Source organism: Equus quagga, chromosome 6 (assembly GCF_021613505.1).
Source record: "Equus quagga isolate Etosha38 chromosome 6, UCLA_HA_Equagga_1.0, whole genome shotgun sequence".
Lineage (NCBI taxonomy): Eukaryota > Metazoa > Chordata > Mammalia > Perissodactyla > Equidae > Equus > Equus quagga.
This window is the reverse complement of record NC_060272.1, coordinates 136,211,830-136,283,918: the sequence shown is the minus strand read 5'-3', so window position 1 is coordinate 136,283,918 and position 72,089 is coordinate 136,211,830. Positions and strand designations below refer to the sequence as shown.

Genomic DNA, 72,089 nt, shown 5'->3' with positions numbered 1-72,089 from the left:
AGAAAATGAACTATCTTATCTATGAGATTTTGAATACAGCCTCATGGTAACCACCAGACAAAAAAGCAGAGCAGAGACACAAATAGTAAATAAGGAGAAAACAAAGAAACACAACATAAAAAACTACATAACTAAATTGGTAGACCAAAATACACAAGTTGAGAAACAAAGGAAATGAAAGAGAACTGGAAAATGAGTGACAAAATAGCAGCATTAAGCCCTCATATATCGATAAGCACCCTAAACATAAATGGATTGATTTCTCCAATAAAAAGACACAGAGTGGTGAGATGGATTAAAGAACAAGACCCAACAATATGCTGCCTTCTGGAAACACATCTCAGCTCCAATGACAAACACAGGCTCAGAGTGAAGGGATGGGAAATCATACTCCAAGCTAATGGCAAACAAAAGAAAGCAAGTGTGGCAACACTTATATCAGACAAAGTAGACTTCAAGATAGAACAGGTAAAGAGAGACAAGGGCGGGCAGGATATAATGATCCAAGGAACACTCTATCAAGAAGACATAACACTTATAAATATCTATGCACTCAACACAGGAGCACCAAAGTATATAAAGCAACTATTAACAAATCTAAAAGAAGATATTAATAACAACACAATAATAGTAGGGGGCCTCAACACTCCACTCACATCAATGGATAGATCATCCAAACAGAAAATCAACAAGGAAACTGTGGAATTAAATGAAAAGTTAAACCGCTTGGACTTAATAGACATACATAGAACACTCCATCCAAAAACAGCAGAATACACATTATTCTCAAGTGCACCCAGAACATTCTCAAGGATAGACCATATGTTGGGAAACAAGGCAAGCCTCAATAAATTTAAGAAGATTGAAATAATAAGATCTTTTCTGATCACAATGCTATGAAGCTAGAAATCAATTACAAGAAAAAAGGTGAGAAAGGGACAAAGATGTGGAGACTAAACAACATGCTATTGAACAACTAATGGATCATTGAAGAAATTAAAGGAGAAATCAAAAAATATCTGGAGACAAATGAAAATGAAAAGATACCATACCAACTCATATGGGATGCACCAAAAGCCATACTAAGAGGAAAATTCATTGCAATACAGGCACACCTTAACAAACAAGAAAAATCCCAAATAAGCAATCTGAAACTACACCTAACTGAATTAGAAAAAGAACAAAGTACAAAATCAGCAGAAGCAGAGAATTAATAAAAATCAGAGCCAAAATAAATGCTATTGAAACAAAAAAGGCAGTAGAAAGGATCAATGAAACAAAGAGCTGGTTCTTTGAGAACATAAACAAAATGGACAAACTCCTAGCCAGACTTACAAAGAAAAAAAGAGAGAAAGCTCAGATAAATAAAATTAGAAGTGAAAGAGGAGAAAAACAATGAATGCCACAGAAATACAATGGATTATAAGAGAATACTACAAAAAGCTATATGCCAACAAAATGGACAATCTAGAGGAAATGGATAAATTCTTAGACTCTTACAACCTCCCAAAGCTGAATCAAGAAGAAATAGAGAATCTGAATAGACCAATTACAAGGAAAGAGATTGAAGCAGTATTCAAAAGCATCCCAAAGAATAAAAGCCCAGGACCAGGTGGCTTCCCTAGGGAATTCTACCAAACTTTCAGAGAGGATTTAATACATATCCTTCTCAAGCTATTCCAAAAATTAGGGAAGATGGAACAGTTCTTAACACATTCTACGAGGCCAACATCACTCTGATACCAAAGCCTGGCAAGGACAATACAAAAAAGGAGAACTAAAGGCCAATACCACTGATGAACATAGATGCAAAAATCCTCAACAAAATATTGGCAACTTGAATACAGCAATACATCAAAAAGATCATACATCATGATCAAGTGGGATTTATACCAGGGATACAGGGATGGTTCAACATACACAAATGAATCAATGTGATACACCACATTAACAAAATCAGGAATAAATACCACATGATTATCTCAATAGATGCAGAAAAAGCAATTGACAAGATCCAACAGCCATTTATGATTAAAACTCTTAACTAAATGGGGATAGAAGGAAATTATCTCGACATAATAAAGTCATATATGACAAACCCACAACCAGCATCATACTCAATGGGGAGAAAGTGCACACCATCCCTCTGAGAACAGGAATGAGACAAGGATGCCCGCTATCACCACTCTTGTTCAACATAGTACTGGAGGTTTTGGCCAGAGCAATTAGGCAAGAGAAAGGAATAAAAGGGATACAACTAGGGAGTGAAGAAGTGAAACTCTCGCTGTTTGCAGATGATATGATCTTATGTATAGAAAACTCTAAAGAATCCATCAGTAAACTGTTAGAAATGATTAAAACTACAGTAAAATTGCAGAGTACAAAATCAACTTACAAAAGTCAGATGCATTTCTATACTCTAATAATGAACTTACAGAAAGAGAACTCAAGAATACAAATCCATTTACAATCACAACAAAAAGAATAAAGTATCTAGGAATAAATTTAACCAAGGAGGTGAAGGCCTTATACAATGAAAACTATAAGACATTATTGAAAGAAATAGATGATGACATAAAGAGATGGAAAGAGATTCCATGCACAGGGATTGGAAGAATAAACACAGTTAAAATGCCCATACTACCCAAAGCAATATACAGATTCAATGCAATCCCAATTAGAATCCTAATGACATTCCTCATGGAAATATAACAAAAAAGCTAAAATTCATATGGGGAAATCAAAGACCATTAATTTCTAAAGCAATGCTGAGAAAAAAGAACAAAGATGGAGGCATCACAATCCCTGACTTCAAAATGTACTACAAAGCCATAGTAATCAAAACAGCAAGGTACTGGTACAAAAACAGGTGCACAGATCAATGGAACAGAAGTAAAAGCCCAGAAATAAAACCACACATCTACAGACAGCTAATCTACAACAAAGGTGCCAAGAACATACAATGGAGAAAAGATAGTCTCTTCAATAAACGATGTTGGGAAAACTGGACAACCACATGCAAAAGAATGAAAGTAGACCATTATTTCATGCCATACACAAAAATAAACTCAAAATGGATCAAAGACTTGAAGATAAGTCCTGAAACCATAAAACTCCTGGAAGATAATATAGGGAGTACATTCTGACATCAAACTTAAAAGGATCTTTTCAATACCATGTCTTCTCAGACAAGGGAAACAAAAGAAAAAATAAGCAAGTGGGACTTCATCAGACTAAAGAGTTTCTACAAGGCCAAAGAAACTAGATCAAAACAAAAAGACAACCCACTAATTGGGAGAAAATATTTGCAAATCATATATCCAACAAGGGGTTAATCTCCATAATATATAAGGAACTCACACAACTGAACAACAACAAAAAAAACCACAAACAGCCCGATCAAAAAATGGGCAGAGAATATGAACAGACATTTTTCCAGGGAAGATATGCAGATGGCCAAGAGGCACATGAAAAGATGTTCAACATCACTAATCATCAGGGAAATGCACATCAAAACTACACTAAGATACCACCTTACGCCTGTTAAAATGGCTATAATCACTAAGACTAAAAATAACAAATGTTGGAGAGGGTGTGGAAAAAGGGGAACTCTCATGCACTGCTGGTGGAAATGCAAACTCGTGCAGCCACTGTGGAAAACAGTATGGAGGTTCCTCAAAAAACTAAAAGTAGAAATACCATATGGCCCGGCTATCCCACTACTGAGTATTTACCCAAACAACTTGAAATCAACAATCCAAAGTAACATATGCACCTCTATGTCCATTGCAGCCCTATTCACTATAACCCAGGACACAGAAACAATCCAAGTGCCCATCAACTGATGTTGTCTACAAGAAACCTACTTAAATATAAAGATACATATAGATTAAAAGTAAATGGATGGAGAAAAATATACCACACTAACACTAAGCAAAATATACAGATGGTCAACAGGCACATAAAAAGATGTTCAACATCACTTATTATTAGGGAAATGTAAATCAAAACTACAATGAGGTATCACCTCACACCCATCAGAATGGCTATAGTTAACAGGACAAGAAATAATTGTTGGAGAAGATGTGGGAAACCCTCATACACTGCTGGTGGGAATGCAAACTGATGCAGCCACTATGGAAAACAGTAAGGAGATTTCTCAAAAAATTAAAAATATAAATACCATATGATCCAGCTATCACACTACTGGGTATTTATCCAAAGAACATGATTTGAAAGAGATTTATGAATCCCATTGTTCATTGCAGCATTATTCACAATAGCCAAGATGTGGAAGCAACTCCAGTGTGCATCAATGGATGAATGGATAAAGAAAATGTGGTGTGTATATATATATATACAATGGAATACTAATCAGCTGAAAAGAAGACAAAATTGTGTCATTTGTGACAACATGGATGGACCTTGAGGGTATTATGCTAAGTGAAATAAGTCAGACAGAGAAAGACAAATACCATATGATTTCACTCATATGTGGAAGATAAACACAAAGATAAGGAGAACAGATTAGAGGTTACCAGAGGAGAAGGGGGTGGGGGGAGGGTGAAAGGGATAAAGGGACACATATGTATGGTGATGGATAAAAACTAGACTATTGGTGAACACAATGCAGTCTATATATAAACTGAAATATAATGTACACCTGAAATTTACACAATGTTATAAGCCAATATGACCTCAGTAAAATAATTTTAGAAGAGATAGCAGGAAGACCTATATGAATTTCAGACAGAGTAAGGAAAGTTAACAGGATAAAGAAGATTATTACACAATGATAAAGGAGTCAATTATGCAAAAAGACATAATAATCTTTAATGTGTGTGTGCCTAATGACAGAGAGTCAAAGTATGTGAGGCAGAAACTGATAGAACTGCAAGGACAAATAGATTAATCCATTATGATAGTTAGAGACTTCCACACCCCTTTTACAGAAATGGATCGATCTACCAGGCATAAAATCAGTAAGGGCATTGCTGAGCTCAACAACATCATCAATCAACTGGATATAGTTGACATCCACAGACTTCTTCATCCAACAAGAGCAGAATACATATTCTTCTTGAGTTCACATGGAACATTCACTAAGATAGTTCACATTCTGGGCCATAGAAAATACTTTGACAAATTTTTAAAAAATGGAAATCATACAGTATCTGCTCTAAGAACAGGACGGGTTAATCTAGAAATCGATAACAGAAACATAACTGGAAAACCTCAAAATACATGGAGATTAAACAGCTCACTTCTAAATAACACATGGATAGAAGAAGAAATCTCAAGAAAAATTCTAAAATATGGTTAACTAAATGAAAATGGAAACACAACTTATCAAAATGTGTGAGATGCAGTGAAAGCAGGGCTTAGAAGGAATTTATAGCACTAAATGAACATATCAGGAGAAAGATCTAAAATCAATAATTTAACAATGTGAGAACTAGAAAAAGAAGAGTAAATGAAATCCAAAGTAAGCAGAAGGAAAATAATAAGAGTTAGAGTAGCAATCAATTAAATTGAAAACAAAGTAAATAGATAAAATCAATAAAACCAAAAGCTGCTGTTTTGAAAAGATCAATAAAATTGATGAGACTCTAGCCAGACTAACAGAAAGGAGAAATAACACAAATTACTAATATCAGATATGAAAGAGGGTACATCACTACAGATCTGGACATTAAAAGGATAATAAGAGAATACTATGAACAATTCTATGCCCACAAATTTGATAACCTAGATGAAATGTACCAATTTCTTCAAAGACACAATCTGCCAAAACTCACTCAAGAAGAAATAGACAATCTGATTAGGCCTATATCTACTAAAGAAATCGAATCAATAATTAATAACATTAACAAAGCACCACACCAGATGGGTTCACTGGTATATTCTACCAAACATTTAAGGAAGAAATCACACCAATTCTCTTAATCCTTTTCAGGAGATAGAAGCAGAGGGGATACTTCCTAACTGATTTTATGAAGCCAGCATTACCCTACTACTGAAACCAGACAAAGACATTACAAGAAAGGCAAGCTAAAGACTAATATCTCTCATGAACACAGATGAAAATTTCTCAAAAAAAATTAGCAAATCTAATCCAACAAAGTATAAAAAGAAATATAGAGTGTGACCAAGTGGAATTTGTCCCATACATGCAAGGCTGTTTTGACATACAAAAATAAATTCATGAAATCCATCATATCAACAGGCTAAAAGAGAAAAATCATATGATCATATCATTTTAGACATACCTCTGGTTTTTGACCTTAACTTAAAACTATTCTTTGGACCCAGGATCTTGGACCTGAATTTAGACCTGACCTGGATATAGGAACTATAATTTGAAATAGGACCCACTCTCGGATCCTGACCCTGAACGTCAAAAGTTGACATAGCCCAGCCCTAAATATAGCCCCAACCCTGCATCTAGCTGCAGCTCTAGCCCTAGTCCTGGCACTCGCAATAGCCCTAAGATTACTCTTAACCCTAGCTTTAGACCTGACCTAACCTTAATAACAACCATAACCTTAACTTCAACCACAAACCTAACTCTAACCCTAAACCTAGCCCTAAGCCTAATTGCAAATATAACGCACAATAAGATGGTTATTTGAGTTCAATGTGTGAGAAGGGACAAATTTTCCTTAGAAAAGAATTCCAAATAATAGGTGGATATTCCTCTCTCCAGGAGATGGAACTTAATTTCCCTCTCCTTATGTCTAGATTGGACTTAATGACTCACTTCCAAAGAAGAAAGTATGGAAAGGGAAAAATAGTGATTTTACAGTAGAGAAACCTGGCATACCACCTTAACCAAACGATCAAGGTCAACATCACCAGTGATGTCATGTTATCACGTATCCCTCACATGTGATGAAAAGGGGAATACACCTCTGTGGAATTCTTCCCCCAAGCCCATAATTCCAGTCTAATCATAATAAAACATCACACAAACCCAAATTGAGGGACATTCTACAAAATGCTTCATTAATACTCTTCAAAAAGGAGTCTCAAAGTCATGAGAAACCGGGAAAAACTGGAAAACTGTTACAGATCAGAGGAGACTAAGGAAATGTGATGACTAAATGCAATGTGGTGTCCTGGATAGGATCCTGGGACAGGAAAAAGGACATTAGTGGAAAAAGTGGTAAAATCTAAAAATCTATAGTTTACCTAACAATATTGCACCAATGTTAATTTCAGTTTTTGACAAACGTACCATAGTTATGTAAGATGTTAACATTACAGGGAACTGGGTGAAAGGAATACTCTTTACTATCTTTGCAACTTCCTTGTGAATCTAAAATTATTCCAGAAATTTTAAGGGGAATTATCAAGCTTTTATTTTACCTATTAATAACTGTTTTAGAGAGTAATTGAAGAGATCCAATTGATGAATGACAGCTCTTCTTGCTAGATGAATTCTAACTAGAAACAATGATGGAATTACAAATTCACTGCTTTATAACTACTAATGAAATAACTGATGAAAGCAATATCATTACAAGAAAGTTTGATGGAGGCCTGGATATTTTATTTCTTGGTCAAAAATGGAAAAATGCACTTTTACAATGAAGAAATCATGTGATAACTCCACCTGAGCCTGATAATCAATTTTAGCATCAATATTGGTGATATGAACAGTCACTCTTTGAATTTTGTGATGCAAGATAAAGTTCACAGCATCCCCTATAGAGCATTCTTTTTTAAAAATAAGTGTCACTTGAAACTAATCAAGCACACATTATTGGGGGAGGGCAGTATTTTAGATTAAATGAGACTGAAGAGATGTAACAAATAAAGATAATGTATATGCCTAGGTTAGATTCTTGTTTGAACAACAGCAAATAACTATAAATATCATTCTGGAGACATTTAAGGGGAAATTCAAATACAGACCAGATATTACATGATATTGGGAAATTATTGTTAATTATCTTGGGTGAAGTAATGGTATTGAAGTTTGTAGGGAAATTTTCTTATTTCTGTTTAGGGATGAAGTGTGATATTAGCCCCTCTCCAAAAGAAAAGCTATGTATAGAATTTGGAGGATAATAAATAAATGGCAAATTTTTAACAACTGTTGATCTAGGTCAGAGTTTCTTAACCTTGGCACTATTGACATTTTGGGCAAGACAATTCTTTGCTGTAGGGGGCAATCCTATCTATGCATTGTAGAATATTTAGCAGCATCCCTGATCTCTACCCACTAGATGCCAGTAACACCCCACCCTACCCGCTCAGTTGTAACAACCAAAAATGTCTCCAGATTACCAAATGCTCCCTGAGAGAAAAATTGTGCTATTGAGAACCACTGATTTAGATGGGGAGTACTTAGGAATGTACTCTTCTATTTTACCCTGTGTTTGAAAACCTCCATACTTAAATGTTTATAAAAACTCATTTTCTTCCTCATTCCTTTCTTTCCTTTTCATTTCTATTCTTTTCCATATTTCCCTCAAGATCTTGTAGTAGACTAAATAATGCCTCCAAAGATCTCCGCATCCTAATCCCCAGAATCTGTGAATGTGACCTTATATGACAAAAGAGATGGGAAGATTATCCTTAATTTTCCAAGTGGGCCCTAAATGTAATCACAAGTATCCTTATAAAAGGAAGGAAGAATGAGATTTGGCTACACAAGTGATGTGATGACAGAAGCAAGAAGTTGGAGTGAAGCAGGAGGCTGGAGCGATACAAGGAAAGGACTACTAGCTAAGTAATGCAGGTGACCTCCAAAAACTGAAAAAGGCAAGAAAATGGATTCTTCCCTGAAGATTCTAATACCCTGACTTTAGACCCCTAGAACTGGAAGACAATAAATTTCTGTTGTTTTAAATCACTAAGTTTGTGGTAATTTGTTATAGTGGCAATGGGAAACTGATATGGTTCCCTCACAGGAACTGCAAGGCCATGACCACAGCCTAGGAGGCACTGGGACCAAAGAGTCAGTGGTGGAGCCAGTAGCCAATGAGACTGAGGGTCAAGGGTTGAGGATCCACCAGGCCTGAGGAGGACATGATGGATCCAGAGACTGCAAGAGCCACCAAGCTGTGGGAGCAGGTAGTAGTATGATTGGGGGGCAAGGGAACTATATTCCCAGGGCTGTGGCACAGAAAGTACAAAATAAGTCTGGATGTTTTATGTGTGCCAAAAAGTATAAATGCTCAAAGTATGATAAAGACAAGTAAAAAGGACAGAGAAACCAGTTTGAAATGGTTCAAACTGGCAAAAGAAAATTAGGAAAATTTTAGCGTCAAAATAATGATAGTAATAGATTACAGACATTGAATATAATAGGAATCCATGGATCTATATTGATAAAAATAAATAGAAAGATAGATAGATAGGCAGAAAGGGAAAGTTCATTGTTATAGTAGAATGACAACCAACAAAGATAGAAAGAATGATGGTAATAGAAAATCACCATTTGGAAACCATCTTAGGAGCAATTGATTCAAGTAATCTATTTGTGTCTTTGGATCTCAAGTGATCCTCTTGTAGACAGCATATAGTTGGATCATGTGTTTTTATCCATTCTGCCAATCTCTGTCTTTTGATAGAAAAGTTTAATCATTTACGCTTAAACTAATTACTGACAAGGAGAGACATTTCTGTCACTTTGCTGCTTGTTTTCTATATGATTTATAGCTCTTTATTCCCTCATTTCATATTAATGTCTTTCATCAAGTTTGGGAAGTTTTCAGCCATTATTTATTCAAATATTCTCTCTACTCCTTTCTCTCTCTTCTCCTTCTGGGACTCCCACAATGAGTATGTTACTTCACTTTATAATATCCCACAGGCCCCTTAGGCTCTGTTAACATTTTTTCGATCTTTTTTCTTTAAAGATTTTATTTTTCCTTTTTCTCCCCAAAGCCCCCAGTACATAGTTGTATATGTTTAGTTGTGGGTCCTTCTTGTTGTGGCATGTGAGAGACCACCTCAGCGTGACGTGATGAACAGTGCCATGGCTGTACCCAGGATCCAAACTGGCGAAACCCTGGGCCACCAAAACGGAGTGCACAAACTTAACCACTTGGGCATGGGGCCAGCCCCTCAATCTTTTTTCTTTGTGTTCCTCAGACATGATCATTTCCATTGTCCTATCTTCAAGTTTGCTGATTCTTTTTTCTGCCTACTCAAATCTGCCTTTGAATCCCTCTAGTGAATTTTCCATGTCAGTTATTGTACTTTTTGGCTCTAGAATTTCTTTTAGGTTCCCTATCTCTTCATTGATATTTCCTTCTTTCTTTCTTTCTTTTTTTAAAGATTGTCACCTGAGCTAACAACTGTTGCCAATCTTTTTTTTCCCTGCTTTTCCCCCCCAAAATCCCCCCAGTACATAGTTGTATATTTTACTTGTGGGTCCTTCTAGTTGTGGAACTTTATTGATATTTCCATTTGTTCATATGTCATTTTCTTGACTTTCTCCATATCTTCCTTTAGTTCTCTGAGCATCTTTCAGATGGTTTTTGAAGTCTTTGTTTAGTAGATTTGCCATTAGGTCTTTTTCAAGGATCTGTTTCTTTGTATGCCTTTCATTTTTTTTTGTTCAAAATTCCACATTTGAATCAAATAATATGTAACTCTGGAGATAAGACTCTCCCCCTTCCCAAAGGTTTGCTGTTTTTTGTTATTGTTTATTATTATTATTGTTATATGTTGTCTCTGTGTCAAGGATCAGCTTGAGGTGTAAACTTAAGGCCTTTTGAGGTCTTTTTTGAGCCTGTACCTTTCCCTGGGCATGCATTATGTCTTCTAAATTTTCCTGTTAATGCAGTTGCTTTTGAAAATCTTAGTCTTTAGTGCTTATCTCCCAAAAGGGGAAAAAGAAAAATGGAGAGGGGGTATGAAAAGGGTGCCAGCCCTTTAAATCCTTTGGAAGTTATTTCAGCCAGAGGGGGTGGGACTTGCAAACGAGGAGAGGTGCAGCAATGCCTGCCTACTCTTTGCACCTCTGTGATCAGAAGCAGCAATCAACAATCAGAGCACTGATTCCCAACATTTGGAGGACAGGGTCTTTTTTGCCCACCCTGGCTCTCACAAGCTGTGTGCAAGTTGCTGTAGAAAAATATGCACAGCTGCCAGGTGGGGATAGAGGAGGAGTACCTGCTGCTGTGCTAAGAGCTGAAATTGACCAAAGGTAACAATTACCATCCAAGCCTTCCCCTGGAGGTTATTTTCTTACTTTTATGGATGGTTATTGGTATTATAAAGAAATACAATTGATTTTTTTATGTTGATGTATCCTGTAACCTTGCTGAACTCATTTTTTATCTCAGTAGTGTATGTGTATGTTCCTTAGGATTTCCTAGATACAGAATATAATCTTTTACCTCTTTATAATCAAGATATCTTTTATTATTTTCCTGTCTGATTGCACTGATTAGAACCTCCAGTACAATGTTGAATACAAGTAGTGAGAGTAGACATCATTGTTTTATTCTTAATTTTCAGGGGAAAAGATTCAATTTTTCACCACATCAGATGTAAGTTTCTTTGTAAATGTTCTTTATCAAGTTGAGGAAGTTCCCATCTATTCCTAAATTGTTTAAATATTTTTTATCACGAATGGCTGTTAGGTCATTATATAATGATAAAGGGGTCAATTCATCAAGAAGATATAACAATTGTAAATATATATGCTCCCAACATCAGCACACCTAAACATATTAAGCAAATACTAACTGATCTGAAGGGAGAAAGAGACAATATAATAAAAGTAGGGGACTTTAATACCCCACTTTCAACAATGGATAGATCATCCAGTAAGTGGAAAGAGTGGACCTGAACTATACTTTAGACCAAACGGACCTGACACACATATACAGAACATTCCATATAACAGAACCAGAACACACACCCTACTCAAGCACGCAAAGCACATTCTCCAGTACAGATGAAACGTTAGGTCCCAAAACAAGTCTTAGCAATGAAGAAGTCTGAAATCATATCATGTATCATTTCTGACCACAATGGTATGAAACTAGAAGTTAATAACAGGAGAAAATCTGAAAAATTCACAAATATGTGGAAATTAAACAACACAATCTTGGACAATCAATGGGCCAAAGAAGAAATCAAAAGGGAAACAGAAAATATCTTCAAACAAACAAAAACAAAACCACAACATACCAAAATAGGATGAAGCAAAGGCAGTTCTAAGAGGAAAGTTTATAGCAAGAAACACCAACATTAAGAAAAAAAGGGGGGCCAGCCCCGTGGCTGAGTGGTTAAGTTCACGCACTCCGCTTTGGCAGCCCAGGAGTCACTGGTTTGAATCCTGAGTGTGAACCTACACACCGCTCATCAAACCATGCTGTGGCGGCATCCCATGTAGAAGAGCTGGAATGACCTACAAGTAGGATATGCAACTATGCACTTGGGCTTTGGGGAAAAGAAAAAAAGATCTCAAATAAATGACCTAACTTTACACCTCAAGGAAATGGAAAAAGAAATAACAAAAACCAAAGTTAGCAGAAGGAAGGAAATAACAAAGATCAGAGCAGAAATAAATGAAATACAGACCAGAAAACCAAAAGAAAAGATCAACAAAACTGTGAGCTGGTTTTTGAAAAGATGCCTAAAGTTGACAGATTTTTAGCTAGACTAACAAAGAAAAAAGAGAGAAGACTAGGTAAATAATATCAGAAATGAAAGAGGAGACATTACAACTGACACCAAAGAAATACACAGGATTATAAGTGGTTACTATAACAATTATACATCAACAAATCGAATAACCTAGAAGACATGGAAAATTTCTAGAATCATACAATTTATCAAGACTGAATCATCAAGAAATAGAAAATCTGAACAAACTAATGCAGTTTGTTATTAAGGAGATTGAAGCAGTAATCAAAAACCTCCTAACAAAGAAAAGCCAAGGACCAGATGGTTTCACTAGTGAATCACAACAAACATTTAAGGAAGAATTAATGCCAATCCTTCTCAAAGTCATCCAAAAAATAGAATAGGAAGAGAACACCCTCAAAGTCATTTTATGAGGCCAACATTACCCTAACACAAAAGTCTTATAAAGACATGACGAGAAAACTAAAGACCAATGTCCCTGATGAATATAGATGAAAAAATTCTTATAAAAATATTAGCAAACTGAATTTAACAACACATTGAAAGGATCATGCACCATGATCAAGTGGGATTTATCCCTGGGATGCAAGGATGGTTCATCATATGAGAATCAATAAATGTAATACACTACATTAGTAGAACAAAAGATAAAAACCATATAATCCTCTCAATAGATGCAGAAAAAGCATTTGAAAAATTTAACATCCTTTCATGATAGAGTCTCAACAAATTGGGTATAGAAGGAATGTATGTCAGCAAAATCAAGGCCATATATGACAAGCACACAGCTAACATCTTACTCGATGGTGAAAGGTTGAAGGCTTTTTCTCTTTCAACCTTTTCCCCTTTTGTGAAGGAACCATAAAAGATCCTGAATAGCCAAAGCAATCTTGAGAAAGAACAAAGCTGGAGGCAGCATGCTCCCTGATTTCAAACTATATTACAAAGCTATAGTAATCATAACATTATGACATTGACATCAAAACAGACACATAGATCAATGGAACAGAATTGAGAGCTTGGAAATAAATACCCATGCGTATTCGGTAAAATAATATTTGATAAAGGAGTCAATAATATTTACTGGGCAAAGGATAGTCTTCAGCAAATGGTGTTGGGAAAACTGGATAACCACATACTGAAAAATAAAGTTGGACCACTCCCTCAAGCCATTCACAAGAATTAACTCAAAATGGACTAAAGACTAAACATAAAACCTGACACCATAGAATTCATAGAAGATAAGAGAGAGAAGAAGCCCCTTGCCACAGCTCTTGACAATGATTTTTTTAATATGACACCAAAAGCACAAGCAACAAAAGCAAAACTCAACAAGTGGGACTACATCAAACTAAAAAGCTTCTGCACAGAAAAAGAAACAATCAACAAAATGAAAAGGCAACCTACAGAATGGGAGAAAATATTTGCTAGTCATATACCCAATAAGGAATTAATAGCCAAATTACATAAAGAAGGCATACATTTCAGTAGCAGAAAAACAATTATATTAAAAAATGGACAGAGGTTCTGAAAGATATTTGTCCAAAGAAGACATACAAATGGACAATAATTACATGAAAAGATGATCAACATCACTTATCATCAGGGAAATGCAAACTGATACCACAAGATATCATCTCCCACCTGTTAGAATGGCTATTATAAAAAAAAAAAAAAAAACAGGAGATAAGTGTTGGCAAGGATATGGAGAAAAGGAAACCCTCATGCACTGTTTGTGGGAATGTAAATTGGTACAGCAACTATGGAAAACAGTTTGGAGCTTCCTCAAAAAATTAAAAATACAACTATTATACAACCCAACAATTTCACTTTTGGGTGTATATCCAAAGTAAATGCAATCAGTATCTCAAAGAGATATCGGCACTCGCATGTTCATTGCAGCATTTTCACAATAACTAAGACAGGGAAACAATCTAAGTGTTCATCAATAGATCAATGATAGAGAAAACATCACACACACACACACACACACACACACTGGAATATTATTCACAAATAAAAAAGAGGGAAATCCTGCCATTTGTGGCAACATAGATGGAACTTTAGAGCATTATCCTAAGTGAAATAAGCCAGGCAGAGAAAGACAAATGCTGTATGATCTCATTTATATGTGGAATCTAATAAAGCTGAACTCATAGAAACAGAGAGCACAGCGGTGGTTGCCAGGGGTTGGGGCAGGGAAATGGGGAGATTTGGTCAAAGAGTATCCACTTCCACTTGTAAGAATAAGTTCTGGGGATCTAATGTACAGCATGGAGACTATAGTTAACAATACCATATTATATACTTGAAAGTTGATAAGAGAGTAGCTCTTAAATGTTCTCACCACAAAAACAGGTCATTATGTGAGATAATAGATGTAATTAACCTTATTGTAGTAATCATTTCACAATATATATGTGTATCAAATCATCACATTGTCCACCTTAAACTTATGCAATGTTATATGTCAGTTATGTCTCAATAAAGCTGGAAAAATAAAATATGAATTTTAAAAAATAGGAAATCCTCTAATATATTATGAGAAATATGGAATTAGAAAGTTATCATTTTGCAGCCATCAGAATAATAATTGATTCAGGCAAGAAGCATCAGTAAATGCTAAGCGTAGTGGATGAATCTTTGAGGAGTTAAAGGATATTTACACAGTCCCAAAAAATCTCCACCCCAAGGAACTTATAATATTAGAGGAAAACAGAAACTTTACAGGGGACAACCTGGCAGACACCACCCTTAACGAGTGATCAACGCTAATATATAGCCAGTAATGAAGTAAATCAGTATCTCATGCATCTTAATATGATGAACTTAGAATACAGAATCATTTCTATGGTATTCTTGAAAGAAAATTACCTGAATCTAATCATGAGGAAACATCAGATAAAAACAATTTGAGAGGCATTCTACAAAATAACTGCTCTATACTCTTTGTGAAAAACGTCGCGAGGGACATAAAAAGACTGAGGAGCTGTTGTGGATTAAAGGACACTAAAGACATGATAACTGAGTGTAATACATGATCTTGGATTTATAAAGTACGTTATCTGAACAAGTGGCAAAATGTGAGGAAGGTCTGTGGATTAGGTAATAGCACTGAATCAATATTAATTGCTGTTTCGGTAATTGTACTGTGGTTATTTAGGAGAATTTCCTATGTTCTTAGGAAACACAAATGGAAAAATTGGAGATAAAGAATTACGTCTGCGATTAATTCTTAAATGTTCCCAAAACAGTGAGGTGTGTGTGCATGCATGTATGCATATACTAATGGGTAGAGAGTTGAAATAAATGTAGTTAAAAGTTAACATTTGGGGAATCTGAGTAAAGAATATACGGGAATTTGGTGATGTTCTTCCAAATTTTCTTTAAGTCTGAAATTATGTCAAAATAAACATTTAAAAGAAAAAACGCATAGCTGAATATATCACAAGCAAAATCAATAGAGAAATGACAGATTGGTAAGAAACATGTGCAAGGTATATGATAAAGGGATCATTTCCTAAATATATGAAATCAACAAAGAAACAATAAAACAATGGGCAAAGGAAATGGGGAGGCAGTTCACTGTAAAAGGAATTAAAAAATGGCTTCTAAACACAAAAAACTCTACCACATTCATATTAAAATATGTATACATTGTTACCTTTTTCAGATATCAGACTCAGAAAAAATTTGGCAAAAGATGAACTGTATTTTCTCACAGAATTAAATGACATGTCTGTTGTTTTAAACCCTCCTGACACTGAAATCTATTCTTAACACTTTGTTTCCAATGTTTATATCAATACTTACATTTTCTCATCTTATTTCATATGCCATATTTTCTAATACTGTTAAATAATAATGGTACCAGTGGAAAATCCTAACTACTGATTTTGATTCCTCTATTTATTTCCATTTAAAATATTTGTTGTTGCTATTAGAGAAATAATTATATTTAAGTAGTTTTCGACCATGGGTATTTTGTTAGTAAAGAATCCTGAATTAATCAAACACTTTTCAGTAAATATTGATATAAACATATTGCTTTTCTTTTTTAAAGTAGTTATTCTAGTTTCTTGACATTCCATCACTCTTGTATTTTAAAATTAAAATCATTACTAATTTTAATTTTATATACTGCAAGATTATATGTGCTAAAATGTTTAGGATTTTTGCATCTGTGGTCCTACGTGACACAAGTCAATAATTCCTTATTTTTCTATTGTATTTACTACCATGGTCTTATTTGTTGTTGTTAGTGCCCTTCAGTCAATTCCGACTCATAGTGACCCTGTGGACAGCAGGGTGAACCCCACAGGACTTTCTGCGCCATCCCCTCACCTGGCGCTATATCAGACAGTGCTCCACTGCTATTCATTGGGTTTTCACGGCCAATTTTAACAGAAGTGGGTGGCCAGGTCCTTCTTCCTAGTTTGTCATAGTCTGGAAGCTTGACTGAAATCTGTCCATCATGAGTGACTCTGCTGGTATTTGAAATACCAGTGGCACAGCTTTCAGCATCACAGCAATAGGGAGCTGCTACAGTATGCCAACTGACTGATGGGTGGTGTGGTTCCCTGAGTGGGAAATGAACCTGGACCACTGTGGTGAGACCACCGAGTCTTCACCACTAGACCACCATGATGGTCTTATAGTGATGGCATATTTTAAAATTTCAATGGACCAATGTGAAGAAATAACAAAATGTATTGGGAAATACTCTTTCTGTAGGACTTGGAATAATTTGAACTAGACATGAACTAAAATCAAATGTGAATCCATCTTTTCATGTTATTTTTTACAATCAGCTTTATTGATAGAATTTACATACAATTAACTGCATCCATTGTGTTCAATGCATTTTGATAATTGTGCACATCTGTGAAATCAACACAACAAAAATACAACACAATAAAAAATCAACACAACACCATCCTCAAGATTTCTTGTACCCCTTTGGGGCCATCCCTCCCTCTGCCCTTAGCCCCAGGTAACCACTGATCTGATTTTTTTCATTTCACTATTTATTAGTTCGCATTTCTAGAATTTCATATAAATGCATTCATTCAGTATGTCATACTTTCGTCTTGTTTCTTGTACTTAAAATGACTGAAATTCATCTATGTTGTAACGTGTCACTAGTCCATTCCTTTTATTGCTGAATAGTACTGTAGTATTCATTTATGGATATACCACATTTTGGTAATCTATTCACTTGATGACAGACATGCGAACTGCTTCCAGTTTGAGGCTATTATGAATAAAGCTGCTATCAACATTCATGTACAAGTCTTTGTATGGACATGTTTTCATTTCTCTTAGATTAAAAATGGAAGTGGAATGACTGGGTTGTATGGCAGCTGTGTGTTTAACTGTTTAAAAGTTTGCCAAACTATTTTCCAAAGTGCTTGTGTCATTTTATATTCCTACTCACCATGTATGAGTTCTAGTTGCTCCACAGCTTCCAACACTGGGTGCTGTCAATCATTTAAATTACAGTCATTTTAATGAGGGTATAGATGTGTCTCATTATTATTTTAATTTGTAGTTCCCTGATGGCCCAATGTTGAAAATCCTTTCTTGTCCTTAGTCGCCATTTCATATCTTCTTTCATGATGTCTGTTTGAATTTGTCGCCATTTTTTATTGGGTTATTCGCCTTCTTACAATTGGGTTGTAAATTTCTTTATATTTTCAGAATACGAATCTTTTGTGAGATATCTATTGGAAATATTCTCCCACATTCTGTCTTCGCTTTTCATTTTTTTAACAATGCCTTTCAAAGAATGAGTTTTTAATTTTGAGAAGTTAAATTTATCATTTTTAAATTTTATACTTCATTATTTATGTGTCCTATCTAAGGAATCTTTTCCTATGGTCCTGGTACATTTTAAATGGTTGCTCTGTAACATTTACAGCATCTTTTATGGTTATCGACTTTTTTCAGTTTTTCATCATTTTAAATTTTGATCAATTATATCTTGCTGGAAAATCATTCATTTACTCTAGGTAATGATCTCTTCTGATCCTATTAATTGATCTCGTATCTGTGGTTCTTTTTACTTATTACAAATGTGTAATTTTATTCTCTCTCTACCTTACTTAGGTTTGTGTGTAGTGTCTAGTTTACAGGGGTTTAAAAAAGTCTTTTCTACTTATTTTAATAGAGAAAAGATGGATTACTTTATAAATATTGATGCCTGAATAAAAGTAGGCATACTTTCAGGTGCAATAGAAACCTAGAATAGAATGGCTTATGCAAAACACGTTTATTTTTATGACATAGCAGAAGTCTGGAGTTAACCTGCTGCTAGTGTTGACTAAATACTGTCAGGACCAGTGTCTCTGATTCTTTTGACTTTTCCCCTGTGGTTGAGAGGTTGTCACTGCCCCAGACATCATGTACAAGGCAGGAGGAAGGGTAAATTGACGGCAGCAGCTAAGTCTGTCCTTTTTCTTAGGAAAGCAAAGGTTTTGTCAGAACACATTTACCAGTGTTTTGCTTCTCTTGACCTGAGTCAGGTCACTTGACCACTAGCAGCTTCAAAAGACGCTAATGAAGTGAGTAAGTAGTGAGAGAGGAGTACTGGAAGTGCTCGCATACCAACAGTATCTACAACTGTGAAAGTGGCTATCCACGTCCAAGAAAAAAATGAATCAATTTCCCAAAATATTTACAAAATATACTAAAAAAAAAACCCACTTAAAAATCTTATAATATGTGAAGCTTAAATAAGACTAGAAATTCAGAAACTGTACAAGAATAGACTGACATATTTAAACATGTAAAAAATAAAATTATGCAAACGGAAAAATAGCATATACAAAGTCAACAAATAAGCAATGGTTGGTTTTTTTTTCAAAGGAGTTACTACCTTTAACATATTAAAGCTGTTAAAAATTGACAAGACAAGCAATCCAAAAAGAAAAATGTATGAATAAATGGTTTATAAACGCAACCTACAGAACAGCAAATCAAATGTCCAAGAAACATTTAAAGAGGTAAGTTAACAGGTAAATTAAAATAAAATTAGTTATCAGTTTGAGATCATAAAACTTCTCAAGGTTAAAGAGTAACAGCTACTTTTAGTAGAGAGGCAGGGGTACACTTATACACTAATGCTGGAAAGATGAAACACTACAGTCCCATTTCAAAGAAATCTGGCAACTTCCATGAAAATAAAAAAATACAACTCAATCCATGAATCTCACTGCCAGAATTACATTACAGGGGCAAAAAAAAAAAGGCTCTAGTAGGTAAAAGAAACTCATGTCTGTCCACTAACCCATCACGTTATGCCACCTCTTGAGGATGGTTATCAGACCATTTTTCCTACTGAGAAAATGTGAATGAACAATGGCAAAGTGTTTGAACAAATTATGGCACATCTACACCATGGACTCTTTTTCACCTAGTTATTGTTGAGCACAAAAGATGCAAAAAAAGTGTATATAATCTCATTTTAAGACCATAAAAACATAGTCATATGTGAACACAGATAACATATTAATGTGTCTGTACGTGATTGTGAGTAAAAATAAAAATATGAAGTTGATTAGCATTGCTTGTCCGTTGACAGACTGTTGCTCTAGCTGGAGGTGCTATGAGAATGGAGAAAGTACAAAATTCAAGAGGTAAAATATATTATAAAAGTCACATTTATACATTCATGCATTACTGAATGACGGGGATACATTCCAAGAAATGTGTCATTTGGTGATTCTGTCCTTGTGCAAACATTGTAGAGTGTACTCAGACAAACCTAGATGGTATAGCCTACTACACACCTAGGCTATACAGGACCACCATTGGTATATGCAGTCAGTCACTGACCAAAACATTGTTCTGCAGCGCCTGACTGAACAAAGTTTTATGTGTATGCACGTGTGTATGTTTAAATATATATTTAATTAAAAGAAAGGTAATTGTTGGACTGGTCTATTTGTCCCCACTGATTCTAGACTCATGGGCATACAATTAAACCAAATAACAACATGAATTATATTTCTTGTGGAATTTGCTTCTACAGGAAGACTTTTTCACTGTATCAAACTTACAGTTCCCTCCCAGAGTGAATTTTATGACATTTTAAGAAAATGATGTATTCTTAGAAGACTTATTCTCAATTTTTATCTGTCAAGTAAGGTGTAACTCATGGACACAGAGTTTTTGACATTCAAAATACACTATACAATATACAATAATCATAGGGCTTCTTTGTAACATGGGTAATTTATAATTGGTTCTGACTTGTGTGAGAATTTCTCACTTTCAGGAAATACACAATTTCACTCATGTATAAATACTGAAGAATACTGAAAACTGATTTCTGAATGAAGCTATTCTCACATCAAGTGCATTTATTTTGTCTCCTTCTAGCAGAAAGTTCCCGGTAACTTCCAGGTGAAGGGTTTCCAGTCACTTCTTTTACAGGTTTTTATCTCCAAAATGAGTTCCTGGAGTAAAAGATTTGACCTGTTATTTCTCTCATGTGTGAATTTGCTGATGTTCATGGAGTTGACTTCAGTGGATGTTTTTCTACAGTTATAGTATTCATAAGATTTCTCTCCAGCATGAATTCTAGGCTATGTAATAGAGCACGATTTGTGAATGAAACCCTACCTACATTTACTAAGACAGGAAATTACTCTCCCCTATGAATTATCTAATGTATAATTAAATGTTGGTTTGAGTGAAAGTTTTCTTCTATTTACTGAATTCTTAGAATGAAATTCCTTTTTGAAAAATTTAAAGTGTATTTTTTATTTAAAAATTTAGATTGTAAAACTCTCTCTTCCCCTCAAAGCCCCAGTACATAGTTGTACATTCTAGTTGTAAGTCCTACTTCTTCTGTGTGAGCCGCCACCACAGCATGGCTGACAGACGAGTGGTGTGATTCTGCGCTGGGAATGAAACCTGGACCGCCAGAGTGGAGCACGCTGAACTCTAACAACTAGGCCATTGGCGTTGGCTCTAGATTGTAAAACTTTTAAAACAGTTTTGCTCTAAGTACAAATGAACTGTATTACAGCACTGTCATAAAAAGATACAGCTAATTCACAACACTTTCCCAAGTAAAGTCTACACCCCACATGCCTCCAATCTATACTGACCATAGAGTTCAACATAATTAAGGTTGAGCTCTTCCATACCACTCATAATTTTCCATCATCCACTCCTCAATCAATTCCCAGGTACACCTTAAGATACATTGAGGCCCACAAAAGAAAGTCTGCCTTTCTCCTAGAGATTAATACTGTGTTGACAAAAGGTAAAATGTCTCTTTTGTCTTTTTCTTTTTTGGCTTGATAATGTAGAATTATATTTTTTAAAATGTGCCTGAGAATAAAAAGGTTGAGAATCACTACGTCAGTAATCCTACTAAATTAATCTTTGAAATTCTTACTTTCAAACTCCTGGGTCCTTAAACTAGTCTTCATTAACTTAATTTTCTATTATTATCCAAAGGAAAAAACATACTATTAAAGAAGAAATTTGAGAGGCTCTAAGTCAATCTCCTCCAGGTGTTAAAGTCTGGCAGCTACCATAATAAAATTTGACACCACCAGACGTAATTTTCTTTTATGTATCAAAGTTTATAAAGTCTTTAACAAAAGAGTAAATGTCTTTAACTTTTAGCAACGAAAACTGGGAATAAACTTGTTGCAAAGCATTTTCATTTTTCAGTTTGGAGAGTTTTGGTAATTAAAAAGTATATATTTCTGGACTCCATACTCCTTAAATAAGAATTATTAAATATCTTAAATATCTCAGTGATTTGAAAACTTCTGCTAATGGCAAAGTGGGTGGGTGGTATAGACCAGCACTCACCTGAGAACTAAAAAACGTGGAAGAAACTACTAAATACATGTAATTTTGGGATGGCACTAAAGAACTACCAGGGAAGTAAGAAACTGCAGGAATAAGATTAGACATGAGACTTAACCTCTGGAATTTGGAACAATTTACTAAGAAGAGGTATTTGTTAATTCTTAAAGCAAATACTGGGCAAGAGAGGCTTAAGACAGTTTTTGACAAATTTATGGGACTAAAGAGAAAAGTACTAGAATTAAGGTCTTTCCAAGGAGCAGGGGCCTGATAAGTCTCCCAAAGTCCTAAGTCTTAAGGGTATCCTCTAGGAATAAGAGTGAAAAAATATAGACAGACCTTCACAGGGACTGGTAATCAGGGATTGCCAGTGTTCCTGGCCTAGTCACCTGTTAGAAGGAAAGGCAAATCCTCTCTGGAAGATATCATCCAGGCAATCTAATTATCTCTACAATTTTTTTTATATATAGTGTCTGCTACTTGATTTTAAATCACCAGATAAATGGGAAGACATCACCAAAACCCAAGAGAAACAACTACCAATAGAAAAAGGTCACCAGGGGATCTAGATAATGGGGCTTTCTCTAGAACCAGAGGAAGATAATGAAGTAGACCCATAATTTGAATAGATAATAGCTAGAAGTTTCCCAAAATGTGAAAAAAAAAAAAACCCCACTACGCTATAGATTTTTAAAAAATACTGCAAACCCCAAACAGGCTATATACATACAAAATCACACCTACACATATCATTCTGCAACTGCTGCCAGCGTAAGATAAAGGCATAAGTTTTAAAGGAGTGAGAGAAAAGAAGGGAGGGGAAAACACATTACCTTCAAAGAGAATTAAAGTGAAAGCTTACTTTTCAACACAACAATGGAAGACAAACCATAACAAAATATATTCAAAATACTAATAGAAAACAACTGCCAACTTAGAATTCTATATTCAGTAAAAAATATCCTTCAAAAATGAAGGCAAAATAAAGACATTTTCCAACAAATTAAAAAAACCCAGAATTTGTCACTAGCAAAAACATACTAAAAGAAATACTAAAAGGTTCTTCAGTCAGAAGGAAAATGATTCTAGAGGGAAACCTAAAGGACAAGAAGGAATAAAAAAGTAATGAAAAGCATAAATGTGTGGACTAATCTAAATAAAAATTGACTGAAACAATGGCCACATTGACTACACACAGAATTCAAATGCACGGCATCAATACCATACACGTCCAGAAGTAAACAAACAGACAATGCTGTAACTCCTCAGCTTGTCCAGGAAGTGGGGTGAATACTAATTTATATTAGCCTTTAGTAAGTAAAGTATGCATATTGTATTAACAGCTGACACAGTAAATTTTAAGACAAAAAGCATCACTAGATATAAAAAGGGACATTTCATAATGTTTAAGTTTCAATTAACCAGGAAGAGTATAAAAATTTTAAATTTGAATGTATGTAAAAACAAAGACTCAAAATATATAAAGCAAAAATTGGTAGATCTAAAGGAGACAAATTCACAATTATCCTGGAAGATTATAACACACTTCTTTCAGGATCTGATAGAATAAAAGGCAGAATAGTCCATAAGAATATAGAGGATTTGAGAACACAATTAAATAAGATTAATCTGCAGACTGGGAGTGCATGGGAGGGGTACTCTTCCAAATGTGCAACTGTCTTCTAAGAAAACAAGCTCAAATGCAAGACAACTGTGTCCCATAATAACCTACCACGTAATGAATATGAAGAGAATGTATTAACAAAATTGGAAGGAAAGAATTCTAGGTTTTGAAACCCATTTTCATAACTTGTCTCTTTTTCAAAGAGAAATCAGTAAACAGCTAGGTTTCTGTGGACCAGGCCGAGACTCCAGTGCTGATATCTAGATTTGTAATCTGTAGCTAAGTTCCAGGATCTCAGGGCCAGTTCTAAGGTGACAACTAGTCCATGGGGCTACTGCCTACATCATCGATCATTTTTGGGAAACAGGCTGGGAGCACTTTCTACCTCTTGGGTGGAAGTTACTTGCTGCCATGGCAGAGAATTAATAAAAGAGAGAACATACTGGTTACCTAAAGATGTCTGTGAATGTTGAGGTAAGCCTGCAGACCCGATTTGCCAATCTGAGTGAAACTGTAAATTTAAAATTTTTTAATCCAAGTTTCCACATGCTAATAAATACTATAAACAATAAATAATAGTGACTTCCCAAAGAAAAGAAAAAAAAGAGTCCTTTCTTTGTGTCTTTAATGTCAATTTTCACAAAAACTTCTGGCTTCTCTTCATTATAGACCTGAATTGTCTATACTTTTTCCTTGATTTCAGTGTCCATAGGGTGCCTAGACAACAAAAAATTTTCTTAGCACTCTACTCATTAAGAAATTCCTTTGGTCAATAGTGAATATTTTTGCTACCCAGGGCATGAAAAACTCAACAGGCCTAAATTTATAAAGCTGCTTATCCAAAACATGAAGCCAGAAAGATTGTCAAGGCATCTCCTTGCATATTTACTACTATTTTCAGGGGCTTGACGACCCTAGTATCTGTCAAGTAAGCAACCACGGCCATCATACGGTGCTTAAAGACTCTCTGCAAAGTATCTCTCCATATGTGTAACTGGACATTGGCTGTGTGATCCAGGTATTCATACTTCTGACTAGATAGAGGAAAGTTGGCTTTGGTTACCTCCTGCTTCTTGGTCAAGCTGTAGCCTCTCAAAACTTTGTATCTCCATACCATGATCATGGCACTGGGCACTCAGCTTCCCCAGTATCAGATTTCTGATGTATACTGAGTTGTGGCTTCCAGTTTAAAGCTTTCCTAAAGTCAGTGGATTTATAGTGTTTCTGTTTAGTATGAATTTTCTGGTGTTTTATAAGGTTTGATCTGATGGTGAAGGCCTTTCCACATTCTGCACATATATATGGTTTCTCTCCTGTGTGAATTCGATGATGCTCATGGAGTTGTGACTTCTTAATGAAGGCCTTCCCACAGTGACTGCATTCATATGGTTTCTCCCCAGTATGAATTCTCCGATGTCGATTTAAGTGTGATTTCTGGATGAAGGACTTTCCACATTCAGTACAAATGTAGGGTTTCTCCCCTGTATGAATTCTCTGATGCATAATTAGTGTTGATTTTCTTGCAAAGGCTTTCCCACATTCACTGCACTCATAATGTCTTTCTCCAGTATGAGACTGCTGATGTATATGGAGGCCTGACTTCCGAGTGAAGGCTTTTCCACAGTCACTACATTTATAGGGTTTCTCTCCAGTATGAATTTTCTGGTGTGTAAAGAGATTTGATCTGTCAGTGAAAGCCTTTCCACATTCAGCACATCTGTAGGGTTTTTCTCCTGTGTGAATTTGCTGATGTACATGGAGCTGGGATTTCTTAGTGAAGGATTTCCCACAATCACTGCATTCATAAGGTTTCTCTCCAGTATGAATTCTCTCATGTGTAATAAAATGTGACTTGTGGAAGAAGGCCTTCCCACATTCAGTGCAAACATAGGGCTTTTCTCCTCTATGAATTCTCTGGTGCATACTTAGTGTTGACTTCTGAATGAATGCTTTCCCACATTCACTGCATTCATAATGTCTCTCTCCAGTATGACATTTTTGATGTATCCTCAGCCGTGACTTCCAGGTGAATGATTTTCCACAGTCACTGCATTTATAGGGTTTCTCTCCAGTATGGATTTTTTGGTGTTTAATGAGATTTGACCTGTCAGTAAAGGCCTTCCCACATTCAGTACATATATAGGGTCTCTCTCCAGTATGAATTTTCTGGTGTATAATGAGATTCGTCTTGTGAGTGAAGACCTTGCCACATTCTGAACATATGAAAGGATTCTCTCCTGTGTGAATTCGCTGATGCACATGGAGTTGTGACTTCTTTATAAAGCACTTCCCACAGTCACTGCATTCATAAGGTTTCTCTCCAGTATGAATTCTCTCATGTGTAATAAAATGTGACTTCCGGATAAAGGCTTTCCCACATTCGGTGCATACATAGGGTTTTTCTCCTGTATGAATTTTCTGATGCATAATTAGTGTTGATTTCCTTGTGAAGGCTTTTCCACATTCAGTACATCCAAAATGCTTCTCTCCAGTATGAATTTTTTTTTTATGTACATTGAGGTTTGAATTCTGTGAGATGTTTTCCCCACATTCACTGTATTCATAGGGTTTTTCTCCAGTATGAATTCCCTGGTAGCTAAACAGATCTGACTTCTGGATAAAAACTTTTCCATATTTATTGCATTTATAGTGATTCTCCTCAGTATGAGTTTTCTCACGGTTTGACCTGAGGGAAAAGTCCTTCTCATATTTAGCGCATATATAGGGTTTCTCTCCTGTATAAACCTTCTGAGGTACAGGAAGTTGGGAGTTCTGGGTGAAGACTGTCTCACATTTGCTGCAATCAAGCTGTTTCTCTTCAGTGTAAATACTTTGAAGTGCAAAGAAGTGTGACTTCTGGGTGAAAATTTTTATACAATCAGAAAATAAACAGAGGTTCTCCCCAGTATGAACTTTTTGATGTTGAATGAGAACTTGCTTATGACTCAGAAGTTTCTTACATTGATTACATTCACAAGCATTCATTTCTGTATGAGAATTCATATGAGTGAAAATATTACTACATCCCACAATCTCATCAAGATTTTCTGTTGCATTGTTTTCATTATAATTACATGAGCTTACAATAGGCTTCAAACTCTTTCCAAAAGAGTCATGGCTACAGAGTCTTTTTCTTGAAGGAACAAGGTGTGTGTTTACAGGAACTATTTTCCCAAGGTCCTTACACTCACAGTCCCTCCCATTAGTTAGTGTTTCCTTGTTGATGAAGGTGACATGACTTAAATGTTTGTTCTGGTTTCCCTCATATCTCCTTGTCTGTTCATCACCTTGCCACAATTCTTCTAAAATGGAATATGGGTCATCTCTTGTGAAGAGATTAATTCTCTCAAACTGGACTGAAACTTCTTCAGACATTCCCTGTAATGAAGTTTTGAAGCCAATATTCCCACCTAAAACAGAAAGAAAAAATAAAACATATTACGAACAGTTAACAGAATACAGAAGGAATGATACATAGAGCTGATTCAGGGTGAACATGGAAAAATAGGAGAGGCTCTATATAAATATAAATAACAAATATATATAAATATGTAAACATATAAGTGTAATAATCTATTTATATGTAATAATATATAGTAATAAAATGAACACTTATGTTACATTTACCATATGATAAACAGTAGCATTTAGATGTGCCAGGCATTGTTCTAAATTCTGTCTTAATTCATTTAAACATCACAACCCTTTGCTGTTGGTATTATTATTGTCCCGATTTTACAGATGAGGAAATTGAACCACAGAAGAGTTAAGTAATTTGCCAAAATCAAATGTTCAGTAATTGGGGAAGATAAGACTCAAACTGAAGCATATCAGGTCTACGTATGTAGCAGAACTACACAGTAAGGTGCCGGAAGAACAAAGTGACAAACTTGTGGCTTAAAACAAGTATTTCTGAGTCTAGATTCTTATTACCCTTCACATATAAATCCTCACTAATCTCCCTGCTTTCTCTTTTCCTTATTAACCACTGTGCCCTAAATACAAACTCATCTCTGTATAGTAAAACTGTTGTAGCCTCAGTCACCCTGACTTAGCCAAACAGTAAGTGGATGTCTATGACTGAATTCTTTAGCCCTGGTTGGGGTGCACAGACACATGCATCTAATAGGAAGCATCTAAGACCAGAAAGGGTCAGCCATCTGAAGCAGAGACTGAAAGTTGTCCATCAAAATCTGTCCCCTTCCTTCAGCAGTATTAAGCTTGTGGCCAAGCATATGGCTGCCTCAGAACAACAGATCTGTCCAGCCTCATTTGACACTAGGTGAAGCCAAGTAATTCAGTTCTCACCAATCAAATGGGAGTAAAAATCATATTTGTTGTCACAAGGCCAATGTCTTAAGGAAGTGTATGTGTCTCCCACAACCCTCTGCTCTTCTCACTGCTATATTCCAGACTTGCAGCACCTAGCTCTCCGCAGCTGGCAATGCCCTAGGCAGAGGTCAGAAAACTATGGCCCTCAGGCTAAATCCAGGCCCGTACCCAAAAGCAAAGAATAGGTTTTAAATTTTTGAATGGATGAAAACAATCAAAAGAATGATAATACTTCATGACACATGAACATTATACAAAATTCAAATTTCTATGTCCGTAAAGTTTTTACTGGAATACAGCCACACTCATTCATTGACATACTGTCTACAGCTGCTGTAAGGCCACAACAGCAGAACTGTGCAGCTATGACAGCAACCATATAGCTCACAAAGCCTAAAATATTTACCTCTTGGCCTTCACAGAAAATGTTTGCCAACCCCTGCTCCAGGGGTTGATGGTGCAATGACGTTCTAGTAACATCACTGAATAGCCGTTGGAAGCAGAGTTGCCTGGCAGACCTGGACCACTCACCTTGTAACTATCATGTGATGGGTCAGTGTTTGTGTTCCCTAAGTCATGGTTTCTCAGGGTCTCTTAGTGACAGGAGTTTGGCTTTACTCCAAGATACTATTCTTGCCCAGAGTAAGAATCACTAATGTTCCATATTCTGGAATAGTGTATAAGATATAGTAGATTCTCAGTAAATATTTACATAATAAATAGATTATACAGGGCTGGACTTATGGCCGAGTGGTTAAAGTACTGCACACCCCATTTCAGCGGCCTGGGGTTCGTGGGCCCAGATCCTGGGTGAGGACCTACTCCACTCATCAGCCATGCTGTGGAAGCATCCCATGTACAAAGCAGAGGAAGACTGGCACAGATGTTAGCTCAGGGCAAATCTTCCTCACACACACAAAAATTATACAACTCTCTTATTCTACTAGAGTTCTTGAACACAGACAGTCCAACCTCACATCCATTTTATTCTCTCCAGAGCCTCGTCATGTCCCCATACACATTCTTTAACTGCTATATTACATTTTTACTCACACATATTAATGGCTTTTCATTCATCCTGAGGACATCTAATACTGGATTCCTAAACATGGATTTTGACCTTTCACAAGCTTTCACTTTCTTTAGCTTACAAACCCATTGCTATGTCTGACAACATTTACATTACTACCAACAACGTTCAATGTAAAAAAATGCGCTGTTAAAAAGTTTAATTACACATAATTTCTGTCCCCAATGATTCACTCATTCAATAAAATAGAGAATCATAATTCAGGCCAATAAAACATGCATATGTAAGCTGTCTTTCCACTGGTCACTACAGGATATTTTACTACTGAATCCAAACATATATTCTTTTTCCTTTTCCCCACTAAGCTTCCTTTCTCTGATCCTCTGTTCCTAAGCAACATTCGTTGTTATTCACAGATCATTTACGGTTTTATGCTCTAAAAACAAATCCCAAATCTCAACATAACTCTACAGAGGCTTTCTTTTCTTTTAAATTAAAAAAGGCAAACAAAGACTAGATATCCTGAGCCACTCCTGTTCATGCTTAATTGGCACAGACCTGCACCAGAATAAATGCTCAATGCACAGAGGCTGAAATTTTAAAATTTCATGCAGTTATCTTCCCCTTTCCACAATTATTGGCCCTTTAAATTGCTCTCAGCAGAAATTTTTTAAAATCCTTCTGAAATAAAAAAAAGTAACTTCCTCTGCCTATCACATAAATTCAAGACTTAATTTTACTAAACATTCTCAACAGAAACATTAAAAACCAAAAACAGGGGTAAAAGACTCAGTTATCACATAATTTAATGGTAATTTTCTCTGAGCTTCTGTGGGTTGGAGAATTAGAAAAGGAAAAAAGCACTGTGTGTCGTAATCATTAGGGCCAATTCAAGGAGTAAGGGAGACCTGAGCACAAAGGACAAGTACCTATATTATCTGAATAGGCAGACAAATCACAAAACAATCAGAGGGTCAGATGCAGGGGGATTATTAAAGAAAAGGTTAAAATGAAGTAAATGTGATTATGGAAACTAAACAGAGACAAATGTGAATTGCAAATATGAGGCATTTTCTTTCTGTAGCTTACAAACCCACTGAGAGAGGAATTTGTCATGTGTTAGATAACAGGAAGTAACTTCAGTTTTGCTCCATACAGCTACGACAGGATAAACACAATGTTTTAAGCAATGAAACCTATCAGCAGCATCTAAGATGAACTACTGGGAAAAAAAGAGAGACCAGCATATCCAAAGAGGGTTAGAATAATCCAGGCATGAGAAAATACAGACATGGTTTTAGGTGGTATCACTGGAAAGTAAGAGGAGGAAGGTATCTAAAAGATATTTCTAGAAAGAGAAAAACTAGTAGAAAGAGCAGAAAGAACTGTTTGAGAAGATGAGTCACATGGAAAAGTCAAAAATCACAGCAGAATATGACAAAACTGCGCTTGGCATCTGCATTGTAACTGCTCTTCCTCCACCAGCGGCCACCTGATGGGCCCTTACACACGTAAGGTATCAGCAGTTTCCCTGAGAGTCCATAACAGGGGCAGTGCCTGCTTGAGACACAGAAACAACAGGGACACAGTAAGACTTGTTCCTGTGAGCCTGGCGTCACTCACAACTTGTGCTGGAATTGAGATGCATGATTCAATGTGAGACACACAGAGTTCCAGGCCAAGCCACACAACCCAGGGCCACTTTAAGGAGGGTTCCATCCCTTACATCTGTCCCTAACTGCCAATTACAACTTCCAACTTCAGCTGGTTATAAAAATGACAGAGCCTTGCAAAAGTCACCTGCAAAGGAAGAATGGACTCCATTCCAAATTTGGTTCAGATGTCAAGACCGAGATGCAACACACACACCGAGAAGATATGAAAAGGTTCACTACTCAGTAACGAGCTTTTAAGGGAGAGCTCCAAGCAGATCCGAAAGGGGCTTGAGAGGGCAGGAAGAAGAGATTGGCTTGGTTTTTTATGGTGGTTGGGGGTGGGGCCAGGCTGACCATTTCCATGCAACCTCCCACCAGCAGCAAGGGAGGGAGCCTCTCAGCTTTCTTACCAGTTTGCCCAGATATGGCGCAGAAGGCGAAGAAAGAGGGGTGAATCTTAGAAGATATCAGCAGTCAAACGTCAGAAATGAAGTCAGAATCTATTACAAGATACATGATAGGGGTTGGCCTCGTGGCCGAGTGGTTCAGTTTGTACACTGCACTTCAGCAGCCCAGGGTTTCACTGGTTTGGATCCTGGGCGCAGATGTGGCACCGCTCATCAAGCCATGCTGAGGTGGCAGCCGACATAGCACAGCCAGAAGGACCTACAACTAGAATATATAACCATGTACTGGGGGGCTTTGGGGAGAAGAAGAAGGAAAAAAACAAGACTGGCAACAGATGTTAGCTCAGGTGCCAATCTTTGGGGGAGAAAAAAAAGACATCATAAGATGTTGGAAATATTTTGTTACTAGAGAAACACAAATTAAAACAATAATTGGAAATTAAAATCCATTAGATTAGCCAAATTATTAGAAATATGGGCAGGGATGTACAGAAACTGATCCCTTTGTACACTGAGGGGATTGCAGAATGATACATCCAATCTAGGAAACAATGTGGTTAAACTTAAGTCAAATAAAGTATGAGTGTAGCCAGGGATGAAGCAACCCACTAGTCTCCCTGAGAAATCCTCGTTTCCTATAAGAACAGTTCATGAAGAATTTACTCAGTACTGTCTGCAGGAGCTAGGAAGCTGGACGAGTAAACTGCGGTATACATCTGCGGAACGCTATGCATCAGTTAGAAGCAATGAACTAGAAAAACACATTGCAACCTGAACCAATTTCAGGCTCACAGAGAAAAAAAGGAAATATAGCACAGTACCATTTCCATAAATTAAAAATGCCAACAATTTAAATTTTACCCCACAAATTCAAGGATAGATAGCAAACATATCAAATATATTAGAGCAGTTGCCTCTGGGAAGGGTAAAAATTAAGTATGAGTAGTGAGGATTAAAAGGGATCAATAAAGAAATAAAATAAGAAGGAAGGTTAAACACATTGATGATGACATTAACTACAAATTGAGGACTCTAACTCAATTTCCTGCACGAGTTACAAAAACTTTTGTAAAATATCAAAATAAATTAGTTAGAAAGACCAACTCAGTGTTGTGTTACACCAGCCAAGTAGGATGAAAATGTCAAGAAGCAAAATTACCAATGTCATATACAGCAAAAATCTGTCTTCTAACGTAGGTAGTGATACCCTCAAGGTCAACAGTTGGAGGAGACGCATGGGAGAGGATAAAATGAGGCCACCTTTAGATGACAAGTCTGAAGCACTAAGGGAACAGAGAGAAAACGAAAAGAAACCAGTAGGAGTGTGACCAAAGGTAACTTTTTAAAAAGGCAAATTTATGAGTACATGAATGCGTAAGAAACGGATCTAAGACCTTGATGTGACGGAGGTAAAAAGAATAAAAAAGCTAGAGAAAGGGAGAAAAAGCAAAAAGCAGGATCCTAGATCCAAAGTACCAGTAATTGTAGCACAACCCTTCTAAAAGGTCAAGGAAAGAAGATACTGATATGGGGAGAGGCATTTAGGTATCCAACGGGCCAATATCAACTCTATCCATGCAGTTCCAGAATTTTGGAATGTTACAGAAAAGTTCTATCAACAGCACTTCGAAGTTGCCAGCCTCTGCCAGTACAGCTGCAGTTCAGTCATACTGTCCCCATGCTCCTGATCCCCTACTCACCTAGACAGCTCTGACTTGAGATTTCACCATCCAACAGACACGGCTCTTCTCCGTGCTCCAAGTGGAAAACGATTTCTGGTTTGGGAACTTGACACCCTATTAACGATAGAAGACTTGGTTTCAGAGGCCATACAATGAATCACTCCCTTTACTTTTCGGAAAAGTTCATGGGCACAGAAGTGTATTCATAATACCCAAAAGAGATGATTAAGAACATAGGACAAAATAAGGACAAAACTTCAGATGTCCTGCAGTCTTTAGAAGTCCCACATACCTCAGAAATCCCATAGATTTCAGAAATTCCACTAAGAAAGAAGATACTCTCAATTAGGCACAGCCTTACACCCAGCAGGGCTGTGCTTACCCACTGAGAGCAGGTTGAAATAGTTCTCCAGCGTCACATCCCTGTACAGGCTTTTCTGAGCGAGGTCCAACTGCTGCCACTCCTCTCTGCTGAAGTCTACAGTGACATCCTTGAACGACACAGATCCCTGTAAAACACACTCCTATTCAATTTGAAGGATCAGGATTGCAGAATGGGACCAGGATACTTAGGAACTTACTTTTAATCATTTTTAATATGATACAACATATATGGTTCCCACTAAACACCTATATTTTACATTATTATTTTTAAGGAAAAAATGAATCATTTAAAATATCATGCCATTCTTTCTATGGTACTACTAATATTCCAGTTTTTTGTTTTGTTTTTATCTGTGTGCTGGTTACAAAGGGATAAGCTGTAAAACTTCAACAAGCTGTATAAACATGATTTGTACTTTCTTTTCTATGCATGCCATATTTCATTAATATTTTACTTAAAAATATATATATACTCTGCCATTCATTTTGCACTCAACAACCCAGAGTAAATCAATTCCTTCTTTTAAAAAGGTAATCAAAATAGGCTCTTTTTTCAAAACAATATGGCACTGGCGTAAGGATAGCCACATAGGTCAATGGAATGTAATCAAGAATACAGAAATAAACCCACATACTTATGGTCAATTGATGAACATGGGTGCCAAAACAGTAAAACAGTCTTTTCAACAAATGGTAGTGGGACACGTGGATATCTACATGCAAAAGAATGAAGTTGGACGCCTACCTCACACTATATAAAAAAATTAACTCACAATGGACCAAAGGCATAAATATTCTTATGTTTAGCCAAAACTTAAATCTTGTGATGCTGGATTTGGCAATGATTTCTTAAATATGAAATCAAAAGCACAAGCAACCAAAGAAAAAATAGATAAATGGGACTTCATCAAAATTAAAAACTTTGTGCTTAGAAAGATACAATCAAGAAAGTGAAAAAGACAACCCGAAGACTGGGAGAAAATTTCTGCAAAGTATTTACGTGCTAAGGGCCTTATATCTAGAACATATAAAGAACCCCCACAACTCAATAAAAAGACAAATTATCCAATTAAAATGGGGGAAGGATATGAATTACTCCAAAGAAGATATACAAACAGCCAAAAAGCACTTGAAAAAATCCTTAATATCTTTAGCCATAAGGGATATGGAAATTCACATCACAAAGAGATACCCCTTTAAATTCACTAAGATGACTATAATCAAAAAAATGTTCGGTATCATTAGTCATCAGGGAAATAGACCTACTAGGATGGCTACAATAAAAAAGATAAGCGTTAGTGAGGAAGTGGAGAAACTGGAACCCTCATACAATGATGGTGGGAATGCAAAATGGTGCAGCCACTTAGTAAAACAATCTGGCAATTCCTCAAAAGGTTAAACATAAGAGTTACAAAATGACCCAATAGTTCCACTTCTGGGTATATGCCCAACAGAAACGAAAACACTTATCCACATAAAATTTATACATGAATGTTCATAGTAGCAATATTCATAATAGTCAAAAATAGAAACCCAACTGTCTGTCAACTAATGATGGATTAAAACATGTGGTATGGGGCAGCCCTGTGGTGTAGTGGTTAAGTTCAGTGCATTCCACTTCAGCTGCTGTGTTCACAGGTTTGGATGCTAGGCACAGACCTATACCACTTGTTAGCCATGCTGTGCACTTGTTAGCCAAGCTGTGCACTTGTTAGCCATGCTGTGCACTTGTTAGCCATGCTGTGGTGGTGACTCATGTACAACACAGAGGAAGACTGGCACAGATGTTAGCGCAGGGCAAATGTTTCTCAACAACAACAAAATAATACAGTATACCCATAAAATACAATATTATTTAGCCATAAAAAGGAATTAAGTACAGATACACGCTACAGTGTAAATGAATTTTGAAAACATGCTAAGTGAAAGAAGTCAGTCACAAAAGGCCACATATTGTACGATTCCATTTATATGAAATGTCCACAAGAGACAAAACTATTGAGACAGAAAGAAGATTAGGGGCTGGCCTGGTGGCATAGTGGTTAAGTTCATGTACTCTGCCTTGGTGGTCCAGGGTTTGTGGGTTTGGATCCTGGGCACGGACCTACACACATTCATCAAGCCATGCTGATGGCATCATACGTACAAATAGAGGAGGATTGGCACAGATGTCAGCTCAGCAACAATCTTCCTCAAGCAAAAAGAGGAAGATTGGCAACAGATGTTAGCTCAGGGACAATCTTTCTCACCAAAAAAACAGAAGAAGAGGATTAGTGGTTGCCTAAGGCAAGGAGCAATGAAAGGATCAGGGGGTGACAGCTAAAAGGTACGAATTTGGAGGTGGAAGGGCAAAGAAAATGTTTTAAAACTGTGATGATGGTTGCACAACTCTGAACATACTAAAAATCATTGAATGTACACTTTAAATGGGCGAACCGTATGGTATGTGAAGGGGGCTCTTTTGAGGTACTGCAATTTCTGAATTGGCCATAATAGCTTGTGGCAGTCCAACGTTTCTCGCAAGAATAACTATAAACGCCAGAAGAAATAGTGAAATCATCCATTTGAAAGCACTGGAAAGCTGTTAGGGACTAAGACTCTGGAGAGAACACTGAAGATTTAAGCTAACTTCTGCAGCCACTTTTACACTGGGAGTATTCACCAATTCTGTTTGTGGGCAAAAGGTGAGAATCCAGCTTTGAACCAGCAGAAGGCTGCAGCTGGGTGACAGAGAAACAAGGGGAACTCAAACACACAGCAAGTTTTCCCCTCACGACATCTGCAGAATTCTAGGGCTGTGTGGGCAGAAGACTAAAAACTTACGCAGATAGCCTCTGAAAAGCAAAGCAAAATTTTAGTAGTCTGGTAAGAAAACAGAGTTGGGCATAAAGCAGGAGGACTATCCACAGAGGACAAACTGGGCTCTCAGCAGAAAATCCTGGATGGGCAGGGTGAACCAGAGGTAGACTGAGTCTTATTAGGGCCTCAACTTAGCCCTGAGTCAACTCAACAGTGCCTGAATGGATAAAGGTGTTCATCCTCCACTCTATCTGCTAAGAAACGGAAAGATGAATCCTCTGTTGGGAAAGATATCATCATCCAGATCCTCTACAATGCTTTACACTCCGTTTCACACAATAAAAAAAAAATTATATGCACACCAAAAGACAGGGCCAAATATCCAAAACTAGAGAAAAAATATATTCAATAGAAACAGTCCTACAGGGAACTGGAGTTAGATAAAAGAAGGACAATTTCATTAAACAAGTGGAATTTATACTAAAGAATCAAATGAAAATTCAAAAATTGAAAAATTCACTATCTAAAATTAAGAACTGAGATAGGGTTAACAGCAGAATATGGAATTACTGAAATGGAAGACAAGCAAATGGAAAATATCCAAACTGAAGCACAGAGATTTTTTTTAATGAAAATAAACACAAGAGTATGGGACGTGTCACATGTATGACAGTGAAAAGGAGTAACATACTGGAGTCTGAGAAGATAAAAGGGAGAATATGGGGCAGAAACAATATTTGAAGAGGTAATGGTAAATGAAACCAACCCAAACATTCAAGAAGCTCCTCAAATCCTACTTTAAAAAACTGTAAATACTGACTATGCAAAACAGTAATATCTTGTGAAGTTTAAAACGTACGTAGAATTTAAATGGATAAAAATAATAATGTAAAAGTAAGAGGCAGTAAATGGAATTAAGGTGTTTTAGTATCCTAGAATTATTGAGAAGAGGTAAAATAATACTGAGTTAAAGATGGATATTGTAATATCTAGGGTAACAATAAAAGAATATATAATGGACAAGTTAACAAAGGAAAAAATAAAATTTTCAGTAATCTAAAAGAAGGTCAGGAAAGGAATGGAAAAATAATATTAAATAGTTCAAATATAAAACTAATAGTAAGGTGGTATATATAAATTCAAATATATCAGTAATTACATTAAATGTAAATAGACTAAATATTCAAGTTAAAAGCAAAGATTCAGACTTCCAGTACTAAAAAAAAATACAGTAAGTGCATTTCACGCTATTCCTCCTGCTAAGTACCTAAAAACCTAGAAAAATACATAAAGCATCCATCCACACCCTTTGCTTTCTCTCAAGAGCACACTTTTCTGACAGTGAAACTAATTTTAGCATCTTTTGGTATCTTGATAGCCTAAAATTTCCCAAATCTTCAAGTCTAGTTCCTTTTTGCTCAACAGTTCTTCTCTCCATCTATGTCTTAACTCTCACATTTTACTACATGCAGGAAGAAGAAACCAGGCTGCATATTCAAGCCGCTGCTCAGAAATCTCCTTAGAGAAAAATCCAAATTCATCATTGACAAGTCTGCTTTCCACATAACCATGGGAAGAAATTCAGCTAAGCTTTCTGCCACTGTGTGACAGGGATGCCCTCTTCAGTAACACGTTCCCCACTTCCTTCTGAGTCTTTACCAGTTGTACCTTTAACATCCATATTTCTATCAATAGTCTGTTTGCAATAATTTAGGTATTCTCTAAAACAATGCAGAGCTTTTTCTACTACGCTCCTCAGACTTCCTTCTGAGTCCTCTAGCAGAGTGGTTAACATCCATATTTCTACTACCAGGCTCAAGGAAATCAAGGCTCTTGCTATCATGCGCTTCAAAATTCTTAGTTTCTACCCATTACCAAATTCCAAAGCTACTTCCACATTTCTAGGTATTTGTTATATCAGCACCCCACTTCTGGGTATCAAAGTCTATAAGTTTCCTATTACTGCTGTAACAAATTACCACAAACTTAAAATAACACAAATTTATTATCTTACAGTTCTGGAAGTCGGAAGTTCAAAATGGGTCTTACTGGGCTAAAATCGAGGTGTGGGCAGGGCTGCATTCCTTCCAGAGGCTCTGTAGGAGAATTTACGTCCTTGCCTTATCCAGCATCTGGAGGCTCATGGCCCCTTCCTCTATCTTCAAAGCCAACAGGGTAGCAGCTTCAAATCTGTCCCTCTTTCTGACTCTGCTGCTTCTGTCTTTCATTTATAAGGACCCTTGTGATCACACTGAGCTCACCCAGGTAATCCAGGATCATCTCCCCATCTCAAGATCCTTAACTCAATCCTACCTGCAAGTCCCCTTTGTCATGTGAGGTGACAGACTCACAGGTTCCAGGCATTAGGACATGGACATCTTTGTGAGCCATTATTTTGCCTACAACATCCAGTAACAGAAAACGCGATGGTCGAAGTAAAAAAGAATGACTTCAAAATTCTGAGTAAAAATGATTTACAATCTAGAATTATACACCCAACCAAGCTATGAAGTTACTGAGGGTAAAATAAAGACATTTCAAGATGTGCAAGGTCTCAAAAAATCTGCTTCCCACACACTCTTTCTAGAGATCTACTGGATGATATGCTCTAAAAATGAAAAGCATACATTAAGAAAGAGACAGAAAACAAGAGATCTAACACTTGAGAGACATGAAAGGAATTCCTAGTACCATGCCAAGGGGAATTCCCAAGTCAATAAATAGTGAGTACCAAATAGAGAGAAACCAAGCCGACCGAAGACTATAAGAAGTTTCTTTAGAGCTGAAATGAATAGCCTACTTTCTGGAGCCAAACTTCCTGGGTTTCACTCCTGGCTTCACCATTTACTGGCAGCGTGATCTTGGGCAAGTCACCTAAGCTCTCTGTGGATCTGTTTCCTCCTTTGTGAAATGCAGATAATGATTATAGATACCTCACAGAGGCTGTAATTAAATTAGTTAACAGAGAGAGAGAGCTTATAGTGCCTGGCATACAGTAAGCATTATATTAATGTTTGTGGTTACGGGCCTATTATCATCTAACATATTTTGACATACTGAGAAGACATTTATACACCTGGGAAGAATTTGGAGTTGAATTAGTGATATGTATACAGAAAATGAAACAAGTGATTAAACCAGTTATTAATTCCAGGTAAAACAAGAAGTCGTGCACAAAAGGTAAACGGTTCAGCTGTAAATATAATTAAAATAATCATCATAATAAACACACTCTATTGATTTACCCAAAATTATGATATACCTATACTAGAAGGAGGGGACATAAGAAATGTGCATGTGAGTGCTGAGGACCTAAGTGTCTGAAAGAGACTTAAATCTTTATTTTCCATTGTGGTAAGTCAGTAGATAATACCTAAAATTGAAAGCCAAGAGGCACCCATATAAACGTGTTATTCAGACATACGAAAATAAATACAAAAAGAATCAGTTCAACTGAGCTCAGGGAGATAAGTTTTGATAAGTTGGAATTTGAGGGGAAGGGAGTAGATGACAGCTGTTTTTTCCTATGAAGCCTCAAAGAACTATATGAGTAAATACAAGTTTAACTTCCATGACACTAAAACTAAATACTTACTTTTAAAAGTTAAAATGCAAAGAACAAAGAGGTAAACAATTGAAATATATATATATAAGACTACGCTTAATATATAAATAAGTCGTCCTTAAAAAAGCAATACGGTGACTTCCAATTCTGGGAAGATGGAGTAGATGCACTTGTCCCTATTCGTCTCACTCAGAACATCCACAAACCATAGACGTTATCCATAAAATAAACATAAGAAGACTCTGAAGTCACAGGAGAAAAAGGCAAACTGGCCAGGGACCCCAGAAACCAAGGAATTCCACAGCATGAGTTCCCTGAATTCTGCTGCCTCATTCAGCTCTGAACAAGGAGCTGGAAAAGACTACAACCCAGAAACACCAATAAGTGCACACAGAAAAATGCACAGAGAGGGCTGCTCTCTCTAGCTAAAAGACCAGGAAAGGGGCAACCTAGAAAGAGAGAAAACTTTTAGAGAAAACATACTTCAGCCAAACACAACAGATTGAACAAACAAAAACCTTTGGGCCTGCTCCCAGGCCCATGAGCAAAGACCCCAGGGATAGCCTAGACTCTCACACTTGCCTGGTTGAACAGAGGTGCCCCTTCACTCTCCAGAGGGGTGATGTGGGAAAAAGCCAAGTGGAGAGTTGGGGCTTTCATCCGTACATAGTAATAATGAAAGAAAAAATAGATAAATATCTCTCACAAATATGATACAAAAATCCTTAAGAAAATATTAACAAATACAAATATATAAAAAGAAATATATGTATGCCATGACCAAGTGGGGTTTTTTCAGGGGTTGCAAGGCTGGCTCAATATCTGAAAATCTGAAAATCTACCATAGCAACAGGCTAAAGAAGCAAAATACAACCATGTCGACTGACACAGAAAAAGCATCTGACAAAATTCAACACCCATTCCTAATAAAGCCTCAAAACTGTGCTTCACAGGGTGGTCCTTGGACGAGCAGCAGTGACATCCATGAGAACCCAGCCCTACTAAATCAGATTCTGAAGTCACGTACAAGTGTGAGAAGCACTGCTTTCTAAGACAACAACAGAAAAGCTGTTAGCGCACTTCAACAGGGCTGTTGCTGAAGACACTGTCCTGTCTCCATCCCTCTGAAGATCTACCAAAGATTTTCTCAAACATCAGGAACCAGGAAATTATAGATCAAATAAGTTATCTGTCAACAATATAAACCATGGATCTCATTTCCATGCCTTTCAGGAAGATCAGAGACAATTCTACAGTTCAAAGTTCATAACTTTGTGAAACCACACAACTCACATATCTCTATTTTCCAAGTTTGACTTGGAATTGATAGTCTCTTCCTTATTTTCTCTGATCTTGGTTTTTATTTATTCTTACTTGTCCATCTTACTACATGGGTAATTAAATCCTTCCTAAAATCCACTAGAAAATAAAGAAACAAATAAATATATAAACAAATAAGTACTCACCAGGGACTTGGTCATTTCTGGCTCTTCTGGGAAGGGGGCAGTGAACTGACAAAACAGAGGGACAGAGAGACAGATGAGAGAAGGAAATGTGCCAATGTCAACATGAACACACATCAGTTAGTGTCCATGCACCTGACTCAAAAGCTTACTTCTAGAACTGCATCACGAAAAATCACCCTGCACTGCACAAAGACTTAAACGCAGGAGTTTCACCACAGAATAGTGAATAACAAAAATAGGGCTAAACCATCTTGATACCCAGTAACTGTGGACTGCTTAAATACTTTATAGGACATCCAAGGGACATAATATTATGTACAGTTAAACTACTGTAGAAAAATATGTTAAAATGCCAAGTAAAAATAAAAAGATGTACCAAACAGAATGATTCCATTTTCATTGAATAATATGTGTGTATGTACACATGTACACATACACACATATACACATATGCAAATGCATTCACGCACATACATGGAGAAAATTATCTGGAAGGAAATACACTAACATGTTAGTAGATATAATATTTGGGTGATGGTAAAATTTTAGGTAATTTTGATGTTTGTATTCACATTTGTTAGTAAAAAACAAAGTAACCACTTTTAAAGAATATAATGATGTTGCTCTGAGCTTCTGTGACCAGCCCATCCCAAGTAGTGAGAATATTCATAGGAAAGACCAAAAAGGGAGCTTTCTAGCTTTTTCACTGTTCTCCTTTGCTTAGAGGTCTTAAAATGAAACTTTCAGTGGAAATTTTGTTTTGGCTACGATGTAGTAAGTGTGTTTGGTTCTAGCTAATAACAAACTGTAAGACCTGAGCCAAGTCTCTTACTGACTGAGGCCATTGTTTTCCAATTTTCTAATGAGTTTTCGAACAGAAAGAGTTGAATGATTAGTACAAGAAACACACATATACCCTCCACCTAATTTCAACAATTAGTATTTTGCCATATTGGCTTAATCTTGCTATACACACACAATCACATGTAAACTCATACATATATTATACACACACACTTTTTTTGCTGAACCATTTGGAAGTTGCAGATGTCATGACACTTCATGCCTAAATACATCACAAAAATCTCCTAAAAGATCATTATCATGCCTGAGAAAATTAATAGTAAATTCTATCATTTAGAGTAAATTTCTATCATTTAGAGAATTAATAGTAATTCTATCATTTCAATATTCAGCTCATCTTCAAAATTCCCCAATTATCTCAGAAACACTTTTTCTTGCTGTTTGGTTCAGAAGCAGGTTCCAATCAAGGCTACACATTGGCCATTGCATCCCTTTTACCCTAGACCTGTCCTCCCCAACATTTTTTCATGAAGGACTTTTAAAATTTACTTTTGTTTTGAACTTTCATATTAGAAATATTCCTATTAAATATACTTTTCTAATACAAACAATATTTTTGGCTACTTCTTTGTTAATTTTTTTATTGTGGTATAACTTATACAAAGTACATAAATATTATAGCATTTCTTCCTATTTTCCACATCTGTGCATTTGCCATCCAGATCAAGACAGTAAACATTTCTAGGACCTTTGGAAAGTGTTAGGGCATCAAATCATTATTTTTGAAACTTGCAAAAAAAAAGTCAAGCATTTCTGAGGCCTCTCCTACATAGCTATACCTTAGGGTAACCAGACACTTCATAAAGGAGTTTCCTTTTCTCTTTACATAATTATTCCATCTAATAAGTGAAGGAATGGTAGAAATGGAAATGTCCATTTTGCACCCTTAACAAAATAGTGGATCTAGGAAACAATCATCAATGGCTGCTCCATCACAGAAAGCGACAACCAGACAGTATGTGCCTCCTGATGGAAGTATACAATACCACCTGGGAAGTAGTCTCGCCCCCAAAAAACAAAAAAGGAACTTGAATCTGATCAAGTCTCTAAATCTACCTACCAATCTAACCCACCTAAAATGGTATTTCAAAATGTACTGTAATTTTTTTAGGTGTATAATAGCACAGTGGCTTTTTTTTTTTTTTTTTTTTGGTTAGGAAGATTGGCCCTGAGCTAACATCCATGTCTGTCTTCCTCTACTTTATGATGTAGGATGCCACCACAGCATGGCTTGATGAGCAGTGCTAGGTCCACACCCAGGATCTGAACCCACAAACCCTGGGCCACTGAAGCGAAGCATACGAGCTTAACCACTACACGACTGGGCTGGCCCTGCACTGTGGCTATTTTTATTACAAACACTTACTTTTAGATTTATATAATGAAATATTTATGGATGAAATGACACAATGCTTGAAATTTTCTTCAAAATAAACCATCAGACGAGAAAAAATGTGGGAGAAGGGAAGGTACAGATGACAAACAAACTGGGCATGAGTGATAATTGTGGAAGTTGACTGAGGGGTATATGAGGATTCATTATACTATTTGCTCTACTTTTGTATTTTTGAAATTTTCATAGTTAAAAGTTTAAAAAGTTGTTTTTTAGGTAATCAGAGAAATCTGACTATAGATTGAGTATCAGATGATATTAGGGAGTTACTGTAACTTTTATTAGGCAGGTAATGCCATGGTGGCTATGTAAAAAAAAAACATTGTCCACATCCGTTGTACTTGCACACTAAGTATCTGTGGGTGAAATGATATGGTATTCAAGATGTGTTTTAGAATATTCTCTCCCAAACAAAGTAAGTGGGAAGGAATAGGTGAAATTTTCTATAATAAAAACTTGAAAATAAAATCTCTCCCACTATAGGAAACAGTCTCGGGGTACACTGTTCACCTTGTGCTTTGTTAAAAGGGTGAGGTAGGTCCAGCTCCCAGAAAATTCCTGCTTCTGGGACTCACTCTCCCCATCACAGGAGCTGTCACATTCCTGCAGAGCCAGAATATGAGCTGGGTCTGGGCCCAAGGGACAAGCTCTCCTTGGCTGGTGTGTGCACAACAGTCCTCACCTCTGTATATCTTAGAACTCCAATCTTCCCAGGACCCCTAAGCTGAGAGAAGATGCAAAGATTGCCAGCAATACTGGGCCAAGGTGGGCTGGAGTCTGAAAAGAGATCCTGAAGGGCTCAACTAGGTGGAGTGATCTCAGGGCTCTGTGGAAACAAAGGGATCCTGCAGAGAGAGCACCACAGTGACAGCCACTCAGCCATCCTCCCAAGAGTGCACAGAACAGTACGGAACAGGGTGGCACGGGGCAGATACAAGGAGTGAGCCGAGTCGATGTACACTTGAACCCCAACTCTTCCACCTTCAGTCTCAGTTTCCTCATCTTTACACTTTTTAGATAAACAAATCTATTTTATAAAACTTGAAAAGCACTCAGCCCATGTGTGACACATAAGAACTCATTAAATATTAGCTATCACTATTATTACAAAACCAGTAATCCACAGAGAATGCAATTACTGTATCAAATATCACCTGACTTCACAGGCCCTTCAAGTCAGCAACAACTCGGGCACCTAATTCCTCACTCCCACTCCTCAATCTGCTACAACTGGCAACTGCTACACACTGACCTCCCCCCAAGAGCCATTACTCATGCCTCAGAATCACTGGTTTCCACGTGCTGCTGCCCACAGGCCCCAAGTCACTCATTCTACAGTCCCTGGAGACAAAGCCTCCAATACCTCTGCTCTGACAGTCCTGGTTCTCCACTAATCAAGCCCATGCCCTGCCAAGGAAAAACTTCTCTTGCCTGTTTCCTCTACTCTCAACACTTCTGGTTACCAAACGTGTGCTGTGTGCTGGGGGGAAGGGAGAAGGGGCCCCCACAACAAGTAATTCTGCAACACCAGCTGGGTGTCCTACAGTTTTACTCAATTCTGACCCAACTATTGGACTTAGCATCAGATCACACAGGTTAAGGGCTTAGTCCCACAAAACTGCTCCATCCCATCTTCTGATGCTAATCACAAGTCCAGGTTGTTACTTATGCTTCTGACCAACCAGGCACAAATAAGAGGATCACAGGACCTTGTTCGCCGGCTCCATTAATCTGCTAGAGCAGCTCTCAGAACTCAGGAAAACATTTTACTTATTATTATTAGATTACCAATGTGTTATAAAAGAATACAAATCAGGAACAGCTAGATGAGAGAGATGCATAGGGCAAGGTATTTGAGAAGGTATGGACCACTCTCCCAGCAGCTCCATGTGCTCAATCCAGAGGCTCTCCAAATTCCATCCTTTTGGGGTTTTATGGAGGCTTCATTACATACGGATGATTGATTAAATAATTGGCCATTGGTGATTGATTCAACCTCCAGCCAGGGGGTGGGTTTCAAGTTCCAACCCTCTAATCATTTGGTTGGTTGCCCTGGCAACCAGCCCCGATCCAGTGGTTACCTAAGGGCTTTCCAATAATCACTTCATTAACATAAACTCAGGTCTGGTTGAAAGGAACTTATTATGAAAAGCGAAAAACACCTATTTCACTTTTATCCGTCGGGAGCTATCTCAGGAACCAGGAACAAAAGATGCCCTTATAGCTCTTCTCACTTAAGAAATTACAAAGGTTTTAGGAACTATGTGCTGGGAACCATGGACAAAGACCAAAATATATATTTCTCATTATATCACAATATCACATACCTCCATTACTGACCTCCACACCTTTACCACTACCCACGGTGCATCTCCATCAGTAATCGCAAGAGCCCCAATCCCAGACACACCTGTACCTGCAACGGGCCCTGAGAAAGCACTCACACACAACTCCATCACTCACACCCCTAGGCCTGCACCATTAGCCCTTCCCACAAAGTTACACACACACACACACACACACACACACACACACACACGGAGGAAGGAACCCAATGAACAAATCTAGGGATATTCTTGAATTGTAAACATAAATTTAAAAATCTAAAACACTTGTAAATCCAAAGCATGTGTGAAAGAACACATTATTTACTGAGAAAGTTAAGAAACAAGATGCCTCATCTGCTCAATGAAAGCTGAATGGTATCAGAAATAGCATCTAAAAGACCACTTCTCTGTTAGGGCCAGAGAAAGACATTTTCAGAAATAAAAGCACTTACAAAGTATCTCTATCTTTATCTGTGGAAAATATCTAAAACAGTATTCCAAATAAATGTAAAATGAATCACATAACAAATCTCAAATAGAAAAATACTGTTCGGGAATAATTTTTGCAAGAGATATATAAATATAAAAAGGGACAACGATGATGTGATATGGAGGCCATTAAAGGGAAAATTAATAATGTCCTATGACAAAACATTTCTAAATATCTCAGGAAAAAACAGAGGTTATATTGGATATAGAATGGAAATAACGAACAGAAATTTCATCAATCCAATGAAACCACGAAAAAGAAAAAGCAGAAAATAATAATGAACTAAAATAAATAGTAAACACTAAAATGGAAGACATAAGTCAGATAAATCATTATTCCACTAAATTGAAGAGGGAAAATTATCCTATTGACAAACACAGACTATGGGTTGGATTTGAAAAAACCAAAATGTATCTATCATTTACTAGTAGTTAACCTAAACAATGAGACAAACAGGAATATAAAATAAAGCCCTGGGCAAAGATACATCATCCAAATGCAAAAAAAAGTGAAAGCAGGGATCGCAATATAAACATCAAGGTGAAATCAAGGTTAAAAGTGCATTTTTGTTGAAAAGAGGAATCCTTTAATAATAGCACCAATAAATGAAAAAATTATGCAAAATGCATTAATCCTTAGGTGTATGTATGCCTCTGCCCCAAACACACAAATCAACCTAGCAAAAAAGCACATAGAACTACAAAGAGAACTGTCAGTGACAGATTATTACTATATCTCTTTCAGAATATGATGAATCAAGTAGAGTACAAGTAGGAAAGAGAAAGAAGACTTGAAAAATACAAGCAGCCTACATTAATATACATAAAGACAACTTTGAACCATACAAACAGAAAATATACTTTCTCTTATATCCATTGAACAAAGTTCACTGTGCAACTTGGCTTCAAAGAAACTCGATAAATTTTTAAAAGTTGAGACTTTGCAAGCCACATTTTATGAAAATACAATAAAATTAAAATTAAACAATTAGAACATATCTTAATAGTGGGAAAATGAGGAAATTCTCCTACATAACTCAGGATCAAAGTGGAACATCAAGTTGAAATTTATACATTTCATAGATAAAGATGTATTTAGAGAAAACTTTATACCCCTAAATGTATCCAGTATAAAACTGGGAAAATAAGGGAAAGAATGACAATTTACATCAAAAGGAAACAGTATCAAGGACAGTATCTAAAAAGGAAAAGAGAAAATTAACATAAAAAGAGTAGGGAGTATAAATACAACCGGTACTTCGAAATGGTCAAAAAAAATAAACCTTAAGATGTCTGACAATAAAAAAGAGAAAGACGAATGACATAAACATTATATTAGGAATGACAAAGTAGCTACTAATCTGGATACAGAAGGAATCAAAATAAGCTAAATGGAAATATATGCAACCCTAAGGCATTGTATTTTTTAAATCTCTAGCAAAACAAATGATGATAATAAATCAGACATAGAAACAAACCAGTAAGCATAAAAGAGAGACGAAATCAATAAAGATACAACATCACCCACCCCTCAGATCCATCATTACAGACCCCACAGTTATCCTCCCCGACGGACCCCACAGACCCCACATCTCTTTCCATGGATCCACCATCAAGAACCTACACACCCCATTATCTCTTTCCGGAGATCCACCACCAAGACCCCACGGGCCCACCTCTCCATCCTCCGATCCACCATCAAAGACCACACGAACCCCATCTTTCCGTCCGCGGATCCACTATCAAGACCCCACAGACTCCATATCTCTTTCCACGGATCCACCATCAAGACGCCACAGACCCATGTCTCCGCCCTCCGATCCACCACCAAGACCCCACCGACCCCACCTCTCTGCCCGCGGATCCACCATCAAGACCACATCGACCCCATCGCTGCATCCATGACCGCCCCCGTCACTGACCCGACGGCTCGTCACGCACCTCAGAGACGCTTCTTCACTCAGCCCGGACGCGCCCATGGCCGCACTCACCTGCCGCTCACCCGCGCTCCCTGACAGCGGTGACTACGGTCACAGAACCGAAACGACCCACTTCCTCTTTCTCGATCCCTCCGGTCGCCGCGGACCCCGGCCGGCGCCGCCTGGGTTGCGCATGCTCAGCAGCGGCCTCAGGCCGGAGGTCGCGCGCTCAGCACCGAGCTCCGCCGAACCTCGCCCGGCCCCGCCCCGCCCTGGAGGCCGTCACTGGCGCCAACATGGCGGCGCCCTGCGGGCCCTCGGCCTGCGCGCGGCCATGTTGAGGTGACGTGGGGGCCGTTCGCTGAGTTGTCGGGAAGACAAGCGGCGGGAAGACGTGCTCCCTGGGACTAAGCGCTGAACGACCGGGGCCGTTGTCCCGCCTGCTCACAGGCCTCTCCCGGCTCCCGCGAACCCGGACGGCGAGGGCGGCTACTCCCCTCAGGACCCGCTCTGTTCGCGCGCCCGCGCGCGTTTTCCAAGATCCGCCTGAACCCGGGGCTACATCGCATCTCATCCAAGTTCACAGAACTGAGAATCACACGCGTAGGGGCTCTAGACGCTTAGAACCAAACCAGAAGTCGGTAGCAGAGAGACGGCGGGAAGTTAACGCCCGGAGTTAAACAACGCAGGTCTAAGTAATCCACGCGTCAAAGAAGTCTCAGGGGAATTTTAAAAACACATTTAAGTGAGTGAAAATGAAAACACAGCGTATCAAAATTTGTAAGTTGCAGCTAAAACAGTGGTAAGAGGAGGTTTTATACCACTAAAGGTTTACATTAGAAAAGAAGAAAATTCTCAAATAACCTAAGCTCCCACCTCAATAAACTAGAAAAGAAGGAAAAACCCAAAGCAAGAAGAAGGAAATGGTAAAGAGCAGAAAACAATGAAATTGAAAAAGAAAAACAATGGAGGAAAGAAAAAAGCTGGAATGAGTGTCTCCAAAGAGATAACTGCACCCCCATGTTCACAATGGCTAAAACATGGTGACAAATAGAAATGGCAAGCAATAGGATATTGGAGTATATGAGGAAGCCATTTGGTGTAAACCTAATTCAGCCTGACCTTGTTTTTCCAAAAAGGCCTGACTGTGGCCGTTGAGCAGGCATTGTATATCTGCTTTAGACATTTCCTATGGCAAGAACAAAGACCCTTGAGATAAAGGTGCAACTTCCCTGCCCCCCCAACATTGGCGTTTCCTTAATGATGCAGCATCTTTCCTTAGGCTAGGAACTGATTGCTGTGCTCACCTGTGACCACCCAGCTCGAGACAATAGACTTGCTTCCTGCTGCGCCCATGGAGATAGCAGACCCACAACCTGCTGTGTCCATCAAGTGCTGTGCCGACAGGGCAATCTTGTGACTATTGTAAGAGGGACATTTCAATCATATGTGAAACACCCTCTTTGAGGGTATATAACCACCCTGTATACCCCCACTTCTTTGGAGTGCTCCGTTCCTTTGTGGAAGGACTCTCCTGGGCCATGGTCCTCTCATTCTAGCTCAGAATAAACTCTCCCAAATTTTCATTTATAGATTGGTTATGGATTATTTTCGTTGACAATGGAAAGGACCTAAGCGTGCATCAGTGTGTGAACAGGTAAAGAAATGTGGTGTATATATATAATTGAATATTACTAAGACATAAATAGAAGGAAATCTTGCCATTTGCAAACATGGTTGGGTCTTAGGTCGTTAAGCCAAGTGAAATGTCAGACACAGAAAAACAAATACTGTATGATTTCACTTACATTTGGAATCTAAAAAGATAAAAAACAACTCATAGATACAGAGAACAGATTGGTGGTTGTAGTGTGGTGGGGACAGGATTGAGTGAAGGTCGTCAAAAGGTACAAACTTCCAGTTATGATAAGCAAATCCTGGAAATGTAATAATACTGTATGTATATTTATAATACTGTATGTATAATAATAATGTATAATTAATAATACTGTATGTATATTTGAAAGTTACTGAGAGTGGATCTTAAAAGTTCTCATTACAAGAAAACAAATTGTAACTGTGCGTGGTGATGGACGTTAACTAGACTCATAATGGTGATCATTTTGCAATATATACATACAGTCATCCCTCAGTATCCTAAGGGGTATTTGTTCCAGGACCCCCCCCCCCATACCCCGTGGGTACCAAAATCCAGAGATGCTCAAGTTGCATATAAAATGGCATAGCATTTGCATACAACGTACACACATCTTCCCATGTACTTTAAATTATCTCTAAATTACTTATAATACCTCATACAATGTAAGTGCTATGTAAACAGTTGTTAGGAAATAATGACCATAGAAAAATCTGTACGTGTTCAGTACAGACATAAGCATCACAGGCCTTTTGAACTGCAGTTGGTTGACTCTATAGATGCAGAACCCAAGAATATGGAGGGCCAACTGTACATCAAATCATTATGTTGTACACTTAAAACTAATATAATGTTATATGTCCATTACATCTCAGTAAAAAAAATTGTGGTCATGTGAGATGATGGATGTGTTAATTAAATTTATTGGGGTAATCATTGCACAATATATACACATATCAAGTCATGACATTGTACACCTTAAACTTATACAATGTTATATGTCAATTATATCTCAATAAAGCTAGGGAAAAAAGATTAAAAATTTTAAAATCTTTACCAAAAAAGACAGAGTTTAAAAGTAATGGAGAAAGATATAGCATGCTAGCACTAATCAAAAGAAAGCTGGAGTAGCTTTATTAATTTGAGACAAAGCTGACTTCAAAAGAAGGAAAATTATCAAGGCTAAAGGGACATTATATAATGATAAAGGGGTCAATTCTCTGAGATGACATGACAACCTTTAATGTGTATGGGCCTAAAAAAAACAAGCTAAAATGTGTCAGTCAAAAATTGGTAGGACTTCAAGGAGTAATAGTCAAATCCACTATTATAATTGGAGACTTCAATATTACTCTATCAGTAATTGACAGATCCAGCAGGCAGAAAATCAGTAGTGATATATTTGAAATGAACAGCACCATCAACCCACTGGATCTAATTGATGTTTATAAAAATAATTTATCCAACAGTAGACTATACATTGTTCTCGAGCTCACATGGAACATTCACTAAGATAGACCACATTTTGGACCATTAAACACATCTTAACAAACTTTAAAGAATACAAAGCATGTTCTCGGACAACAGTGGAATTAAACTAGAAATCAATAACTGAAAAGGAGCTGGAAAATCCCAAGATATTTGGAGACTAACCAACACACTTCTAAGAAACACATGCATCAAAAAATGTCTCAAATTTTAAAAACATTCTTAATTAAATCATAACAAAAATATAATTTATCAAAATTTATGAGATTCATTAAAAGTAGTGCTTAAAGGGAAATTTATGGTATCAAATGCATAGATTAGAGGGGAAGAAAGAGCTAAAATCAATAATCTAAACTTCCACCTTAAGAAGTTAGAGAAAGAAAAGAAAGATAAAACTAAAGCAAACAGAAGAAAAGAAATAGGAATTAGAGCAGAAATCAATTAAATTGAAACAGGATACTAATAGAGAAAAATCAACAAAACCAAAAGTTGGTTCTTTGAAAAGATCAATAGAGTTGATAAGCCTCTAGCCATGCTAAGAAAAAGAGAAAACGTACACAATTATTAATGTCAGAAATGAAAGAGAGGACATCACTACTGATCCTATGGATATTAAAAGGACAAGAAAAGAATTTTTTAAGAATTTAATTTTTTAGAGTTTTAGTTTCACAGCAAAATTCAGAGGAAGGCACAGAGATTTCCAATATACTTCCTGCCCTCATAAATGTATAGCCTCCCCTTGTTATCAACATCCTCCACCAGAGCTGTACATTTGTTACAACTGATAAACTTAGATTGACACATCATAATCACCCAAAGTCCATAGTTTACATTATGGTTCACTCTTGGTGTTGTACATTCTCTGGGTTTGGACAAATGTATAATGACGTGTATTGATCCTTACAGTATCCTCCGTGAAAAATCCTCGGTGTTCTGCGTATTCCTCCCTTCCCCTACCCCAACCCCTGGAAACCACTGACTTGTTTCCTGTCTCCATAGTTCTGCTCTTTCCAGAATGTCACACAATTGGAATCATACAATATGTAGCTTGTGGCTTCTTTCACTTAGTAATATGCATTTAAGGTTCCTCTATATCTTTTCATGGCTTGATAGCTCATTTCTTTTTAGCATGGAACAATAGTCTATTGCCTGAATGCACTACAGTTTATTTATCCATTCACCTGCTAAAGCACATTTTGGTTGCTTCCAAGTTGAGCCATTATGAATAAAGCCACTATAAACATCCATGTGCAGATTTTTGTGTGGACATAAGTTTTCACTTGCTTTGGGTAAATACCAAGGAATGCAAATGCTCAATCATATAGTAATAGTATGTTTGGTTTGTAAGAAACGGTCAAACTCTCTTCCAAAGTGGCTGTACCATTTTGCATTCCCACCAGCAATGAATGAGAGTTCCTTTTATTCTACATCCACGAGAGCATTTGGTGTCTCAGTGTTCTGGATATTAGCCATTCTAATAGATGTGTAGTCGCATCTCATTGTTGTTGTAATTTGGATTTCCCTGCTGACATATGATATGGACCATCTTTTCATTTTTTAATCAAGCTGTTTGCTTTCTTATTGTTGGGTCTTAACAGTTCTTTGCGTATTTTGTTATAACAGTCCTTTATCAGATGCGTCTTTTGCAAATATTTTCTCCCAGTCTAACTGGTCTTCTTATTCTCTTGACATTGCCTTCTGCAGAACAGAAGTTTAATTTTAGTGAAGTCCAACTTACCAATTATTTCTTTCATGGTCCAGACTTTGGTGTTGTATGTAAAAAGTCATCACCATACCCAAGGTCACCTAGGTTTTCTCCTATGTTATCATTTAGGAGTTTCATTGTTTTGTATTTTACATTTAGCTCTTTGATCCATTTTAAGTTAAAGTTTGTGAAGGGAGTAAGGTCTGTGTATAGGTTCATTTTTTTAATATGTGGATGCCCAGTTGTTCCAGCACCATTTGTTGAAAAGACTATCTTGGCTCCATTTTATTGTCTCTGCTCCTTTGTCAAAGATCAGTTAACTATATTTATGTGGATCTATTTGTAGTCTCTCTATTCTGTTCCATTAATCTATGTGTCTATTCTTTGACCAATGCCACATGTCTTGATTACTGTAGCTTTATAGTAAGTCTTAATGTCAGGTAGTATCAGTTCTTCTCCTTCAATATTGTGTTGGCTACTCCGGGTCTTGTGTCTCTCCATATAAACTTTAGAATCAGTTTGTTGGTATCTACAAAATAACTTGCTGGGATTTTGATTGGGATTACATTGAATCTATACATCAAGCTGGGAAGAACCAACATCCTGACAATATTGAGTCTTCCTATCCATGAACATGGAATATCTCTCCAATTATCTAATTCTCCTTTGATTTCATTCATCAGTTTTGTAGTTTGTCTGATATAGATCTTGTACATATTTTGTTAGCTTTATACTTAAGTATTTCATTTTGGGGGGTGCTGATGTAAATGGTATTGTGTTTTTAATTTCGAATTCCGCTTATTCATTCCTGGTATATTGGAAAGTGATTGAGTTTTGTGTATTAACCTTATATCCTGCAACCTTGCTATAATTGCATAGTAGTTCCATAAGTTTTTTTTGTTTATTCTTTTATATTTTCTACATAGATGATCATGTTATCTGCAAACAAAGACAGTTTTACTTCTTATTCCCAATCTGTATAACTTTTATTTCCTTTCCTTGTCTCTTGCTTTAACTAAGACTTCCAGTACAATGTTGAAAAGAAGTGATAAGAAGGGACATCCTTCCCTTGTACCTAATCTTAGTGGGAGAGCCTCCAGTTTCTACCATTAAGTATGATGTTAGCTGTAGTTTTTCATAAGTATTCTTTATCAAGTTGAGGAAGTTCCTCTCTATTCCTAATTTACTGAGTCTTTATCATGAACAGGTGCTAGATTTTGTCACTTTTTTCTGTATCTATTGATATAGTCATGGATGTTTTTTAGCCTATTGATGTGATGGATTGTATGCATTGATATTCTAGTGTTGAACTAGCCTTGCATATCTGGGATAAATCCAACTTAGTCATGGTGTATAATTCTTTTTATACATTGTTAGATTTGATTTGTTAATATTTTGTTGAGGATTTTTGCATCTATGTTCATGGGAAATATTGGCCTTTAGTTTTCTTTTCTTGTAATATCTCTGTCTGGTTTTAGTATTAGGATAATATTGTTTCTCATAGAATGAGTTGGGAAGTATTCTCTCTGCTTGTATCCTGTGAAAGAGATTGTAAAGATTTGGTATAATTTCTTTCTTAAATTTTTTGTAGAATTCCCCAGTGAACCCATCTAGGCCTGGTGCTTTCTGATTTCAAGGTTATTAATTATTGATTAAATTTCTTTAGTAAGTATAGGCCTTTTCAGATTGTCTATTTCTGCTTGTGTGAGTTTCGACAGTTTGTATCTTTCAAGGAACCAGTCAATTTCATCTAGGTTATCAAATGTAGGCATAGAGTTGTTCATAATATTCCTTTATTTCCTTTTAATGTCCCTGGGATCTGTAGTGATATCATCTCTTTCACTTCTGACTTCTCATATTAGTTATTTGTAGCTCTTGTTTTTTCTTAGCCTGGGTAAAGGCCTATCAACTTTATTGATCATTTCAAAGAACTAGCTTTTGATTTCTTGATTTTCTCTATTAATATTCTTTTTAATTTCATTGATTTCTGCTCTAATTCTTATTATTTACTTTCTTCTTCTTACTTTAGATTTAATTTGCTCTTCTTTTTCTAGTTTCCTAAGTCGGAAACTTGGATTATTGATTTTAGATTTTTCTTCTTTTCTAATATGTGCATTTAATGCTATAAATTTCTCTCTAAGCATTGCTTTTGTTGCATACCACAAATTTTAATAAGTTGTGTTTTCATTTTCATTTAGTTCAAGATACTTCTGAATATCTCTCGAGACACTAAAGGAATTTTATGAACAATTCTGTGCACACAAATTTGATAACCTAGATGAAATGGACCAATTCCTTGAAAGGCACAAGCTGCTAAGATGCACTCAAGGAGAAATAGATTATGTGGATAGTCCTATACCTGTTACAGAAATTGAATTAATAGCCTTCTAAACAGCAAAGCAACAGATCTAGAAGGTTTCACTGATGAATTCTAATGAACATTTAAGGAAGAAATTGTTGCTGTTCTCTATATTCTCTTCCAGAAACTAGAAGGAAATATTTCCTAAATAATTATATGAAGCCAACATTACCTTAATTCTAAATTATACAAAGACATTACAAGAAAGGAAAACTACAGTCCAATATCTTTCATGAACATACATGTAAAAATCCTCAGAAAAAAATAAGCAAGTTGAATCTGACAGTATATAAAAGGAATTGTACACCATAACCAAAGGAGATTTATCACAGATATTCAAGGCTGATTCAACACTAGGAATCAATTCATGTAATCCATCACATCAATGGGCTAAAAAAAAAATTATATCAATAGATGCAGAAAAATAATTTGACAAAATCTAACACTTGTTCATGATTTTAAAAAAAATTCTCAAAACTAGGTGACAAGAGATTGTCACTTATTGAAGTATATGGGGTAAGTATTCGAGTTCAAAACTGATTCAGCTTGAACTAACAAGCCTGATTTATGACCTATCAAACATACATTGTACATCTGCTTAACCATTAAAGAATGCACTCTCTTAAGATAAGAATGCACACTTCCCTTCCTATGCCTTATTGGTAACGTCCAGATTATTCCTTTTCCTGACATCAGGGTCATGTTGACCTGCTAATTTGCAACTGAATATCTCTTTGAAATTTTGATGGAAATGTATCCTGGGCATGTTTAATGTATGTTCTTTGTTCTAAAAAGATATAAGACTGCACTGAAACCTATGCTTCTCTGGAATGCCTACTAAGGCCGCCTCAGGTTATAATCCTCACTCTGGCTCAAGTAAACTCACCTTATTTATCCTATCTGTAGGATGGTTGCTGGTTATTTTGCGTTGACATAGGAATAAAGGACAACTTCCTCAAGTTCTGAACAACATCTACAAAAAACCCACAAATAATATGATACTTAATGGAGAGAAACTAGATACTTTCTCCCTAAGATCAGGAACAAAGCAAAGATGTCCCTTCTCACCACTCCTATTCAATGAAAGTCCTAGTTGATGCAACAAGATAAGAAAAGAAAATTAAAAGTATACAGATTGGGAAGGAAGAAATAAAGCTGTCTGTGTTCACAGATGACATGATTGTCTATTCACAAAATCAAAAAAAAAAAAGAGAAAAGAACAACAACAACAAAAACTGGAATGAAGTAGTGATTATAGTAAGGCTGTAGGATGCAAATTTAATATACAAAAATCATTGCTTTACTATATACCAGAAATGAACAAGTAGAATTTAAAATTAAAAATAATACCATTTACATTAGCACTCAAAAAAATGAAATACTTAGGCATAAATCTGAAATACTATGTACAAGATCTGTACGAGAAAAACTATAAAACTCTGGTGAAAGAAACAAAACAAGTCTAAATAAACGGAGAGCCATTCCATGTACCTGAATTGGAAGACTTAATATTGCTAGATGTCAGTTCTTCCGAACTCTAGTGATAGATTCAATGCAGTTCCATCAAAATCCCAGGAAGTTGGGGCTGGCCTGGTGGTGGAGTGGTTAAGTTCATGCCCTCCACTTTGGTGGGTGGGGGTTTAGCAGTTTGCATCCCAGGCAGGGACATGTGCACCACTCATCAAGCCATGCTGTGGCAGGCATCTCACATATAAAATAGAGGAAGACGAGCACAGATGTTAGGTCAGGGCCAGTCTTCCTCAGCAAAAGGAGGAGGATTGATGGTTGGATGTTAGCTCAGGGCTAATCACCCTCAAAAAAAAAAAAAAAAATTCTGGCAAGTTATTTTAAGGATTTTAACAAACTGTTTCTAAAATTTATATAGAAAGGCAAAAGTCCTAGAATAGTTAACACAACACTTGAAAAGAAGAACAAGTCAGAGAATTGACACTACCTGACTTCAAGACTTAACATAAAATTACAGAAATCAAGACAATGTGGTATCGGCAAAGGAATCGATAAACAGATCAATGAAACACAATAGAAAGCCCAGTTTCCTTGGTTTACAGTCCAGAAGTAGGGAACTTGGAAGTCATCATTCCTATCCTAAGAATAAGCAAAAAGCTGAACAAGCTGAAAATCAACAACTCTTCTTAGATTCAGCTGAGAACTGAAGTCACAGGGCAAACTGCTGCCCCCAAGAACTGGAGAGACACACAGGTGGATACAGACAATCACAACTTACCAGAGTAGAAGCTCAACAGCAGAAACCTCTGCAGGAAGCAGTACCAGGTAGGCAAATTAAACTGTAACTGATGAATTGCCGGAGGCTCAGTATGAAAAAGAAAGTGCTAGAAATAAAAAATGCTGCAAGAGAAATAAAGAATGACTTTCATGGGCTCATCAATAGAGTTGACTTGGCCTAAGAAAGATCACTGAAGTTGACAACATGTCAATAGGAACTTTCCAGAATGAAAAGGAAAGATAAAAAATAATGAAAAAGATACAACAGAATATCCAAGAATTGAGGGATAATTACAAAAAGTGTAATATATGCATAATGGAAATATCAGGAGAAGAAAGAGAGAAAGGAGCTAAAGAAATAGTATCCAGTGATATCCTCCAAAAGTCAAGTAGAAATAAAGACTTTATCAGACAAACAAAAATTGAGGGAATTTTTCACCATTAGACCTGCCTTGCCAAAAATGTTAAAAGAAATTCTTCAGAAAGAAGGGAAATTTATAGGTCAGAAACTCAGATCTCATAAACAAAGGAAGACTATTCCTTGAAGGAATAAATGAAGGTAAAAAAAAATTTCATTTTTCTAATTCCTAATTGATATAACAGATAACAATTTGTTCAAAATGATAATAGCAACAAAGTATTCAGTGATTATAGCCTACGAATAAGTGAAATGAATGACAGCAATGTCATAAGGGATGGAGGAGGGAAACGGAATACTCTATTATAAGGTACTACCTATACTACCTGAGAAATGATGTTGTTATTTGAAAGAGAACTCAGATTAGTCTTAAATGTATTTTGCAAACTCAAAGCAATCACTAAAAATGAGTTTTAAAAATGAGGTATAATTGATACAATGAGAGGAGAAAAAAATGGAATCACGTAAATTGCTCAATTAAACCAGAGAAGGCAGAAAAAGAGCAGAAGACAAAAAAGAAACAAAGAACAAAGGCAACAAATAGGAAGCAAATATGGTAGACATTAATCCAACTGGATCAATAATGACTTTAAACATCAGTGGTCTAGATCCACCGACTAAAATACAGAGACTGTCAAAGTGGATAAAAAAATAAGACTCAACTGTACATTGTATCCAAGAACCCACTTTACATATAGACACAGATAGATTAAAAGTAAAGTGATGGAGAAAGATAGAGCATATTTATACTAATCAAAAGGAAACTGGAATAGGTATTTTAATTTGAAACAAAGCAGACTTTAGAGCAGGGAAAATTATCAGGGATAAAGAGAGACATTACATAATGATAAAGGGGTCAATTCTCCACAAAGATATAAAAACTTACAACACCAATGGGTGTAGACAAAAGTGCCCCCAAGAAAAGCGGGCTCTCTTTAGCCAAAAGGCAGGAAAAAGGGCAGCCCAGCAGGACAGAAATATTTTGACCATACCCACCTATCTTAGTCTTTTTGGGTTACTATAACAAAATAGCACAGACTGGGTAGCTTATGACCAACAGAAATTTATTGCTCAGGGGCCGGTACTGTGGCTGAGTGGTTAAGTCCACACGCTCCGCTTTGGCGGCCCAGGCTGCAGATCCTGGCCGTGGACATGGCACCGCTCATTAGGCGGCATGTTGAGGCGGCATCCCACATGCCACAACTAGAAGGACCCACAACTAAAGTATACAACTATGTACTCGGGGGATTTGGGGAGAAAAAACCAGGGGAAAAAAAAAAGAAGAAGATTGGCAACAGTTGTTAGCTCAGGTGCCAATCTTTAAAAAAAAAAATTGTTATTCTATCCACCCAGGGTTCTGGTGTTTCACTTAAAAAAGAAAAAAAAAAAAAAGGAGAAATTTATTGCTCACAGTTCTGGAGGCTGGAAAGTTGAAGATCAAGGGGTCAGCACGGCCACTTTCTGGTGAGGACCTCCTCCTGGTTCACAGCCAGTCCCCTCTCACTGTGTCCTCACATGGTGGAAGGGCTAGGGATCTCTCTGGAGCCTCTTTTCTAAGGCACTAATTCCATTCATGAGGGTGGACCTAATCACCTGCAAAGGCTCACCATCTTTGGGGGTTAGGATTTCAACATACAAATTTTGTGAGGACACAAACAGACTATAGCATTACCCAACTCCAGATCATCATCACAAAAAATCTGTGTCCCTTCTCCTCCTCACCAGGCTGAAGTCCAGAGAATATGGGTGGAGCCCTGTATTTCATCCCTGCCCTGTAATAACAGGACAGCATTCAGCTCCCTCGCTATCAAGGGCTGCAGCTACGGAGACACAGGTCACAGAAGCACCACTCTTACAGCCACTTTGTGCTTTTTATGGGGTTTGTTCAATCTAAAATTGTGCATTCTGCAGACCAAACACCTCCTTCCTTGTTTTCTCACTATAATGCTAACTCCTGACTGTATCTTTCTAACTGGCACAATTACACCAAGAATATTTTGAAATTGCAATGGCCACTCTGCAAAACTTTAATGTGAACAATTTGTTCATCTGAGAGGCACCTTAGAACAAGAACAAGAAAATATTCTTACGGTTCAATGATCTGTTTCTTATGAGGAGGCTTCAAGTCCAAGGCAACTTGGACTCAAAAATTGCCTCCCTAAAATATTGTATAGCTCATGCTAACGTAAAATATGGGAAACTGCCTCCCTAAACAGTACTTTTAGACAATACTCAGAATTAGCTTCAGATGTTGACATTTCTAATGCCCTTCTGACTTTTCTGTTGATGACTTAAAGTCAGACATTGCCTATCTGGTTCGTAAACCAAAAATTGAGTTGAAAATCACCCCACTGCATAACCTTCATTTTGCTAAACATTTTAGAGACTTAAGGTACCAAAAACTAAAGGACATGGGGAGGTGGCCAGCCCCATGGCCAAGTGGTTAAATTTCTGCATGCTCCACTTCGGGCCTGGGGTTTGCTGGTTCAGATCCCAGGTGTGGACCTGTCCCACTCACTGGCCACAATGTGGAGGCATCTCACATACAAAGTAGAGGAAGATTGCCACAGATGTTAGCTCAGGGCTAATCTTCCTCAAGCTAAAAAATAGAAGGATTGGCAATGGGCGTTAGCTTAGGGTAATCCTTCCCCCTCCACACACACACAAAAGGACACAGGGAAAATGTTTGTCTCTTTGCCTACAAGAGAGATGACTTTGTTTAACATAGGAGGCACCCCCTACTTCATTTCTCTATTTTGGGGATTAAAGTACTGGCTTATAAAAACTTGAGGTAAAATATACATAACATAAAATGTACCATATTAACCATTTTTAAGTTTACACTTCAGTGGAATTAGGTACCTTTATATTGTTGTGAAACCATTACCATCATTCACCTCCAGAATTTTTTCATCTTCCCAACTGAAACGGGACCCATTAAACAATAACTGCCCATTCTTCCACACCCCCAACCTGGCAGCCACCCTTCTACTTTCTGTCTCTTTGAATTTGACTTCTAAGTACATCCTGTAAGTGGAATCATACAATGTGTGTCCTTTTGTGTCTGGCTTATTTCACTCAGCATGGTGTCCTCAAAGTTCAACATGTGGTAGCAAGGGTCATAATTTCCTTCTTTCTTTAGGCCAAATAATATTCCACTGTATGTATAGGGCACATTTTGTTTATCCATGCATATGGATGGACATTTGCTTTGTTTCTACCTTTGGCTGTTGTTAAAAATGCTGCTATGAACTTTGGTGTGCAAGTATCTGTTTGAGTCTCTGCTTTCAGTTCTTTGAGGTGTATACCTAGAACTGGAATTGCTGGATTTTATGGTCCTTCATGTTTAACTTTTTTTTTTTTTTTTTTAGTTTTCCTGTTTTTTTCTCCCCAAAGCCCCCGTATGTAGCTGTATATCCTAGTTGTAAGTAACTATAGTTCTTCTATGTGGGATGCTTCCACAGCAGGCTTGACAAGTGGTGTGTAGGTCCACGCTCAGGATCTAAACTGGCGAACCCCAGGCCACCGAAGCAGAGTGTGCAAACTTAACCACGCGTCCACGGGGCCAGCCCCCATCTTTAACTTTTTAAGGAAGCATCAAACTGTTTTCCACAGTGGTTGCACTATTTTCCATTCCCACCATGAATACATGAGTGTTCCAATTTCTCCACATCCTCACCAACACCTGTTATTTTGTTATTGTTGTTATTTTAAAATAATAGACACCCTAAGAGATATAAAGTGGTATCTCATTGTAGTTTTGATTTGCATTTCCCTAATGATCGGTGATGTTGGGCATCTTTTTATGTGCTTATTGGACATTTGTATATCTTCTTTGGAGAAATACCTATTCAAATCCTTTGCCCATTTTTTAATCAGGTTGTTTATTTTTGTTATTGTTGAGTTGTAGAAGTTCTTTATATATTCTGGATATTAATCCCTTACCAGATATATGATTGCAAACATTTTCTCCCATTCCATGGTTTGCTTTTTTACTCTATTAATAGTGTCCTTTGATGCACAAAAGTTTTTATTTTGAGGCAATGCAATTTGTCCAATTTTTTCTTTTGTTGCCTGTGCTTTTCATGTCATAAACAAGAATCCATTGCCAAATCCAATGTCATTAAGCATTTCCCCTATGTTTTCTTCTAAGAGGTTTGCAGTTTTAGGTCTTATGTTTAAGCTTTGATCCATTTTTTATTAACTTATGTATGAATGTGTAAATTAAGGGTCCAACTTTATTCTTTGCATGTGGATATGCAGTTTTCCCAAAATCATTGTTGAAAAGGCTGTCCTTTCCCCTATTCATGGACTTGGCACCTTTGTTGACAATCATTTGGCCTGTCTTAGTCTATTTGGGCTGCTATAACAAAAATACCATAAACTACTTGGCTTATAACAACAAATATTTATTTTTCCCCATACTGGAGGCTGACAAGTCCAAGATTATGGCACCAGCTGATTTACTATCTGGTGAGAGCCCACTTCCACAGAGACGGCTGTCTTTTCACTATAACATCACCTGGCAGAAGGGCCAAGGGAGCGTTCTCAGGTCTCTTTCATAAGGGCATTAATTCCTTTCATGAGGGCTCTGCCTCCCAATGGTCCCACCTCCTAATACCAGCACATTGGGCATTAGGTTTCTAGCATATGAATTTTGGGGAGACACAAATATTCAGACCAAAGCATGAACATATGTGGGAGAGTTTGTTTCTGAGCTCTCTATTCTATTCCATTGGTCTATATGCCCATCTTTATGTCACTACTACACTGTTTTGATTACTATAGCTTTAAGGTAAGTGTTGAAACGAAGAAATGTGAGTCCTGCAGTTTTGTTCTTCTTTTTAAAGATTTTTTTAGCTATTCATAGTCCCTTGAGATTCCATATGAATTTTAGGATGGATTTTTCTATTTCTGTGAAAAAACACCTTTGGGATTTTGATAGGGATTACACTCAGTCTGTAGGTCTCAGACTTTGGGTAGTCACGACATCTTGACAAGGTTAAGTCTTCCAAGCCATGACCATGGGATGTCTATTTGTGTCTTCTTTAATTTTTTTCAGCAACATTTTATATTTTTCAATGTACCAGTGTTTTTTCTCTTTAATTAAGTTTATCCCTAAGTATTTTATACTTTTTGATGCTATTGTAAGTGGAATTATTTTTTTGATTTCCTTTTCAGACTATTCATTGTTAGTGATACAGAAATGCTCTGGTTAGAACTTCCATTACTATGATGAGTAGATGTAGTGAAAGTCTTGTCTTGTTCCTGATCTTAGAGGAAAAGCTTCTGGTCTTTCACCATTGAGTATGATATTAACTGTGGGGTTTTCATATATAGCCTTTATTATAGATGAAGCATCCTGTACTTGTCTGTTAGGTCCAATTGGTTGATAGTGTTGTTCAAGTCCTCTATTTCCTCACCGATACCCTGTCTGGGTTTATATCTGTTATTGTAAATGGAGTGTTGAAGTCATCAACTATTACTGTAGGACTGTATTTCTCTCTTCAGTTCTGTCAATGTTTGCTTTATAGCTAGGCCTCTGTGTAGATACAAGCTGCTCTGACTCACAGCTAGGCTATTTTGTTCTCCTATCAGACATAAATAATCTCACAGAATATTAACTTCAGACAAGATTATTCTGAGACCATGGTAAATTAATCAAAACCACGGACACTTCATACTGTTGTCTAAGTACAGACAAAAACAAGAGAACTGTGCCACCCACAAAATAATCGTTAAATTGCCCTGCTTTCTGATAGCATCTAATCTAGAATAAACACCCTATTCCCTGAGACTTTACCTTAAATCATCCAGTCAAAACTCAAATCCTTTAAGAGGTTCTAACTCCTCTTACTAAGATACCCCACAGCTTCCCATGATGTTGTTCTTCCTCACTATAACATAATTGTTTACCCACAAGTGTGTTCCTGGTGATCTTGGACTGAACACCTATGACAGGGTCCCTGGTGAAGAGGTCCCTGGGCACTAAGTCAGGCCCCACTTCAGGACCCTGTACATGACAGGGTGGTCATACCTTTGTATGCATGAGCCTAGAAGGAAATACAAATTGGAAACATAATCCAGAGAACTAAGCCTATGAATTCTATACTTAGTAACCTGAGACTTAATAAGCACCTGCCATTTGGCAAAAGCTCAGTGTCCCTCAAAGTAGTGGCTGGCCTACGATCTGGGGAGTTGAGGAGAGGGGCCTGGGACAAGGGGGCCAGGTAGTGGAGCTCCTAGGAGGCCACAAGCCATCACCTGCCTATTGGGAGTTCAGAGGTAAGACAGTCTGACTTCCCACCAGATGCAAAGTTCTTTGCCTTTAATCTTTACTTATCCAGTTTTTCTCTTTGCCTCAGCTGCCTGGAAGTTGTACTTTTCATATAAAGCTGTATTTCTGGTATAAACAGGTCTCAGCTATTTTTTGATTATTTCCCTATTGTTAAAGAAAAGTTATTCTGACACTCGTTAAAACAGTAAGGCAGACTTCATTCAGGACCATAATGATAGGTGTGGGGACTACTGCAAAGGGGTTTTGCAGTAGAGGAAAGAGATTGAGCTCAACTCTGAAAACAAGGATAAGAGGGGGATTTATAGCCAAGGAGCAAGGCAAGGCTTAGTAAATGGAAAATTACTGAGGAAACACCAAGACTATGGTGATTCTTCCTAGGGGACTCAGCAATATTCTTGCTGAAAGCAGGCCAGGTGATAAGATATGGAGGGTTAAAATGAATAATTTGATCAGATATCAAAGGGGATCAGATACCAAGGATGGGGGATTTTCACTAAACTGACTCAGTAGGATTCTTGCCAAAACCGGACTAAGCAGTCCAAGGACAGAGCCCCAGGTCGAGGCCTAGTGGGGATGAGGGCTCAGAGGAGTCTGACTCAGCTTTGGTCAAGGACAGTCTTTGTCACCATCTTGATAGCTCTAAAAATCCATAGGGGTGATGAATACAGCCGTCCCGACATGCGATGGTTTGACATGATTTTTCAGATTTACAATGGTGTGAAAGTGATATGCATTCAGTAGAAACTACAATTCAAATTTTTAATTTTGATCTTTCCGTGGGCTAGCGATATGCCCTACCACACTCTCTGGTGATGCTGCACAGTGGCAGCAAGCCCAGCTCTCAGTCAGGCTCCAGATCGCAAGGGTAAACAACCAATAAACTTACAACCACTCTGTACCCATACAACCATTCTATTTTTCACTTTTAGTACAGTATTCAATCAATTACACGAGATATTCAACTCTTTGTTATAAAACAGGCTTGGTGTTAAATGACTTGGCCCAAGTGTAGGCTCACTTAAGCGCTCTTGAAACCAGCTCAACACAAGGTTGACATAAGGGAAGCCATATTGTAGAAAAGAGACCATGTAGTAACTTTGAATGACCTCTGCCTAACTAACTCAGCTGGATTTGCACCCTCCAGGAGATCCACCTGCTATGACCTCTGCTAGTGCATATACCTTCCAGCTGCCATAGGAGATAACTTCCTTCCTCTGCGTTTCTTAGGAATGTGATGACCCCCAAACAGAGCATCTATGCTGATAGTCACCATCAATGAAAACTGAAAGATCTGGTGTGGCAACTCCCAGTCTGTAGCACCAGAGGGTCAACTTCCCTAGACCCTTCCCCTATAACCCACTGGCCTATATAACTGCTTCAAGATCCCGTGCCCCCCTTAAGATGGTTCTTTTGGACATTAGTCGGCCACCTTCCCTCTTGCTAGCAGGCTGCAATAAAATGCCCTTTCTCCGCCACCATCTTGCCTCTTGAGGATTGGCTTCTGTCTCCCTGTGAGCAGATTGTGCCCTTTGTGCCTAGCACTTTGAGCCATTTAAGGGAGGCTCGGCTAAGCTGGGATGCTGGGCACGTTAGACGTATGAACTACACGCTCTGAATATCTTAGGCTATTCTCCATTTACCGTGGGTTCACCCTGACCTAACTCCATCCTAAACCGGGGGAGATCCGTACAACAGGGAAGTGTGCCAGCGAGTTAAACGCTGGGCTCGCGGGCCGTTCTCAAGCCCGGCTGTCCTCTGAGAAGCAGGCCCGCACGGAAAGGCTGCTACGGCCCTGAGAGCGAGCCCGCCCGCGCAGCTCCGCAGCCGCAGCCCCAGCTGGGCGGTCACGCGCCCCCGTAGGCCCCTCACGGCCGCCGGCCACCGCGACCTCATGCGCAAGCGACGGACGCGGAGCCCCCTGCTGGCCGAGCCGAGCGCCGCGCCACGCTGGGCCCTGCCCGCGGCCCCCATCCCGAGGCAGAGCCCGCCCCCTGCCCCGTCCACACAGGGCCCACTGCCCGGCCGCGGCTCTGACTCTTCCAGTTCGGGGCTTTTTCCAGACTCGCTCCTGCGGGAGTCTGGACCCGAACCTGCCCGCCCCGCATCCTCCGCTCCCACCAGAGAGAATTTGTAGGGTCCCCAGCAGGCCTCAGCGTAGTGGGAAGAGACGCCTGCCCAATATGGCCGCCCCCGAAGCAAAACTATGACGTGGACGCCGCCATCTTGTCCCTGGGCCTGAGCGGGCGGAGGACGCCATGTTTGTTACTGGCGGCGGCCGGGCTGGAGGGCTCTGTCTGGCTAAGTTCAAGTTGCCTCGTGAATGTTGGGACCTTGATTCCACTGTTTAGTGCCTTTGTGACCTTGGGCAAGTTTCTTCAGCTCTCTGCCTCTCTATTGAGAGATTTGAATGAGTTAATACAAGTGCATGGCATCGAGTAATTGCTCAACAAATGTTGGCTAGTAAGTTGTTATATTTACTCTCATTAATTTTATTTCCTTCCTCACAGATGGCAGTTGTAACATCATCCACTTTTTACTAGATTGAAATGTCAACTTTTATATGAATGAATTTATGAGAATTTGATCGCATTGCTTCCTATGGGGATGGCTGAATGAATTATGAGCTGTGTCTGGGTCACAGGCCACACGGCAGCTTCGCTTAAGCCAATAAACAGAAAGATCTGCCTTCCTTGCATTCCTTCCCTCAAACTCCTTTATTCAGAAAGTGTTGATGGTGCACCCAAGTGTACCAAGAAACAATGATCCGGGTAAAGATGTTCATGTTACGGTGCGGATGACAGGCATTGTGCGTATCTACAGATGAGGAAGGTGATTTCACGCCCTGTTAAGCGCAGTGAGAAAAATGGTATAACAGGGTTGTGTGACTGGGAAGCCACAGGAAGGTGTTAAATAGGGGAGTGAAGAGATCTGTTTTGCGTTTAAAAACCACTCTGGGGGTGGGGGTGGGGAGGGGGAGAGTGTCCTGGGGACTTTATTATGGCCTATGTGTAAAATAATCAGTGTTAAAGAACAACATGAAGAACATTGTAGGGAAAAGAGCAGTTAGAGCTAAAGCAGGCAAGCCTTGATGGAGCCATGGGGCAGAATGTTCACAAAGTTCCCAGTGCGATTTCCTCCCCTACTTGTGTTTTTCTAGCATAGAATCATAGCAGGTGGATTGAGGTCACATAGTGGCCCTTGACCTTCAGTGACCCCAGGTCCCAGGAGCAGTGACCTGGGAGCCTCTGGGGACTGGGAAAGAGGGTTCCTGGGCCAGGTCATTATTTCTTCCTCAGGGTACAGGGACACATTTCAGCAGTAAAATTTTGTATCACATTTTATCCCCCAGGTGCTGTCAGCCTCATTTGTGGGAGCCTGGGGTCATGTCTCTGCCCTTATGAGGCATGGGCAGGGCAAGCAGCCCATCTGGGGCAGGGCCAGGGCTTCATTTTCACTGGAAGAGGCTGTGTTCGCCTTAACGGGCTCAGAGTGTCCAGGAGTGCTGGTTCCATGTGAAGTTATGTGGGTCGCCTATGTCATGGACAGTCTCTAAGCAGGCTACTTCGGGATTAAACAAAGTGCATCAGACCCAAATGGCGAATGACCATCAAGGGTGTGCCCTGTGCTTAGCACCTCACAAGCTCTAACAAGTATTGTCATCTTCCTGTCCTCCTAGCCTGCAGGTCCATGTCTTCTGGCCTCTCCCATCTGCCTGACTCCAGAGCTGGTTTGATGGTACTTTTCCTGGATTGCGACCTGCAGCCTGCATTCCTCTTTTCTGTGGTTGTCCCTACAGAGCACCTGGGTCAGGCACAGCCCCCATGCAGTCCCCCACCAGCCTCTTCCCATTAGAGTCCCAGGGACTCGGCCTGGATGCCAGTAGCTTCCCTTGTCTCAGGGTCCGCAGGAGAGGATCAGATAGGGTAAGGACCAGGGACTCTGCCCAGGAAGAAGTCCTTGCCCTGAGGCAAGGACAGCAAGGCCAGAGTGTCCGCCATTCCTCCAGACTACAGAGGATGACCCAGGTCCAGGTGAGCCAGGCTTTGTGTTTACACATCCACACTTACCACTCTTTGCTTGCCAATGGATTTCAGGAAGTTTTTGCATTCCATACAATTGAAAGGAAAAAACAGGAGGCCTCATGATCTGGGAGTAAGTGGTACAGAAAAAGAGCATTTGGAGAACATCCACTCAAAGGAAATCTCCTGGAAATTATAGGGGGAAATCTCCTGGGAAATTGTAGGGGGAAATATCTTATGAGACTTGATTTTGAAAAATCAACTGAAGATAATGAAGCAAAGTTTATCTTTTTACATAAAATCGGATTGCATTTGCAGCTTCACACTAATTCTTAGAAAGGACAGAGAATGATGAGGCTTGATTGCTCTTCAGCTTTGTTACGGAAAGTTTCAAACACAAACAAAAGTAGAACAGTAACAGGAACCTCCATGTATCATTGTCCAGCTTCAGCCATCATCAGTTTGTGTGATTGTTTTTTATTGGGTATAATTTTCCCCACAAAATTAGATAGCCAGGGTCTGCAGAGGCCCATTCAGTGGTTTACATTTTTGGCAGTTCTGAGCAGTGAAGCAGGGAACTTCCTCATACACGTGCATATGGTCAGGGAGCAAGCCAGTTTCAGGGTTGCTGCTGGCAGTGGAACTACCGAGTTGAAGCGTTTTCAAGATCCTGATGGATGTACCCAGTCTGACTTCCATTAACAGTATGAGAAACTGCCCGTGATGCTAGCCCTCGGGTGGGAAGTGTGTGTTATACGTGCTTTTGACTACTTGGATCGTCACTGTTGGGATACATGAGAAACTAGCAAGAGTGATTGTTCTGACCTCAGGAATGAGAGAATGGGGCCTAGGGTGGGAGAAACAGCTTGCTTTTCTGTGTAATGCTTTTACACTTTGTAAATCTTGTGGATGTGCCTGTGTGTGTGTTTTACCATACATATATTATTTTTAAAAAGATGAAATAATTTCAAATATTTGGCCAGTCTAATGGGTTGTATCTCATTTTGCATTTCTTAATGACTTTTTATGGAATTGGTAATCTTTTTTTTTAAAGATTGGCACATGAGCTAACATCTGTTTCCAATTTTCTTGTTTTTTTCTTCTTCTCCCCAAAGCCCCCCAATGCATAGTTGTATGTTCTAGTTGTAGGTCGTTCTGATTGTGCTCTGTGGGACGCCGCCTCAGCGTGACTTAATGAGCGGTGCCGTGTTCGTGCCCAGGATCCAAACTGGTAAAACCCTGGGCCACTGCAGCAGAGTGCGCAAACTTAACCACTCGGCCCGGGGCTGCTGCTTCTTAACGATTTTTAAGATTGAGCATCTTTTGTATGTTTTCATTGCCATTTGTATTTCTGTTTCCATTGATTGCATTTCCTTGGCCCATTATTTTGTGTTTTTCATTTTTATCGAGTGATAGGAGCACATGCATATTTTGAGTAGTCATCTGTCTTCCTTATTTTCAGTAAGTTCCACATATTTTCTCCTAGGCGGTCATATTATTTTATAGAGAGTTTTATTTTTAATTAAGTTTAATCTTTTTCATTATTATTGGTATGTAGAACTCAATGGATTTTTTTTTTTAGATAGAGGAAGGTGATTTTATTTCTCTCATCTGAAAATTTAATGGATGGAGTCACATAGATATTTTTAGCTCTTTTAGGTCAAAAGAAAGGAAGGAGGACAAGAACAGAAAGGAGACAAGCCTAAGGAACTTGCTATTTAGTCTATAGTTAATATGAAGAGGTGGCTTTGGCACCACAGAAGAAATTAAATCATAGTTGATTACGCCTGTTCCTAAAGGGAGTCAGTCTCGCGAGCAGAAGTCAGCAACAACTCAAGTATCTACGTAGAGCATGGGAGTCCCTGAACAGAGTTGTCTTCTGGTTCCTCTGGCTCTCCCCACCAAAGACACAGACATGTCCAACAGCAATATCCTAGCAAATGTCCTGTCGACGAAAATAATCCATAACCAATCTATAAATGAAAATTTGGGTGAGTTTATTCTGAGCTAAAATGTGAGGACCATGGCCTGGGGCCTTTCTTCCCAAAGGAAGAAAGGGCACCGAAGAAGTGGGGTGCACAGAGTGGTTATATACCCCCAAACAGGATGTTTCACATAGGATTGAAATGTCCCTTTTACAATAGTCGCGAGACTGCTCTGTCGGCACAGCGACTGATGGACACAGCAGGTAGGTCTGCTGTCTCGGTGAACACAGCAGGGTGGCAGGTCTGTTTCTTCCAGCTGGGTGATCACAGGTGAGCTGGATGGTCAAAGTTGAGTGCAGCAGTCAGTTCCTAGCCTAAGGAAAGATGCTTATCCTTAAGGAAATGCCAATGTGGGGGGAAGTTGCACCTTTATCTTATGGCCGTTTGTTTCTTGCCATAGTAAATGTTTAAAGTAGATATGCATGCAATGCATGCTCAATGGCCACGGTCAGGTCCTTTTGGGAAAAAAAAACAAAGTCAGGCCGAATTAGGTTTACACCAAACGGCTTCCTCATGTACTCCAATGTATCCTATTGCTTGCCATTTCTATTTGTCAGTCCTTACAGTTTCAGGATGAGAACTTCCCACTATAAGACCAGAAAAGGACTCCTGGAGAGGAATGGGGAGTGTTCCCCACCAAAGAGCTGAGGCTGGGGAAAGATAGTTTTCTGTGTTTCTGCCTTGTAGGTGGGCCGATGCTGAAGTCGACTAGACTCTAGCAATTCTGCTTTGAAGATGGAGCACCCACTAGGTGTAACAAGGTGCCCAGCTATGTGTGGGTTGGTGAGACAGCAAGAGCCAGGCCAGCTCAAAGTCAGAGGCTCAGTCTTCTAGTGCTGGGTCCACTTGATGCTCAAGGTCAATGCCAAGCCTACACCATTGCCCAGAGGGCTCATCTCTCAGACACTTCACGTGCTGAGTGCGCTTCTCCACTGTCTAGTCCGTAGTTATCTAGCAACCTTGGTGAGCATTCTTGTTAAGTCTAACTGTCTGTACTCTCTTGGTGTGGACCTTTTTTGGTCCCTCTGTGAAGTCTAGCACCCAATACAATTCCTGATAGTCTTGGTGATTATTACCGTCCTTGTCTGGTGTCTTATTTTACTTTAACATTTCTTAACATTTCACTGTTAACTATAATGATGCTGTTAGGTTAACTATAATAATGATCTTTGCCTACCCAAAGTTTATAAAAATATTCTTTTATTCCCTAGAAGCTTTATGCTTTTAAACACATCAGTTTACATCTGAAATTAATTTGTGTATGTCTTATTTTTGAGAGTTTAGCTAAACTGCTCCATAATATTGCTGCCTCAGCTCTGTTCTGTGTGGCCAAGTGGCCTGCAGGGGCCTTGAACTGACACCAGCCCCTCCATCTGGCAATGCCCCAGATAATAGGCTGTGGAGTCACAATAAATCCAAGTTCCTGATATGACTTCCCCAGTGGCCCTTGTGATAAGCAGTCTCCCCTGCCTCCTAGAGCCTTCCTCTTGCACACCCCTTACAAAACAACCCCCCCCCAAACTTACCAAAGCTC

At 38.0% G+C, this 72,089-nt stretch overlaps 1 protein-coding gene across 4 annotated transcripts; it reads right to left on the bottom strand.

Annotated features, from left to right (window-relative positions):
• Positions 1–23,453: 23,453 nt before the first annotated feature.
• LOC124240935 (zinc finger protein 484-like) lies at positions 23,454–48,672 on the bottom strand. Of its 4 annotated transcripts, XM_046664242.1 has the most exons (5): positions 48,455–48,670; positions 41,391–41,435; positions 33,559–33,685; positions 33,195–33,290; positions 23,454–27,480 (listed from the first exon to the last, which is right to left on the bottom strand). In XM_046664242.1, the coding sequence occupies exons 2-5, from the start codon at positions 41,403–41,405 to the stop codon at positions 25,190–25,192; spliced, it is 2,529 nt and encodes an 842-aa protein (XP_046520198.1). In that variant the 5' UTR covers positions 41,406–41,435; positions 48,455–48,670; the 3' UTR covers positions 23,454–25,189. The 4 variants fall into 4 exon arrangements, with proteins under 4 accessions (XP_046520198.1, XP_046520200.1, XP_046520201.1 ...); XM_046664244.1 differs by lacking the exons at positions 41,391–41,435; positions 48,455–48,670 and adding an exon at positions 32,654–32,777 and having other exon boundaries at positions 33,559–33,578; XM_046664245.1 differs by lacking the exons at positions 33,195–33,290; positions 33,559–33,685 and having other exon boundaries at positions 48,455–48,672.
• Between the last annotated feature and the right edge of the window lie 23,417 nt (positions 48,673–72,089).

Bases quoted from the DNA above. Each gene is read 5' to 3' on its own strand.
- LOC124240935 (XM_046664242.1), bottom strand. The intron at 33,291-33,558 runs GTAAGCACAGCC...TATCGTTAATAG, and splicing joins TTTCAACCTGCTCTCAGTGG to GGTGTCAAGTTCCCAAACCA. The intron at 27,481-33,194 runs GTGAGTAGGGGA...TTTCTGTTTTAG, and splicing joins CTCAAGTCAGAGCTGTCTAG to GTGGGAATATTGGCTTCAAA.